This window comes from Nannospalax galili, unplaced genomic scaffold, assembly GCF_000622305.1.
Source record: "Nannospalax galili isolate Female #2095 unplaced genomic scaffold, S.galili_v1.0 scaffold999, whole genome shotgun sequence".
Classification (NCBI taxonomy): Eukaryota; Metazoa; Chordata; class Mammalia; order Rodentia; family Spalacidae; genus Nannospalax; species Nannospalax galili.
The window spans coordinates 2,259,157-2,320,319 of NW_008344824.1; the positions used below are offsets into that span (position 1 = coordinate 2,259,157).

General features: G+C 41.1%; 1 protein-coding gene across 1 annotated transcript; it reads right to left on the reverse strand.

Moving 5' to 3' along the window:
- Positions 1–39,731: 39,731 nt before the first annotated feature.
- Actc1 (actin alpha cardiac muscle 1) lies at positions 39,732–45,951 on the reverse strand. Its single transcript, XM_008841161.3, has 7 exons — positions 45,829–45,951; positions 45,079–45,229; positions 43,239–43,563; positions 42,417–42,578; positions 42,040–42,231; positions 40,995–41,176; positions 39,732–40,060 (listed from the first exon to the last, which is right to left on the reverse strand). The coding sequence occupies exons 2-7, from the start codon at positions 45,205–45,207 to the stop codon at positions 39,917–39,919; spliced, it is 1,134 nt and encodes a 377-aa protein (XP_008839383.1). The 5' UTR covers positions 45,208–45,229; positions 45,829–45,951; the 3' UTR covers positions 39,732–39,916.
- Between the last annotated feature and the right edge of the window lie 15,212 nt (positions 45,952–61,163).

Here is a 61,163-nt window from a genome sequence, read left to right on the forward strand (position 1 = left end):
TTAAACTCTATAAGACATAAAATTAAATGAGTTTTTAACGTTTAAAAAAGATCTCCACTTCGTTGTTAAAATACACAGTTTCGTACAGAAAAATTCATTTTAAGACAATTGACATTGAGACATTTTCACATGCATTTCTAATCTCTATATATATGACTATTACTGGTCACAGCCACTTACTTTCTGAGTTCCTTGGCATCTGAGCATGAATATAAACCCTTTTTTATTTTTAAAGGTGAGGTATATAGCATATTGATATCAGTCCAGATACACTAAGGCAAAGTAGAATGGCTAAGGGGGTCATTGTATTAAGAGCTCCCTCCCTCAAGATGGCATACTTCCTTAAGAGCAGGTTGTGCCAACTCCATGCCAACCAGTGGGAGTTGAGATTCCTTGCCTTGGCATTGTTGTCCCCACCTCAAGGGTCACCCAACATAATGGACTGTGCCTGTATTAGGTTGTCCCATCTGTTGGGATCTTACCCGTCATTGACTACCAGTCCTAGAAGTGTGAGTCCCTTGGTATGGTCTGGCAGAGGGAGAGGCAGTGTATCAAGCTTTGGCCCATGCAAAGGCCGCTTAAGGGGCTAAGAATTCAATAAAAGCCAATGGAGCGGGGTCATCCCATGTGGGGTAATGATGGGGATTAGGGAGTGGCAAGTTCTAGGCATCAGTCTCACAGTCTGCCAACAGGAGTATATATTGCAAGGTGTTTCCTGTGGCTCTGGCAGTCAGGCCATTGTCTCAAGTCCATTGCATTGTTGTTCCATAAGATTTTACACCTATGCTCAAGACTAGGAGTATATATTGCAAGGTGTTTTCTGTGGCTCTGGCAGTCAGGCCATTGTCTCAAGTCCATTGCATGGTTGTTCCATAAGATTTTACACCTATGCTCAAGACTAATTTTCATATTTCTATTATTATAGGTTGGTAAGGGCAAGGAACAGTGGGTCCTTGTTTGCAGAAACATGCCTGGAAAGATCTGGAGGAAGGGCAACAGCTAACTGAGCCAGAGGAATATGAGTTTTAACAAAATTATCAAGACCCTTAACACCATAGGGTCCAAAAATCAGGGGTTAGCAGTCAATGATGGCACATATAATAAGGAACACAGACAAAGGTTTTTCTCTAGATTGGGGACTTAGCTAATGTCTCTGTTTTTGGAGAGAGATGTTTGAGGTCTCCCCAGGTTGGTGGCTTTTGTGGTCTTCAAGATTGGTCTCTCAGTGGTTGAGAGTTGTGCTGCTTCCTCCAGGGTCAGGGCTGCCATCTCCAGGGTCGGTGGTTGTAGAGGGAGGTTTCCGTCACAGGCAATTCTAATGTTCTGGGCCGGGATCCAGATGGGGGATGGAAGATTATCTAGAAAGACACAAGCATAGCTTTGCCCTGTGTTAATAATAGGTGTGGACCTTTAATTTCCATAAGGACAATGGTTGACAGTCCTTATGGCATGAGAAGCCATCTCACCAGAGCAGGTCAACGCAAAATGGACATTGGAATGGTGGCATTGCCCTCTGCCAGAAGCCCTGGCAGAAAGATTAGGGAAGCCTTAGGAAGAGGGTTACGCTTTGGGAATGCCTGGGGCTATTATAATAATTGCACATTCTTTGGGAATAGCAGTAGGGTGAGGCAGTCCCACTTGAAGGGTCCCTAAAGACTTCATATGCTCATTAATAGCCCTTAAATCATGTAAAAGTCTCCACTTTTCTGATCTCTTTTGTATAACAAAAATGGGACCGTTATGACCCATAACGTGAGGGCTCAATATGACCCAAGGATAACTGTTCCTGGACCAAGGAGATCAAATGAGCTGATCTATGTGAAGGAAGAGGCCACTGCTCCACCCATATGGGAGCCTTAGTGTCCCACGTTAGTTTGATGGGGGGTGGCTTGGGCAGCAGAGCAGTGGCCATTAGAATTGAGGGTGAGGGCAGGGGGCATTACCTAACCGCTGGTTTACAATGCAGTCATCATAAAAGGCCTTGTCATTGGTAGTTAGAACAACCTCCATATTGCAGAGGATATCTCTCCCCTACAAGTTATGGGGAAGCCCTGCAGCTAGGAGCAGTTTAATAGCTCCTGTATTGCGGTCTAGGTCAGTCCAGACCATGGGACGATGGACCTGTATTTTGTAAGCCCCCAACACCTTGTATAGGGGGCCCAGGCTTACAGTGCCAATGAGACAAGGCTTCTTCCTGTCTGATTACAGTAATATCAGCCCCTGTATCAATTAGGCCTTTAAACTTATGGCCATCTGGGGAAAGTTGCATCCTAGGCTTATGCAAATCAACAGGTATCATCCATTGGATGTGGGGGGTGTATTCCCTTACTTCCTCTCTTTGGGGCGGGGCTGAGAGGCACCCTATTGCCCATTTAAAGGCACCTTTTGTATGGGTTTACCGTCTGCATCCACCTTAGACCTGCATTCTCGTGCCCAATGAAAGCCTTTGTGGCATGTCGGGCATTTTGAAGGGGGAACCTGGTTCCTTTTGGCCTCTTTCATAATCTTATTAGGACAGGTACGTGACCAATGGCCCTGTCCCATGCAGGCTTAACATTTGCCTTTGTCCATCTTGACCTGCGGCTGATGAGCAGCCAGTGCCTCACCAAGGGCTGCGGCATGGGCCCGAGCGGTCCCCACATCTTGGCAGGCCAGAATCCATTCAGAGACATTCTTGTGTCTAACAGGTCCTATGGCAGGGCAACACTCTATAGACCAGCCTTCATTTACAAGATCCTTGAGCAAGGCATCAGCAGCTCCCTGATGACTGATCTTTCTATTTATACTTTGTTGGCATCTCTCAACAAAATCAGAGAAAGACTTGCCTGGTTTTTCTATCAATTTGGTTAATTTGGTATCACTGCAAGTTGGCATATTTTGAAAAGCATGAAGTGCGCAAAGCCACACTTGTTCAAAGTAGCGAGGAGGTCCCTGTGCCTGGGCTTGTGGGGTTTCAAAAGTGCCACGCCCTACCAAGGCATCAAACCCAATGTTTTGAACATTGGCATTTCTATTGTGCTCTACCTGTTGTTCGCATTCGTCCTGATAAGCAGCCTTCCATAAGAGAAAATCACCTCCCTGTAGACAGGCATAGGCAATAGTCTGCCAGTCATAGGGGGTGTTGGCTACATGGCTGATTGTATCTGACCAAACCAAGGGGAATGAATGCCATCTTCAATGGCTGCCTTACGCAGATTTTTTTAAAGTATCATGAGAATATGAATTTCAGACATTAGAGTTTTGTAGTCCTTGATTGACAGTAACCAGGAAAAACTGTGGAAAATCACCCATTGTATCATAGGAGAAGGGCCTAGGTGGCAGGGGCTTCCAGTCCTCCTCTGGAAGGGAGGGGTAGATGGACTGGGCAGGGAACTCCCTTAGAGCTAGTGCAAGATGGTGGAAAGTAGCCATCACCCTGTAATGGTGGAGCGGAGGCTGCCTTAGCTTCCTGTTTTTCATCAAAGCCAATACAAGATGGCAGAGGGTAACCACCGCCCCATAATAGGGGGGACAGGGGCAATCTTGACTTCCTGTTTTTCATCAGGGGTACCCTCAAACCCGAATTCCTCATTTTTTACCTCATTATCAGCAGCCATTGTTTCTGCATCAGAAGAGAAATCAGTTAGTGTGGTTTTGACTGGAAACACCTGGGACAAGCCATCCCCACTATCCTGTTGCTTTATTTGTTTATCTATGTTTTTTAGTATGAGATTATTCTGCTCAGGGGCATTGGGGGGAACTCTCCAAAGCAAGGCCAGAATGGCAGTCACAATGGGGTAGAATGGCCCAGATAATGGATGCCGCTCCCTGACTTCTCTCTTTCTGTCCATGAGTAGCACACAAGCCCATTGCTCTGGATCCCAACAGCAGGAATCCATAAACCAAGGAACAAGAGCTAGCACTTCCTCTAATACCTTAGTTACTTCCTTCTCTATTACCCTAATTTGCCTACTCCTGAGGAGAGAAACCAGTGCAGCAGCACAGGGGCCAGCAGCAGCTGAATGACTATTCCCCATATGGGAGGTCACTCACCCTGAAAGACATACCCAGAAGGACTCAGGAGCTGTTCAGGAAGACGATTGGTGGAGACAGGAATGACATGCCAAACTGAAGACTGTGAGCCAGAAGAACAAAAGCGGCAAGCACCTACAGAAGAATCACTGGCAAAGAGGGCATTGGGAGTCCCGAGTGTTACAGCCCAAGTGTTACAGCCTCATGGAGTTGGGCTTTACGAGCCCCACTTTGGGTGCCAGCTGTGGTCACTGCCAGTGGCGGCTGCTCCTTCGTTTTCATGGGCCTTGAGGCTGCTCCTCCACTTGGCCTGGGCTGAGGCCACTCTTCTGCCTGCCCTGGGCTGAGGCCACTCTTCTGCTTGCCTTGTGCTGCCTCTTGTCATCACTGCTTCTGCCCGGTCCCAGACCCCAGGGCTGGTGAGGAGAATGTGTCAGCGAAGCTGCATTCAGACACAGGAGACCAGGTTCAGTGACACAGATCTGCTTTATTGCAGGAAGGCACAAGCTTATATAGGGGTGGTGGTCCAATCACAGCACAGCAAGTAGGATACCTTATTAACATAACAGACTTAGTATCCTATTAGCATAACAGACTTAACATCCTATCACAGAATAGAGGGTAGGATGCCTCATTAGCATACTGGGTTTCAGATTACAAAGCCTGGATTCCTGGAAACCACATGACCTTGACAGTTGTGATATCACCCGAGGCTCAAGCCTGTCTCCCACAAGGTTTATCTGAGAACAATTGGTCTTTGCCCAAGATTTATCTACATGACACATGGTAATTAAAAAGTACCAGACTGGTGGAACTAACCTTGTAGGTATCCTTCTTAACATCTGTGTGCAGCATTTGAAGGCATGTAAGAGAGGAGTGCCATGATTAGGATTATTTTCAGATTATTTTATTTACTTTAAATATTTGTGTGTGTGTGTGTGTGTGTGTGTGTGTGTGTGTGTGTGTGTGTACTTGAGTAGAGGTGCCAGTGGAGAGCAGAAGTGAGCGTCCAATCTCCCGGAGCTAGAGTTACAGGCAGATGGGAGTCACCCAATGTGGGTGATAGGAACTGAATTTGGGTGTTCTGCAAGAGCAGCACCTACTCTTAACTACTTAGCTATCTCTCCAGTACAATGTGACACTGTATTTGCATTCCAGTAAGGTTTGATGGAGAGGTTGTGTACTTTTTCTCATTGCTGTGACCCAATACCTGACAGAAAGCAACTTGAAGAGGTAGTATTTATTTCCACTTAGATTTCAAGAAATCACACTCCATCATGTCGAGGAAGACATGGCATCAAGAACCTAAGGCTGCCCGGTCACTTTGTGTCCACAGTCAGAAAGCCAAGAATGAATTGAAGGTGGAACTAGGCTAGAGAACCTCAAGACCCCTTGGCCAGTGATTTCTTTTACAACCTTCTCAAACAGCACCACCAGCTGGCTAAGTGTTCCAACACTTGAGCCGAGGGGGGATATTTCACATTCAAACCCCAACAGAGGGTGGGCAAGAATGGAGTTAAGGAAAAAAGGGTGATATTGCTTCTGTGAATTCCAGTTGGTTATCCTCAAATAATATCCTCATGTACTTGCCTGTGTTCCCTCAAAGACTATGTTACACCAAAGAACACCTCTAGATCTGGCAGATGACTGACTACAACTGCTACTAGGTAACTGAGTCAGATGACTTCTCAGGAAACATCCCAGACCAGTAATGATCTTTAATTACATAGAAAACAAAAGGGACCTGATTATAATGGTTAACATAAGTCTATGACTGGTTAAATCTTAAGTGACAATTGCCCATTGTGGTGCCTCATTCTAACATGCTCATCTCTATCTACAGTAAACAAATTGTTTAAGACATCCCCCCACATCTACAGTTCCAAAGATATGGTAAGAATTTTCCCCAAATTAGGAAGACCATAGCTTCTGTATTCTCTCCTCCCCCCAATAAAAATCCAAGTTTGCCTCCATTCTACAATTCAACAAAAATCAGAGTAAAATCTAGGTGGAGAGTGGGGTTCTTCACAGAAAACCATGTCCAGATATTAATATTTAGGGCTACCCTGAGACTTACAGCATTATTTAAAGATAGAACAACTATCAAACAGAAATAAAAGGGTCAATTGTCAAGTAGGACAAAGGAGACCAAGGCTGCTATTGACAAACAAATCCTGAACAGAGTAAAATGAAAATTGTGTCTTTAAGAGAATATAAACCTTCTCTAAACATGGTGCCATAATGCAGGAGTATTTCTGAGCCTTCTATTTTGGGACTGGCTTCAGGGTCCCTTGTTACTAGGTAAGAACACTCTTATTACTTGAAAAATCACACCTTGTTTTTTACTATAAGTTATTTGAGCCAACTTGATTACACAAATTTATTTTCATTAGTAGATTTTGAAAATATATATTTTAATAAGTCTAAATTTAAAAGGAAAAAAAAATGGCTTGCAGCTGCATCATGTAGCCAGCAGCTGTGAGCTGGGATCCAACTTCCTTCTGTTTCTCTGATTTACAAGTTGGAAGGCTTCCTTGTGTTGTCCATTAATATCCAATGACTTCTAGCTATTTGCAAAATCAAGCTCCCCTTCAGAGAATGAGTTTACCATTACTGAGGAGAGTTATAAATATTTGCACCAGCTCCAGAGAAAATCACAGTAAGCAGGAGGCAACTTCTTAAAGTGTTATATGCACTAGCAGCAGGCCCTAATGTCACATGACCTTCCAGGTGCACAGGGAGCGCTGATGCTGTGTGTGATGCTTCACACAGGCAAGTACACAGGAACTGAAAAACTAGGACAGGGATTCACATAGGTTTTCTGATAGATAGCTAAGTTAAGCTGGACAGGTTTATATTTCACTCAATGTGTATTTCCTGGACTGAAAACAGCTCAGTGGTAGAGTGCTTAATAAGCACAGACTCTTACAACACTGTATATGTCTGTATGAGTGCGCGCACACACACACACACACACACACACGCACTGTGTTTATTAACACTATTATAACATTATCAACAATACCATCAACTTAGTGTCTATTTTGTAGTTTACTACCTTAGTAATTTCAGAGCACTCTTGTTCTCCCTGAACTAAATTATTTAATTCATAGTATTTATTTTTAAAATACATTAATTATTTGATTTAGAAGACCCTGATGCCATCCTCTAGGCAAGCGATATGCCATTGAACTGCACCTCAACCCTGGTCTATATTCTAAAGTATTTTTACATATTATTTATTTGTCATTTAGTATAGCCTTTAAAAACTTTAAAAAGATGAATAAGAAAAATAAAATATGTAAAACACAAAATTTATATTTGTGTACGCTAAGCATGACAAAGGTTTATAGGACTTAGTCTATGTTATAAGACAGAGTTGAACTGCATGGTGGTTAATGCTTATAATACTAGTACTCAGGAGGATCTTGATTTCAAGGCCAGCCTGGGCTATAGAGCAAGACCCTCATCACAAAACAAACAAAATAACAGAGATAGTTTGTTTGTGTGTGCCCTCATCCATGTTACTTTCCATATCTTCCCAGCCATTGAAGAATATATATGTTCCTATGCTACTAGTGAAATACAGAAACTACTGTAATCTCTCATCAGATCACTAGATGCATATTAATTTCAAGGACCAATATCATATCGAATCCTTCTAAGTATCCTTGAGTAGGACAGATGGACTATCACTAAATTTGGCAATGATACCTGAATATCTACCTGAGCTCCATTTCGTTGCCACACAGACATCTAGCTGTCAAAATCCTGACAAGGTTCATTATTTTCTTCTAAAATTCCCTCCTATTTGATTGTTCTCCAGATCCACTATTTGCCATTATGTGCTCAGCTCTACATGCTGGGATGCTGATCTTCCCAGATGGCTTCAAGATTGCATTCAGGTTTGGCATTCTGGTCATTCTACTTCTTCTCCTTGTCCATTCCAGCATTCAGGTAGTAAAATCTTCCTAATGATGCCATACACTGAGATCTCAGCAGCTCTTGGTAATTCCTTCATTGAAAAGTTTCCCCAGAGTACTGAGTCATGTACTCCCTGTGGGGGCCTAACTTATCCACCACCACCCTTATTTAGTTTATTTTTATGTCAGCCTGACTGACATAACAAAATATAACCCACTTCCTCAAGCTAAAAGCCTAGGAGTCCACTCCTATTCTTTCACCCATACATCAAGCCTGTTTATCCCCTAAGTATCTCTAAAAGCACTCTCCTCCTCATTTTTCTCTTTCCTTTCTAGTTTATTTGATCCAAACCCTCCAAAAGTAGTCCCCAATTTACCTCCTAGATTCTCTTTCACATTGCTAATGGAATAGTGTTTCTGTAATGAGATCTTGTCAAGCTATTTGCAGTTCTCCCCTCGTCCCTGTAGTCCTGTGACTAGGTTAGACTCTACCTACCTCATATAAGAGGTTCCTTAGAATCTGGCCCATACCTACCTCTCTAGCCAGACATCTGTCCCTTCACACATCACCTTCATTCTGGCCACATAGCTTCAGGGAGCTTCAGACCGTGATACACTGTTCCTTCCCAAACTCCCATGGCTTTACATGTGCTGCTTCCTCTGCCAAGCATGCTCATAGCTCATCTTTTCCTCTGGTTGTCTCTGACTCATGTCTCCCAACCTCCTTTCCTGCTATGGGATGGCTGAAGGCACACAATGGACAAAATGATGCTGCAAACTGGTCCTCTTTACTCTTTCAAGTTCAAGACCAGGACTTGTGAAGAGAATTTACAAACATCTTAGTAGATTAGAGTGGGCATCGTGCTTCTAAGCGCTTCTGTACATTCTTAAATCCATCCGTCCTTCATCTCTATCACTATCTGGTTCAGGTCACATCATTTTTTTCCTGAATATTTCAATAGTCTCCTCACTGACCTCTCTGCTTCCAACCTTTCTCCTTCCAATGTACTCTTCATGCTACAATGAGCTCCCTACATCAGAAGCCATCCTCCATCTCCTATCTATAGTTCCACATTAAGATAATTTTTGAAAGTCCAAACTCTCTAGGATGTGAATCCTTATATAAACTGTTTTATATAATAAACCTTTCCAGTTTCATCTCTTAAAGCTCTCGAAGCTCTATCTAGACTGAGCTAGCTGCAGTTTCCCAAAGTCACCATAGTGCTCCTGACTCAGGGCAGAGTGTGTGATGCAGTTTCTGCCTGGAAAGCTGCCTTCCTGATTGCTCTTCCTTCAGGCTCAGTCTTGGTGCAGCCCCTGGAAAGACTCCCCTGATCCCACCTCTCTCCATCCACTAGTTTGTTTTGCTAGATGTACCTCCTGTCTTCTGATTGTCCATGCTATTTTCACCAGTATACTGTAAGCTTCTCTGATATAGAATTTCATCTTTTTCTCTTGTTCTGTTTTGGTTTTACTTAAAATTTTTTTTTTATTTAATAACCACATACTTAGAAGAAGCATATCATTATATCAGCATTGACATATTCAATAGCAATCTTCTGAGCTAGGATGCATCACTAACAAAATTCGCTGTATATTTTTAGGTTTACAGTTGAATTATTACAGTTATACAATATTTTACTCAGTATAAACCCTATAAGACATAAAATGAAATGAAGTTTTAAACTTTAAAAAAGATCTGCATTTCATTATTATTTCAGTGCCTAGTACAGTCTCTAGCATGGACTAGGCATTCAACTATTTGCTGAGCAAAGCTTCATAAATAGAGCAGCTATAGGATATTGACGGGAGAGAAAGATGGCCAGTAAAATCCATACATTAACCCTCCCCTCTGGCACTGACTTCCGCAGGAATCCTGTTGACCTTAACCTCTTCCTGTGTAGGTCTGGTACCCTTTAGGAGACACATGCTTTTGAATAGAGAATGACATAAACCTGAAAATTTGAGCCTAAATTCTGCTATGCAATTATTTCTGGAGTTAAATTACTTGGCTTTTTTCAGTACTAATTTTTTATCACTGTTAAAAGGCCAATATTATCATTGAGTTGACTGCATGATATATTACCCAGCACGTAGGAAGTGCACCATAAATGTTAGCTTCTATTTCTCTTTTGCCTCCTGTCAACTCAATTGTCGGTTCGATGGGATTTAGAATCACCATGGGCATGTCTGTGAGGGATCATATAGATTGGGTTAATTGAGGTGGGAATATCCATCCAAAATGTTGGTGACACCATTCTATGAGCTGGGGCCCCAGATTGCATAAAAAGGAGAAAGTGAGCTGATCACCTGTATTCATCATTCTCTGACTACAGATGCATTGTGACCAGTTGAAACTTGCTCCTACCTCCATCACTTCCCTGCCATGATTGTACCCTTGGACTGTGAACTAAAATAAACCCTTCCTTCATTAAGTTGCTTTTGTCAAATATTTTGTTCCAACAATGCAGAAAATAACTAATGGCCCCCTACCCTGGCACATCCCAACTTCCTGGTCACTTCTATCCTTGGATTTGAAGTCAAGGGTTGCACCTCTATATCCACCAGGACACAGATACATGCTCATGTTAGTTTACTGAATAAAATTCTTGATTTTACTGATTATCAACCTGGGGTTTAGAGAGATCAAATGACCTGCTTAAACCTTACAGCTGGGAAATGGCTAAGCCACAAACCGCGACACAAAACAAGTGCTTAAGGCTGTGTTTATTCAGTCCAACTGCGTGAAACTGTGTGTGTGTGTGTGTGTGTGTGTGTGCGTGTGTGTATATGCACAAATCCTTGTGCACTCTATCACTGGCTGTATCTTCAATCTTTTTTTAAAAATTGTATTTATTCTTTTTATTTTATGTATATAAGTGTATTATTACCTGCATGTATGTAAGTGCACCCATGTCATGCAATGCCAATAGAAGTCAGAAGAGGGCATTGGATTCCCCTAGAACAGGAGTTATGGATGGTTGTTAGCTGCTATGTGGGTGCTGGGAATCAAACCCAGGTCCTCTGCAAGAGCAGCCAGTGCTCTTAACCACTGAGCCATTTCTCCAGCCCCTTCTCAAGCCTCTTTTTACTGTTTCAGAAAGAAGAGTTGCCCAGACTGAACTTGCAAGCCTGGAATTGGCAGACTTACTGCTTCAGTTTCCTGAGAACTAGGTTTGCAGAACTTGTGCCTCCAGCCTAGCTGCAAATTTTTCTTTAAAAGTTTTGAATAATCTTCTCTTTGTCTCTGCTATTGTAAAATTTCATGATAATATGCCTTAGTGTGGATCTTTTGCTTTACCAATGAAACTAGAAGCTCAGATCATCTTTCAAAGAAAGGAAAATATCATGTCTCCATCCTGGGAGAGGCTCTGAGGCTTGTTTTGATGATTTCTTTCTAATCTTCACTTTATCTGTTCTATTATTTTATCCTAGAATTTGTCACATGGATCTTGACTCTGCTGACCTTATCCACTAATTTTTAAAATTTCTTCTTCTTTAATTCTCTGCCTCTTAGCTCTATTTCTTCGGAGGCCCCCCACCATCAATTTTTTTCTTCTATTTTTTGCTGCATTCAAATTTTTTCTTGGGTTGGAGAGTTAGCTCAGCTATTAAGAGCACTGGTTGCTTTTGCAGAAGAGCCGGGTTTGATTCCCAGCACCCACATAGCAGCTAACAACCTTCTGTAACTCCAGTTCCAGGGGAATCTGACACCCTCTTCTGACATCTGTGAGCATTACACGACTTGGGTGCACTTACACACATGCAGACAGTGCACTCATACACATAAAATTAAAACAAAAATTTCTCTAATCATGTTTTTAATTTCTAAAAATTCTTTTGCACTGGCTTTTTTCACTCTAAGGAGAATCTTTCCTTCTTTTTCCTTTTTTTTTTTTTTTGCTTGCTTGCATGAGTATGTGTGTGTGTGTGTGTGTGTGTGTGTGTGTGTGTGTGTGTGTAGCACATGCAGAGTGGAAATTCCAAGTGCATGAATGTAACCTGCTGCTTTTGACCTTCAGCATGGTTCTTGGTTAGAGTAAAGACACTGGGGATGGCCCTGTCTCCTCACAGCAATGAATTGTCCTGCTCAGCTGATTGGACCATTGAATTGGGAACCCCAAGACACTACTACTCATCTTTCTCTGCCCTGATCAGATTCTTCAGACAGGAATCCACCAGTCCTGTGCCTGAACAGTGCAGGCTTGACTTCCAACATTCTAGGATCTGAGGGTAGGGGGTCCATTCCTTCTGTTCTTAGCTACGTTGTTCCTCTTATTCATCCTTAGTTCTTGAACCTTTAGAGACAGTGCTCATCAGCTAGTTTGATAGCTGTCAGTAATAATCAGCTGTCGACTTTTTAGATTTTTATTCTCTCTGATCTTATGACCTTATATCTTCTTAAAGATTGTTTTGTTATTGGAATGGTGATGTTCAGAAGGGAGAGGGAGTAAGTACATGTGTTCTCTCCCAGGATTTATTCTTCCTGTTGATGCATCCACTGGTGTTCTCCAATAAGGGAATACTAAGTATGGAACACACATCTGTGTGGAACACCTGCCACATAACAAGGTACAATGTCTGTGCTATGTGGAATTTCTCCTGGCCAGTTGGAAGCACCTGTTACCTGGTAGGTTCTGATATCAAGGGTGAGTCGATTTTTTTTCTCTTGAAATCTACTGACTACAAATACCAGGACAAGCCAATTTGAACTATGTAAATCTGTAGATTTTGGTGAATTTGGAGCAGAAATTCTAAAGCTAAGCCCAAGAGAAAACAAGAATTCAAACACAATTTGCTAAAAATAAAGCAATGCTCTGGACTAATGACTCACTGAAGTTCTGTGTGAACAGAATTCAGATTTCTCCTGCTGACCAATTACCAGAGCAGCTGGGACAATGACTTCAGCTCATGTCACTATGATTTCCTTAGAAATCTGATTGTCACTGTGGCTCTTTGAGGAGACCGCGACTGTGCTCTGGACTTCCATCCACACACACACATGCTTACAGCGCTACTGAAGCCCCAGTCACATAAAAATCTATTTTGAAAACAGAAAGAGAACACAGCCATTTTTCTCAGGTACAGGGAGTGCTGGCTAGGATTCCTTCACACTCTACTGCAAGTCTTTCATGAAGGCAGACCATATATTCTATCACTAGGAAGGAGAATTTCTAATGTCAAGTAGAAGACAGGATTAAAGGCATATTTGCATTGAAATTATGCAACTTAATGCAGCCCAGAGCAGTGGAAACCTGAGCCCAGAATGGTGTGACTCCTCCATTTTAACAAGAAAGGGACCAGTTGTATGGTACCATGGCAACAGCAATACCTTTAATGGTGCTCTTGAAGAAAACCTTGCAGAAACATGATCAGAATACATGAATATTTGGTATTGATTTGATAAATCAGTGATCAAAGTATTTTATTTTGTTTTATGTTTTGTTTATTTTTAACTTTGACATATAGAGATAATATTCAGCATAAAAGAATAAGATATACAATTAAATAACGAAAACTATAGGTAGTCTCTTCATTCAGATATGAGCACTGCCTTGCAGTTTTCTGTGCCTCTATGGACCCCACCATGTTCAGAAGGAAGACAAAAATACAGGAGTTTTTAAAACACAGAATGAAAAAATTTCCTACTCAAAAATTTTCACTATCAGGATTACACAGAGATACAAAAAAAGGAATTAAACCCACAGTGAGTTATGGGGGGCATGGGATGAAAAAAAACATTATATTCTTGATTTTTCAGATTATGTACTGTCCATGTTTAATGAGGATAGAGAGTGATAAAAGAAAAGTGGGGAAAACACAGCTAGGAGTGCATAGACGCTAACTTTAGATCGTTGGCAATCACATATTAAATGCTTAAGGACAAGCACTGAAAGGATAGGAATGGAATGTGAACCTTTCTAGACTAGTCAGAAAAAAATGGGAGGGAAAATACAGGGAGCACCGATTCAACTGAGGTCCATATCTGTCTGCTCTGCCTACAGGCTAGCATATACAGGATGGCTTAACAACAGATCATGATTCCTCACAGTCCTAGAGGCTGGGAAGTCCAAGATGAAGTTGATGATCAGTTCAGTTCCTAGTAAAGACTCTCTTTCCAGCTTGTAGTTAGCTTCTGTCTTATTGTGTCCTTATATGATGAAAAGACAGAGAGAGAGAGAGAAAGAGAGAGAGAGAGAGAGGATAGAAGATAGAAAGAGAAGAGAATGAGACAGAAAATGAGAGACAGAATGAGAGGAAGGCCTCAAGCTGTCCCCCCTTAAGAGAGCACTAATCCCATAATGATGTTCCATTCTCAGGACTTCATATAATTGTAAATGTATAAAGACCCCATCTCCAAATACCACTACATAGCATGTTAAGGTCCAGCATGTGCATTTGTCAAGTTTTATGTTGCTGTGAAAAAAGATCTGAGATAAGCAACTTAAAGAAGGCAGGCTTTATTTTGCTTACATTTTCAGAGGTTTCTGTTTGTGACCAGATGACCCCTACTTTTAGGTCTGTGGAAAGACAAAAAGACCAGGGAAGAAGGACATGGCTGATAAAGTTGCTTACCTTGGGAATCCAGGAAGCAGAAAAGGACAAACAGGGACCAGGAAACAATATAGTCTTCAAGGGCACATTCCCAGTGACTTTCTTTGTCCTATCTTCTAGTTTCTATCAACTCCCAATAATGCCATAAATTGTGAATTCACCACCAAATCAATCCACTAATTAGGTCAAACTTTCCTAATCTAGTCATTTCCTTAAATTGGCACCTCTGAACATTGCATTCGAGATCAAGCTTTCAGCACATGAGTTTTGGAGTGATAACTTATACCCAATCCATATAGCATATAAAATTGGGTGGCAGAAAATGACAGGCACATTATGTCTATATAAGTCAGTAAAGGGGAAAAAGAAACAAAAAGCATACTAAAGCTGGGAGTTCTTGCACACATGTGTAATCCCGACAGTCTGGAGACTGAGACAAGAAGATCTTGAGCTCAAGGCCAGCCTGGGCTATATAATGATTCCAATGCCACTGTTGGCTTTGTAGTCAGACCCTGCTAAACCAAACAAACAAAAGCAACCCCCCCCTAAAAAAAACCATTAAGAATGAGCTGAGAGTGTAGATCAGAGGTACAGGCCTGGGTTTCATTGATAGTAGCACCACACAAAGCAAACTAAATAAAAGATACAATCTATGACAAAAAGAGAATCAAGATACTGCAATTTATTCATGATGGCAGACAATTTAGTAATCAGAATGAATGAAAGATACTGGATGATAGGGAGACTATGACCCTTCTGTATAAACGTTCAATGCAAAAACAAAACTCTGCTTTATGCATGGATATAGTTAGGAGAAGATACATGGGTATTCAGTAAAATGAATGGAAGATACAGATGCACGTATTTTGAAAACAGCCATTACCCAATCTCACAGGTGTGTAGGAAAGAACACGGTAAGGAGAAACACCAAAAAAACCCACCATTGTATTTGATTTTTGAGGGGGATGTGGGTGGGTGGGGGAGGGGGGATCTAATTTGATTAAGATCTATTATATGAAATGCACAAAAACTAAATAAAAATATACGTAAAGAACTCTACTGTTTGTCAGACTCAGTGTTAAATGTTAAAGATGACATAATAAAGAGAAACAGAGTTAATGTCCTTGTGGAACCAGTGTGAGAGGAAGTCAGATATTCGTAAAATAATCATTCTCAAAATGTGAATTATCACTGTCTATGTCCAGGAAGAGTCGGGGGGTGGGTAGGACTCAAGAGAGGTATCTCTGTAGATGCAAAGACCAGCATGAGCCAAAGTCTGGTAGTAGGAGTGGTATATTTAAGAAGGCGGTGGAGCTAGGGTCAGGGCTGGGGAAGGGTGAGCGATAGGGGCTGGAAGGGAAGACAGGGTCTGATGATAGTTTTTACAGAGTGCAGGAAGGTCTACAAGTAGCAGAAAGCTATTGAAGGGATTGTTCAGTAAAGGGAGGTTAATCAGAGTTGAAATTTCATATTACTCCTCATAAAGTATAAATAGAGGGTGGGAAGGGCTACAGAGTCAAGTGAAAATGTCAGCAGAGACAGAGACAGAGGCACAGCTCCACACCATCCTCCACAGCATCTTGAAGAGCTCCTTTTCCCTTAGGGATCTCCATTCAGGAAAAACCAGGATTCCTGGCTCCACCATGGAGAATTCCAAGATGAAATAGTATGACACAGTCTTGGGAATTTATTAAAATATTTAATGTAGATCTTAAAACCAGGGTTTCTTTTTAAACAGTGGATAAATAAATATAAATATATATATACATATATATATGATTTGGGTTACATGTAAATGTTGCTAAGAAAGCCCTCTCCACTTTTAAACATTGCTCAAAGAGTGCAGCTTACAACCAGGTTAAATGTTAAAGAATTTTCTTTCATAAACAGAGTTGTAAGGTAGATTTTAGGAGGATGCTGTTTACACTTAGGAATGAGAGAGAAGTGCCTGAAACTCAAGGTTATATTCCCTTTTGTTCCTACATAAGCACAATTTATTTACTATTCTTTATAAAGTATCTTTTGGGAAAAGAAATATTGTCTCCATAGGTAATTTGGGCTTTGCCAGTGGTCCTTGAAGCTTCTGACTCCATCATCAGGACAAACAAAACAGACCTTCTTTCTCATGCTCTCCCTGGTGTCTCTGTAATTTTTCCTGTCTTTCTGTCCTGCCCAGTCAGCAGTCTAGCTCAGTCTAGGCCTGGGAAGGCAAGGGAGGAAACAGAAAGAGGAGGGGAATTTCACTGACAGAAGCAAGAGATTTTTTTCAGGAGTACATTCAGAAGGACAGATGATTTAGCTGTGAGAAATGCAGGTGACGGAGACAGCAAAGATTGTCCCTTGTACAATTACCATTTAGAAAGATGAAAAGTCCTGGAAGAGGACCAAGTTTGTAGAAAAGATTATGATTTTTGTTTTGGACAAGTTGAACCCAAAGTATCTTTGAGACATTTAAGTGAAGATCCAAGAAGGCAGGTGAATATGAAAGTCTGAAACTTAACGGTGGGAAATAAAACTAGGGACATTGGCAAATGAACTTAGGGGGTGATGTGGCATGGTACATTCATGATACAAGTAACAGTAACTGAGAGGCTTTCTCATGACTGACAGGCAGAGGCTGATCCTGCAATGGACGCACACAAAAAACAAAAGCTTAGAGAAAACTAAGAGGACACCCAGGAAAGAGTGTTTCTAGGAAGCAACAGTGAGCAGTGAAGACCGAAAAAAGCCTTCTTTGCACACAGAGGTCTTTGTACTTCCCCCAGATATCCAACCCAATGCCAGTGAAACACCAGCCCAGCCACCTGAGGACTACCCACCCACAGAACACTGTGAGCCTTCCACAAACTTCTAAGGATCTGAAGAGAGAACTGACTCTACGGAAGGTTTGTTTCATGCTCAAAAGCTGCACCTAGCCCTAGTTGAGCTGGGGCCACTTCTGTTATCCCACTTGCACATCAACAATGAAAGGCCCCAAGACTGAACCCTAAGCAACATTCAGTTGGTTCAAAACCTGGCAAACTGGGATAATAGCAAACAGAGATCCAAATGCCCACTCAACCAAAGTGGGACAGATATTCATACCAAAAATGGTAATCAGCAACTTAACTTCAGATGCCTAGCTCCCACTGCAAAAACACAGATAACTTGGATAACCAAGACCAAGAATATATCTCCTCCAAAAATTAGTGCTCCTGTAGTAATGTTCTCTGAGAAAAGCACTTAGATGGCACACGAAACAATGACTTCAAAATAGCAATTATAAACATGTTCAAAGAATTCAAAAAGGATATGAATAAGAGCTGGAATGAAAACTCCCAAAACACAAACACCCAGCAGAATGAAATAAGGAAAATAATTCAAGATATGAAAATATAATTTAATAATAAAAGAGAATTCCTGAAGAAAACTCAAAGTGAAATAAAACTTGAAAACTTCAATAAGTCAAATAAAAAGCTCTACAGAAAGCCTCACCAATAGAATGGACCAAGTGGAAGTGAGAGGGTATCAGGGCTTGAGGAGAAGGTGGAGGAAATGGATCACTCAGTCAGAGAAAATAATAAATCTGGAAAAAGCCCTTTGGGAATCCGCAAGATACAGGTCTTTAGAGACCTTCCACACAGGAGCAGTATTAACAGAATCAAGTGAAAAGCTGGGCCAGACTGAGGAAGGAGTGACATAGAGAAGCAGATCACACTTTTGAAAAGATTGACTATGAAAAGGACAAAGCAAGCAGTAGCTCCAATGCAAGGTAGGGTTTGGGCAGAGTGATTCCTTATGGAAAGATGAGCCTGCATGTTTGATGAAAGAAAGCCACCGTGTTTCTGTCTAAAGTTTCTGATTCTTTTTAAATTTGGAAGAGGGGAGTTCTAATGGCCAAAGAAGAGGAGGCAGGACCAAGTTAAAACAGGAGTTTTGAAATGGTACCAGCTTGTTTATATTTACCTGGTGTGGGCACTGAGCTCGTCTTGATTTTCACATGTATTATCTCGTTATACAGACACAATTGATTTCTCCAGTGCTGTGAGGACTTTGTTTAATTCACTTTGGATTTTTCTCTGTATGCATTCACTCTTTAATTCAAATCTCCCACATTGCACTTAGAGCAGACCTTCTGAAATGATGACCAAGCTCTGTATGTAACTTCTGGAACCATCTAGAGCCATTCTTGGAATATGCTTGGCAGTGTTTTCCAGTGAAGCAAAGACTGGGATGTGATGAGATGGAAGAGGCAATATTGATAATGTAGCTGGACCACTGCTGGCTAAAGAAGCCCTGGGGAAATAGGTTGGCAGGGAATGGGCGACGACTCCTGCTGCTCCCCTCTCCAACCCTAAGAAGTGAAGTGAGGGAAGGAAGGAGGAATCTTGTTCATTCCTGATTCACTAATGAGATTGTCAGGGGCTCTGAGTGAGGTTTTTGGTTTTCTTTTCTTTTTTTCGCCTTTTTTATTTGAGCTTTTTAAATTTCATGCAACACTTCCCACTCAAATCCAGACCCCCTCTCCCACTGATGCCTCCTCCACTGAACCCGATGTACTCTGCTATACATACTGAGTCCTTCCTATTCATTCAGGTGTTTGCACCCAAATGTCCTTCAGTGAAACTGCATCCACTGGAATCTAGTCAGCCCATCCAGTGGTCGTATGTAAGTCATACTCTCCCTTGCCTGGCAGCAATCAGTCTCAAATAGTTCTCAATCTAGCGTTGGCCCACCACCTATTTCTCACCTCCCCTTTGGGCCCTTGTTTAATTGAGCTGACATGGGCTCTGCACTCGATGCCACTGCTGCCACAGGCTCACATGAGCAGGCCTCCAGTGGCCTGGAAACCTCCACCTTCCTGTATTCATGAACCAGCCTTGTCTCTTACAATCTTTCTTCCTCCTCCACAGTGGCCACTCACTGAGTGGTAGGTTGGTGAGGTTCCATATAGGAGTCCCATCCTACACTCTACAGTCTCTTATTCTCCAAAACTTGACCAGTTGTGACCTTCCAGTGTGCATCACACTCTGATGTACATGGAAGCCTCACTGGCGAGTTGAGGGGCACATTAGCACTCTCTCTACCCTTTATTCTGTTATGTTCTATGAGTCTTAGTTGTAGAGATTTGACTGCAGATGTGTCACCTAGTACTGGGCATCTCCTAGGTGTATGTTCTCTGTGCCTGACCAGATGTGCAACTCTGCAGTAGCCTCCATCTGTTGCAAAAAGAAGCTTCTTTGATGAGTGCTGTATGGCATGTTTGTCACTCTAAGGGAGGTCTCTTCTACCTGGCACTGTGTTCCCTGGCAAGCAGCTTCTAGTTATATATACATACATATATATATGTATGTATATATATATATATATATATATACGCATTAATGTTCAGACACTGTGTACATTTCTCATAGGGTTTGTAGGGCATCACTTTTCCCTTTAGTTTTCCTAGACCCCTGAGATTCACTCATCTCCGCTCTTTTATCTCCTATCCAGTTTCAGGCCTCCTTCCCTCCCTAGCCACAGTGCCCCCATTATCCCTGCCCTCCTCCCAATACCTCCCAACTCCCGCATCTTTTTCTCCTGACTTCCCTCCCTCCCCCACACCATGGTCCCTTGCATGTCCCTCTCTCCTCCCCTCCCTGCCAATTATTTCCACTTTTCCCACCTCCTTCAGGTAGCATCTGTTCCCTACTATCCCCCTTTCAGATTGCTTCTTATCCTTTACCTCCATGTATCCTTTCCCTTTACCTGGCTCCTGGTGTTAGATCAGAATTTACATACTCACATATAAGGGATTGGTGCTACAATCCACAAATGTGGGAGAAGGTGCGTTGCTTGCTTTTCTGCATTTTTTTCATTTAGTATAACACTCTCGCTCCATCCATTTACCTGAAAATTTCATAATTTTGTCTTTTCTTACTGCTGAGTAGAACTCCATTGAGAAGAACCACATTTTCATTAACCATTCATCAGTTGAGGGACATTTATGTTGTTTCCATTTCTTAGCTATTGTGAAGAGAGCAGCACCAAACATGGATGTACAGATATCTCTACAGTATGAGTCCTTTGGGTATATGCCAAGGAGTGGTATAATTGGATTATGTGGTAGGTTCATTTTTATTTTTTGACAGTTCTCCACACTGCTTTCCGTAGTGGTTGCACGAGTTTGCATTTCCACCAGCAGAGACTGAGCGCTCCTCTTTCTCCACATCCTCTCCAGCATTTGTAGTCTTTTGTTCTCTTGATCTTTGCCAATCTGACTGGGGTAAGACGGAATCTTAAAGTTGTTTTTAATCTGCATTTCTCTAACTAGTAAGAATTAGAGCACTTTTTAAGGTGCTTCTTAGCCATTTCTATTTCTTCATTTGAGAACTCTCTGTTTAGGTCAATCACCTATCTTTTTATTGTCTTTTCTTATTTCATTCTTTTTTGAGGTCTTAGTATATTTTGGATAATAATCCTCTGTCAGATGTGTAGCTGGTGAAGATTTTCTCCTACTCAGTGGGTTTCCTCTTCCCTTCCTTAGTTGTTTCTTTTGCTGTACAGAAACTTTGTAATTTAGTGAGGTCCCACTTATTGATTGTTGACCTTAGTGCCTGTGCAGCTGCTATCTGATTTAGAAAGTCCTTTCCTACACCTATATCTTGGACAGTGCAGCCTATGTTTTCTTCTAGTAGTTTCTAAGTGTCAGGTTTTATATTGAGGTCTTTGATCCATTTGGAGTTGACATTTGTGAAAGGTGAAAGATGAGGGTCAAGTTTCATTTTTCTGCAGGTAGAGATCCAGTTTTGCCAGCAGCGCTTGTTGAAAATGTTCTTTCCTCCATGTGTGTTCTTAGTACCTTTCTTGAATATCAGGTGGCTGAAATTATATGAACTCGTGTTTGGGTCTTCTATTGTGTTTCATTGATCTATGTGTCTACTTTTGTGCCAGTACTATGCTGTACTATAGCTCTGTAACATAATCTGAGATCTGGTATGGTGATCTCCCCAGCACTGTCCCTTTTCCCCCAAAATTGTTTTGGCCATCCTGGGTCTTTTGTGAGTCCATGTGAATTTTAGGATGATTTTGTTAAGCTCTGTGAAGAATGTCATGGGTATTTTGGTTGGGATTGCATTGAATCTATAAATTGCTTTTGATTCGATGGTCATTTTCAAAATATTGATTCTGCCAATTTATGAGCATGGTAGGTCTTTCCATTTCCTAGTGTCTTCCTCTATCCTTTTCTTTGGAGTTTTGAAATTTTCATGGTAGAGATCTTTAATGTCTTTGGTTAAGTTTATTCCTAAGTATTTTATTTTTTTAAGACTTGAGAATGGGAGGGTTTTCTTGAGTTCTTTTTCTGATTTCTTGTTATTGGTATATAGAAAGGTACTAATTTTTGTAAGTTGATTTTGTATCCTGCCACTTTACTGAAAGTATTAATCAAAATTCGAACATTTTTCTAGTGGAATTTTTCAGATCTCTTGTGTGTAATATTATATCATCAGCAAATAGGGATAATTTGACCTCTTCTTTTCCAATTTGTGTGCCTTTAATTTCCTTCTCTTGTCTTACTGCTCTTGCAAGAGTTTCAAGCACTATATTGAAAAGGAGTGGAGACTGTGGACAGCCCTGCCTGATTCCTGATTTTAATGAGAATGCTTTCAGTTTTTCTCCATTTAAGATAATGTTGTCTATGAGTTTGTTGTATATTCCTTTAATTATGTTGAGGTGTGTTCCCACAAAACCAATTCCTTCTAGGACTTTTAACATGAATGCATGTTGGATTTTGTCAAATGCCTTTTCTGCATCTATTGAGCTGACCATGTGGTTTTTGCCTTTAACTCCATTTATATGTTTTATTACATTTATTGACTTTTGTATGTTGAATCATCCCTGCATCTCTGGAATAAAGCCGACTTGTTTGTGGGGCATGATCTTTTTGATGTGTGTCTGTATGTGGTTTGGAAGTATTTTGTTGAGTATCTTTGCGTCTATGTTCATTAAGGCTATGGGTCTATAGTTTTGCTGTTTTGTTGTATCTTTACCTGGCTTTGGTATTAGAGTGATACTGGCTTCATAGAAGGAGTTTGGCAGTTCTCCCTCTGTTTCTATCTTTTTGAATAAGTTAAGCAGCATTGGTTGTAGATTTTCTTTAAATGTCTGGTAGAATTCTCTGTGAATCCATCTGCGCCTGGGCAATTTTTAGTCTGGAGGTTTTGTATTACAGTTTCAATTTCCTTATTTGTTATGGGTCTGTTTAGGCTGCTGGTCTCCTCTTGGTTTAACTTTGGTGGTGGTCATGATTTCAGATATCCATCCAAAGTATAGATTTTTAAAGTAGTCCCTTACAATGCTTTGGATTTGTTTTTGTTTTTGTTGGTGTCTTTTGTGATGTTTCCCTGTTCAGCTCTGATTTTGTTGATTTGGATTTGCTCTTTCTTTCTTTTGGTTAACTGGGCTGTATTAGTCAGGGTTCTCCAAAGAAAGGGAACTGGTAAAATGAATATGTATGTATAGAGCTTTATCATCTTAGCTCACAGAATAGAGTCCGAGTAGTCCAACAATGGCTGCACCACACTGGAGAGGCTGAGAATCTGTAGTCACTCAGTTCACGAGGCTGGATGTCTCAGTAGTGCCAATCTGGTGCTGAAGGTCTGACGAATTCCAAAAGATCAGCTAGTCTTCAGTCTACAGCAAGACGAACTCACCAGTGAGACAGAAGGTAAGCAGCAAGAAGCCAGGCATTCTCATCTGCCTTGGCCTTTTATATGGCTGCCATCAGAAGGTAACAACGACATTTAGGGTGTGTCTTCCAGCCTCAGATGATCCAATTAAGAAGATCTCTCTCATTTCAGTTAATCCCAGATCCAGTCAAGTTGACACCCAGGATTAGCTATCACATGGGCTAATGGTCTGTTTAATCTTGTTTAACCTTTCAAGGAACTAGCTCTTAGAGTCTCCGATTTTGTTGCATTGTTTTATTTGTTTCTATTTCATTAATTTCTGCTCTGAGTTTTGTTACTTCTTCTCATCTACTAGGTTTGGGGTTGTTTTTCTCTTTCTAGAGTCTTGAGTCATACTGTCAAGTTATTTACATGTGTTCTTTCTTATTTTTTAATTTAGGCACTAAGAGCTATAAACTTCCCTCTTAGGACTGCATTTAGGATGTCTCAGAGGTTTTGTTGTGCTGTGTTCTTGTTCTCATTTTGTTCCAGGAATGCTTCTATTTCTTTCTTACTTTCTTCTTTGACCCATTCATGAAGAGTGTGTTGTTTAATCTCCATGAGTTCATGTATTTAGTAGAGCGTCTTTTGCTATTGATTATAAGCCTTATTTGCATTGTGGTCTGATAGAAGGCATGGAATTATTTCAATTTTTTGTATTTGTTGAGATTTGTTTTGTGCCCCAGATTGTGGTCAATTTTAGAATACCTTGCATGAACTGCTGAGTAGAAAGTGTATTCTTTGGTGACTGGGTAAATATTCTGTATATATCTGTTAGGTCCATTTCATGCAGTATGTCATTTAATTCAGATGTCTCTCTGTTTATTCTTTGTTTCAGTTGACCTGTCTATTGAAGAAAGTGAGGTATTAAAGTTGCCCACAATCACTGAGTTGGTGTCAATCTCTGTTTTATAGTCCTAGTCTATTGATTTTATGAAATTGGGTGTTCCAGAGTTTGGTGTATAAATGTTCATGATTGTAATATGTTCTTGATCAATTCTTCCTTTCATTAGAATAAAGTAATCCTCATTTCTTCTGATGAGTTTTAATTTGAAGTCTCTTTTATCAGTTATTAAAATTGCAATACCTACTTGCTTCTTAGGGCCATTTACTTGGAATATTTTTTTTCCATCATTTCACCCTAGTGTCTATCCTTGAATGTGAGATGAGTTTCTTGAAGACAACAAAAAGATGGGCTTGATCTTGATCCATTGCACCAGCCTGTGTCTTGTGACAGAAGAGTTGAGGCCACTGATATTTAGTGTTATTATTGAAAGGTGTGTATTGCATACTGTCATTTTAATTTCTTTGTGCTTGTGGTCCTATTTTGTGTTTCAATTGTTATGCCTTTCTTTATTTTCTTTCTGTAACCTCTTGGACATACTCATTCCTTTCTTCAGTCCTTTGTATTGCTTCAAGTATTTTCGGTAGTGCTGGTTTGGAAGTCATGAATTCTTTCAGCCTATTTGTATCATGGAAGATTTTCTGTTCCACTTCAACCTTGATAGATAGTTTTGCTGTTTAAAGTATTTGGATTTAGCATCTGTGGTTGCTTAGGACTGGGAATAGTTTATTCCGTGCTCTTCTGGCTTTCATAGTTTGCATTGAAAAGTCAGCTGTAATTCTGATGGGTTTTCTTTTACATGTAACGTTGTTTTTCTCTAGCAGCTTTCAGTACCCTCTCTTTGTTCTGTACACTTAATATTTTTACTATGCTATGTCGTGAAGACTTTCTGTTCTTATCATGTCTTAACGGTGTTCTCTGTGCTTCTTGAATCTCTATGGGTATATCTTTCTTTGATTTAGGGAAGTTTTCTTTTATAACCCTATTGAAGATCTGTTCAATGCCATTGGTTTGAATTTCTTCTCCTTCCTGTATGACTATAATATGTAGATTTGGTCATTTCATGTTGTCCCATATTTCCTGAGTATTCCGTTCCTGTGTTTTTTGGAATTTTGCATAGTCTTTGCTTAAGGAGTCCAGATCATCAGCTTTATCCTCCAGTTTTGATATTCTGTTTTCCATTTCATTCATTCTTCTTGTGAAACTGTCTCCTGTTGTTTGTAATTGGTTTATTGAGTTTTTCAGTCCTGTGTTCATTTCCATTTGGGTTTATTCACTATTTCCATCTCGTTAGTGAATTTGCTTTTAAGTTATGAATTATTTTTAATATTTCATTAAACTGCATATTTGTGTATTCTTCGACTTCTGTCAGAAGTTTATGCCTTTTCTCTTTGAGTTCTTTGAGTTGTTTGTGTTTTCTTGAAGTTCTTTGATCATGTTTATGATTGTTCTTTTAAATTATGTGTCCTGGAGTTCTACATGGTGGTTCTCAATGCAGTGCACTTCTGTAGGACTTGTGCATTTTGTTGGGGACATATTCTTCTGGTTTTTCATATTGTGTTTTGCATTGCTGTTTGGGCATATGGATGTTCTTTGTTGGCTATATTCACCAGCAACTTCTACTCTGTTTTTGTTTAATTTAATTTGGCTCTGTTAATATTGTTCATGTAGTTTAGTTACTTTCTGTTTACGTATGAAAGACAAATTGGTGGGTATTTCAAGTCCTTGCTGAGTAGTACACTGAGCAAGCGTGCCTGCCTGATTGGGATGCTGGGAAGTTGGCAGGCGGGGACCACCTGGATGATCTTGGCCAAGAGGATAGTCCAGAGGCCTGGAGTGCCAAAGGAATAAGTGGGCCTCAGAAATCTCAGGCAGGATGGGGGTAAGGGCATCCAGGGAAGAAGGCTGGTCTCAGGTGTGCAAAGGCAAGTTGGGGGTGGGGGTAGGCTGTGATGTCTCTAGGAAAGTAGACTGAAGAATTGTGTTGGTCTGGGTGCAAATGATCAGAAAGCAGTGGGGGGATCTGGGCCAAGAGGGTAGTCCAGAGGTCTGGGGTGCCAAGAGAAGAAGCGGACCTGTGCCCGCCAAAATAGCAATGCAAAACACAAACAATATGAAAAACCAGGAAAAAACAGGGCTAGAAGGAAAATCCTTGGTTTTCTTGTATTGAGAACCTTGTATCTGTGAAAGGATCACCTCTCTTCCAGCATTCCTAAAACCAGCTTGAAACTTACTAACTTTTACAAATGGGAGCCTTTTTTTATTTGTGCAATGCCTACTCTGGGAGCTTGGTTTCTTCATCTGTGAAGGAGAAGGTTTGGGCTAGATTTTCTTAGGTCCCATCCAGCTCTACCTTTCACTGTTCTGATTCCATTGCTTCTTAATGGGATGAGGTATAGGGGACTACAGTAGGGCAACCTTCAAACTAAACCAGATTATTTGTCTCTTTCACAAAAGGCAGAGACCTGGCTGAGCTGTCCACAACATCTTTGAGGTTTGCTTCACCTCCTTCTGACCTGGATTTTCCTGGTGGCTTCCTGAGACCTTTCAGGAAGACTTGTAAATAACTTTAAAGATTCAGAATCAAAGCACTGGGAATGATAACTTCAATTTGGATAGAAATCTTCCTTGCCTTTGGTAGGATGGAACAAAGAAGTAATAATAATAAACTACTGGAATAAATGAAAAAGCTTTATTATCTACAAAAACAAGTTGGAAATTGGGTGAAGATATGACAAAGTCCATTTTACTACTGTTGCTGCTTTACTTGTGTTTGAACATTTTCCTAATAAAATTATTTTTAATTTTTTGACCAATTACTTTTATTTTATGTGTATGAGTGTTTTGCCTGCATATATCTAAGTACACACACTCATGCAATGCCAGAAGAGAAAAGAAGAGGGCATCAGAGCCCCTGGAACTGGAGTTACATTACAGAAGATTGTTAGCCACCATGTGGGTGCTGAGAACCAAACCCAAGTCCTCTGCAAAAGCAGTCAGTGTTCCTAATCACTAAGCCATCTCTCCAGTCCCCTGATAGTTATTTTTAAGGAAGAACTCAAAATTTGTTATATACTAGTTGTTTTCCAAAAAGGCATTTTATATTGTTAGCTTGTACATATGCGTGCATACTAAAACAGAGCGCTCCATACCCTCTCTGTGCACGCTGAAATTTTCTACTCTCTGCCACCTAATTTATATTTAAGATGGTGTTGGAATCTACTTGACTGACTTCAAAAGTTGTTCATGGGTTGTAGCTCATAATTTGAAAAAAATACAGATCTAAACATAATCAATTAAATCCTCGCCTGTTGGCCTAGGTCAAGAGCAAAATGACGTTAAAAGGAGAAAAAGCATTCATGAAAGTTTTGCCAAGCTTCTTGGTAAAGTCAGGCCATCGAATAGGGCTAGTGCCCTCAGAGCTTGACTATGGGCACTTCACAAGCTGCCAGCTTTGTCAATGGGGCTTTGTTTCTGCAATTTTTTTTTCATGGGTTCATTTTCTCTTAAAATATGCTGGCAGCGCTGAAGAACTTTTCTCCCCATCTTCCTGGTTTTGCCCTGTCTGAGCTTCATTCCTCAACTTTGGACATTACTCCAAGTTGCCAGTTGTGGATTTATATCCTGTTTTCTCTTCCTCCTCTCTGTCTTCCATGTGGTGATCATCATCCAACAGTGTTACTGACAAAAGTTACATCCACCAAGGAGAAGGGACAAGGCATGCTGAGACTTAACCAGCACTTAAATCCCTTTATAGCAAAGGTCAGATGAGGTGAGCAGAGTGCAGAGTCTATTTCTAGGAAAGGAAGAACTCCAGGTAAATGCGACTTTGATATTTAAGGATGAATTGTCAATTGTTCAATCCTTCGACATATAGCAATTGACTTCCTGTTGGAGAAGAAAATCAGAATTTGAAGACCAAGTCATTAATATAAAGAATGTGAAAGAAATGTAGAATAACACCTTGGTCTGCTATAAGATTAGAGATGCAATTTTAAAACACTTTGTAAAGGGCCCACAAATCCATGTGTGCGTGCGTGTGTGTGTGTGTGTGTGTGTGTGTGTGTGTGATGTGTGTATGTGAAAGAGGGGGGAGGGGGGAGAGGGAGAGCAAGAGAGAAAGGGAGAGAAACATACATACACTGGATAAACTACTCCCTAAAAAGTAATTTGTCCAGATCTCCTCAGCTCAGTTTATGAAATTCTACTATTTTTGCTGAAGAGAAGGGCATTTCCATTTCTCCAACTGCAAAAGCTATATTTCCTTCAACATTAAGGTTAATGAGGACTGGGGCCCTGCAATCTACATGAGTAGGTTAATTCTCATGTGTCCTAGATAGTTGAGAGAGATTTGGAACTTCAGCAGAGGGGAGATGTACACACTACCAAACTGGAAATGCAGGCAAAGAGAGCGAGAGAATCACGTGCAGTGCATCTCTGTGCCTCAGCCTCTCCTTCCGCAGAATTCAGACGCTGAGCACAACGTTCACTTCCCTGTGTGTGAAGGAAAGATGCCAGTTCATGGGCTTCAAATACTTTTGGAGAAAAGCTGTTATATGATGAGCTGCAAGCTTTGATTATTTTATAGCAGGGAAAGCAATTTATTAAAAATTAACAGGGCGGCTATGATGTTAGCAACAGGACAAGGCAGGTCTGTGCAGCACCTTGCAGATCATGGAAGCAGTTTTGTTTCTCATTCTGAACATAAACAAGATTGAGTATTAGAAAAAAACAAGCAAACAAACACAAAACAGAAATGGGCAGCCTACGCCAACCTTAGCCAAAGAAGTATGGGCAGCTGATTACTGCTGGGTGAGGGAGAGTTGATCTTCTTTAAGGGAGTGACTCTAGGTAGGCTGACTAGACCTCGGTGGATGAACTCATACTGAGGGACATCTGGGGACACTAACTTGACTTGATATACCTTAACATAAATGACAGAATCCATGAAATCTTGTGGAGGGGGGGTTATGGGAGGATGCCAATGGGAGAGAGGGTACAAAGATGATTAAGATGTTTTGTATGAAATACACAAAAATTCAATAATTTTTAAAATTTATTGAGTCACATGCTTTAAATGCCTTTTATTGCATACAAATTATATCTCAATAGGGCCAGAGAGATGACTCAGCAGTTAAGAGCAATGACTACTCTTGCAGAGGATCCTAATTCGATTCCCACCACCCACACGACAGCTAACAACTGTCTATAACTTCAGTTCTGAGGCCCTCTTCTAACCTCCGAGGGCACTGCACAACACAGGTCACTTACATAACATGCAGGCAATACACTCATAAATATAAACAAATTGAAAATAAAAAATTATATCTCAATAAGGTTTTAAGTTAAACAAAAACCATACAAGCTATGAGCCAAGATAATTCGGGACATAAATAGGAGATGTAATTGATATACGGTTTCTCAAGAAGGCTTTCTTTTGTGAGACGTGTTGAACTGAATTTATTGCTGTTGTGGGCTGGGTTCCAGCACTGAGCCTCAAACCAGACAGAACTAGAATGGAGTCACTGTTGTTTACTGTTATGTAATCAAACTGAACTCAGAAACAGGCCAGTTTTCCAAACACTGAAGATTCACAGTAATCAGTCAGAGATGTCAAGTTCATCTGAGCCAACATGACAGTAAAGTTCCCTCCCCTTTGGCTCTGTAAGGAAGGTGACTCTACAATGGACAGTCTTTTCTGTTATTGCTTCTGCTTCTTTCAGTCTTCTATGTCAATAGATCCCACCTATCTTCAGAGGGGATGCTGCTGATTCATGAGTCACTAATACAAGCCAACTTTACCATAAAACTCAACTGTTGAGTTTGTTTCTAGACAGGAAGATATAAGCCTAATGAGGATTCACAAAGTTAAGGGCCACTGAATACTCCTACTTTTTTTCCAATAAAGAGCAAAAGTCCTCATTTCTATTAAGATAAAAGTCATTATATGGACATAGTATCAAACTCTCTTCTAAATATATGTTCTATACACAGAGATTAGTGCAGCCCTCAGTTATCAGAGAAGTATCTGTGCAGTAGATGGTGGTAAATACAGAGACTCACAACTGGTTACAGTGCCGAGAACAAGTGTCTGTGAAGTGTTCAGCAGTAAATAGAACATCTGTATTATAACCCCTCCCCCTAAGACTGAGGAACTATTTCAGAATACGGGGTGTAAAGGTTTTAAGATCCAGAGGTTGGGGAAGACTTGGGCAAAACAGTATCTTCTGGACGAGATAGGACAATTGCACTCATCAGAAGCTATGATTGATCTCATGCCAGTCCCAGCATGGATGAGGGAGGAGCACACAGGCTCCACTCCTAACTCAGAAGCTATTGACAGTTGGTGGATGCTATGGGATGGACAGTCATTTTCCTTTAGGGATGTCATACTTCAGTGGATGTCTCCACATCTATCAATCAATCTATCTATTTATCTATCTATCTATCTATCTATCTATCATCTATCATCTATCTATGTATTTATCTATCTATATCTATCTATCTGTCTATGGACATCACTAATTGGACTCAGTTATTCAAAAAAAGAGAACATGAAGTTGGGAGGGGGATGTGGGAGCAATCTGGGAGGAATTGGGTGTGGTGAATATGATTGAAATATAATTATATGTGTATGAGATTCTCAAAGAATAAATATAAAATATTATAGTTTAACAGTCACTATAATTTTTGTCCCTGGAAAGGATGCCTATCAGGTAATTTTCTTGTTGCAGTGATAAAATACTCAACAAAAGAAACCTAAGGAAAAAAAAAATGCTTATTGTAGTTCACAGTCTGAGAGTGAAGTCCTTCGTGGTGAGGTATGTGTGGTGGAGGAGCATGGTCACATGGCATCCAATCAGGAAGCAGAGAAAGGTGAATGGTAGTGCTCAGCTCGCCTCCTTTTTAGCCAGTCCAGGATCCCAGCTCAAATTCAGGGCAGGGCTTCCCACATCAGTTAAACCTCTCTGAAAAACCATTCACAGACATGCTCAGAGGTGTGACTCATATGATTCCAAATCCTATCAAACTGGCAATCAGGATGAGCCATCACAGAATGTATAGGCAAACAAATCATGCCATTAAGGTCCTTCTGCATGTGGGTACAGAAGATCAGTAGCTAGGGAGAGGAGTTTCTTTCTGATGTGATAATCATGTTCTAAAATTGACTATGGTAATGGTTAAATGAAAATACCACAGATTTTGAACTGTACACTCCAAATTGAGTGAATTGTATAGCACATGAATTATATTTCGAATATTTTTTTTTCTTTTTAGAAGGGAATATAACCCTATATAGACCAAAAAAGAAGACTTTGGCCACAAGTTAAAGCAAAGTTAACTGAGTGAAATCCTTCATTTTGAGTTTCTTAGGCTCATACTCCCATGTGGAACCAACAAGACACAACGGGTGCAACTTCAAAGAGACTTCCTACTTCACTCATGCAGTAAAGGAAAACAGAACTATCCCTGTCTCCAAAAAAAAGCAGCAACATCACCCAGTACTAGACTCCATTCTGGCAGCATGCAGCTTTGGATACCCTTAACAACTTTCTTAATTGACATAAAAATTCCGTGTAACATTATTTTCTAAGTTTTTAATTGAATTTTGTAAATTTTATGCAATATATTTTGATCATATTTAGAACCCCTCCCTTATCTGTACCTCCTTACTACCCCCTGCCTAATTTCATGTACTCTATCATATATATATGCCTATCAAGTCAAATTTGTTCCCAAATGCCCTTTGGTGTGGGTCCACTCACTGAAGCCTAGTTAACCTATTCAGAGTCACACCTTTAAAGAAGACTGACTCTGCCCCTCCCAGCAGTTTTTGGTTGCCAATAGTGCAAGGCTGGGGTTTCTTGCCTATTTCCCCACTTCTTTGCTGGCATTTTGTCGGGCTTGAACTTACATGAGACTTGTGCATACTGTCACCATCGCCATGAGTCCATGTGAATAATTGCCCAAATGTCTGGAAAACTCTACTTTCTTATGGTCATCTACTACCTCTGGCTATTACAATCTTTATGCCCCCTTTTCTGCTATGATACTCAAGCCTTAGGAGGCAGAAGTTTGATATAGGTGTCCTTTTCAGAAATAAACACTCTGCAGTCCCTTATTCTCTGCACATTGGCAAGTTGTGGGTCTCTGTGTTAAACACCATCTGCCGTATGAGGAAGTTCCCCTGGTAATAGATGGGAAATGCAATAAACTATGGGTATAACAATAAGTCATTACAAGTCAGTTTAATACTAGGTTTATTTAGCAGAGTAATAGCAGTAGGCTTTCCCCTATGGCAAATCACTTGCCTAGCAAAGGTTCATAGGCCTAATATCAGTTTTAGATATGGGCTTCATCTTGTGAAGCAAATCTTAAATCCAACTAGAAAGTGGTTGTTATTCCCATAATATTTGTGCCACTATCACACCAGTGGACATATCTTGACAAACCAGTTGTTGTAGTTCACAGTCACAGCTGGGCAAAGTTGATTACTTTTCTCTTTCAGTAGCATGCATAGCACCTTTCAGCACTATAAAAGCTAGCCAGTAAAGATGAAGCTTTGAGGTCAGCATCAGCTTTATTTCTCCTTGTTTGTTCTATGACTCATACATGTAGTATCTTCAGCAATAGGGCCTTACCATGAGGTTCTGATGGGTAATCAAAAGAACATTAATTATTTTAAGTGTACTGTTCATCTGGTATGAAATCACTTCATGACCCTAAAGCAAAGTAAAATTCCTTCAGCGTGAGTAGCTCAAGATGAAGATGACCTGAGACCAGGCTAAGGACTGTTGTAGTCACAAACACAATCTTGGTGGTTAAGTGAGAATCATGTATTTCTCATTCAGGCTTCATGTCTCCACTCCCGTCATTCTAAAGCCGTGGGAACTCCCTAAGGGAAGCTTTCATCCAGCATATGAGGAATTCAGTCAGTGTTTGATAGTTTAGTTCACACTTTGTTCTCTTAAAGCTTGAACATAATTTTATTTTTTATATCCTCTCTATTGTGATTTATATTTGAGGAAAACCTCGCCAAGTTCTTACTGCTGAATCTCTCATCCCTGCCAACCTACAGTTTTCCTTTTAAAAACTGGAATCCTTATACTGTATTTCAGTGAAGGAGTTCCTTTTATGTATTAAAATAAACCAGTTATTATACCACAGTGGGATTGGCACTTCAGGGTAGTGGATACAAAAGCAAATGTGGCTAGCCCTACTATAAGATTTAAAGAGTTTTAAAATAAGTTCCCTTCAACTTGAGGGGAAACTCACAGTGGTATGAAAAGTACTTCCTACATTGAGAATTCAAATAAAACCCACAGTTTAGATTAAAGACAAATACCATATAGTTTAAGTTCACAATAATTACTAGTTGAACCCCTCTTTAAGCCCCATATCATGAAGTTATACTTCTTTTTACTTGATGAAAATATTTAGATTAGTCTCCCCTTTGGAAGATGGAGGAGACTCTAACTCTACATTCTTGTATGATACTCTGAAACCTCTGACTAGTCTAGGTTGAGGTGTATTAGGCAAGGTTTGCTAGAAGAACATAGCCAACAGAATGTGTTTATAGATACATATATTATAAAAGTAAATCTATTAGATTGGTTTACATTATATGGGCTGGATTTCCCAACAATGCCTATCTGTACACTGGAGAAGCAGAGTACCTAAGAGCTGCTCAGTCTGTGGAGCCAGATGCCTCAGAAGTTCCAATCTGCTATGAAAAGCCTGGATACTCCCTGGGGAGTCACTGGTATCGAGTCCATGTTAAAGGCCAAAGATGTTGGAATCTAATGTTAGTGAGGAAGACGGCAGCAGCAATAACTACAATGGACACAATTGTTAAGAAGCAAAAGTAGGTAAGAGCATGCTGCACATTCTTGCTCTATAGACAGCGCTGTCACATCTCCACATGATAGATTGAAACTTCTGGAACCATGAGTCAAACAAATCTTTCCTCCCTTAAGTTGTTCTAATATTCTTTCTATGACCTGAAAGCAAATAATACAGTAATAGTGGAGCTGCATTTAAATTGCTTGGACATTTGAATTTCCTTGAAAAATTACGTTGTTCTTCCCTGTTCCTATCTAGTCATTGGACACATTCTCTAATTGCTGCAGCTCAAGAAACCCACCTTGATTGTCCTTACTTTTCTCTGTCTTCACAGAGTCCTCAACTACAAGCCATGGCATCTCTCACCGGCATCAAAGATTACACTATGTTTACTTGCCTCTGCTCTTATGTTTCTAAACCAATCTGCATGTGACATGTAGATGAGCTTAAAAAAGAAGTAGATATCTATTTACAATGACTAGTATATATTATAACTTTAGACATATGCAATCCTATGTATATAATACATACATATATAATATGGGGGATTAAACCTGTGATCTTGCACATGCTAGGCTGCTGCTCCTTCACTGAAGTACATTTCGTGCTCTAGAATGAACTTTAAAAACTATATGCTTTATTTTAACAACAGAAAAAAAATTTTAATGGGCAAGAGGGGGCTGGAGAGATGGCTCAGTGGTTAAGAGCTGCAGTTGCTCTTGCAGAGGACCTGCATTTGGTTCTTTTTCTGACATATGTGGGCATTGCACACATGTGATACACTTACATACATGTAGGCAAACACTCATACATATAAAATGAAAATAAATAAATTAAAAAATCTTTAAAAATGGACAACTGATCTGACCAGATCAAAAGATATACAAATAGCCAAAAAATCTATGAAAAAATACTCCAATATCATTAGCTATCAGAGAAATGAGAATTAAAACTACAATGAGACAGTATGCTACCCCAGTTAGAACAGCTACTATTTTTTTAAATGCTGGCAAGGATGTGAAGGAAAAGGAACTCTCATGTACTGTTGGTAGAAATGTAAATTATAACCATTGTAGAGAATAGTATAGAAATCTGTCAAAAACTATAAATTGGTCTATCATAGAACCCATCTATACCACTCCTGAATATATATCCAAAGTGAAATCAGTCTACCAGAGATACCTGCCTATTTATTTTATTGGCATTATTCACAAGAGTTAGGACATGGAATCAGCCTAGGGACACACTAACAGAGGACTAGATAAAGAAATGTGGTATGTATACACAATGGAGTGTTATTAAGCCATAAGGAAGAAGAAACCCTCTCATTGTCATGAAATGAATGGAAGTAGAGAACATTATGTTGAGTGAAATAAGTCACACAGAGAAAAAACAAGTACCACATTTTCTGTCATGTGTGAAGGCCAGTAAAATTTGACCTGAATGTGGAACAGTGATGAATTGAGGTTGGGGAGGGCAGCAGAAAGTAAAGAGAAGCTAGATTTGACTAGTGTGTGCTGTAAGCCTATGTTGAAATAGTACACTGAATTGCATTTATCCATAGAATTAATACATCTTAATCAAAAATAAAATTAAGTATATGTTTTCTTGTGTCTAAGACCCTTTAGCATCTTTCTACTATGTTTAGAATTAAAACTCTTACCATGGCCTAAAGGCTCAATTTTATTGGTGGTCTGATGCCTCTCCTTCAGCACTCAAGCCTCTCCCTATAGTCGCCACTACTTCCCAGCACTGAGGGCCTCTCACTTCTCTGCCCATGGAAGACCTTTGTGCATGCTCTTTTCACTTGCTTTCTCAGTTCTTCTGATCTTCCCTAAGAGGAGTTTCCAGATCACCTTATCCAACCACACTCTCCTGTGCTTTAGAGTTTTACTGCACCTTATTCCATTGAGGTCTGTGTATTTGTTTGTTTAGCCATTGCCTGCTCCCCCAAGACACACATGGACACACATACACACAAACAAACACATACACAGAAACATACACACACATAAACACACACATGCACTCCCCTCACCATATCTCTCTCTCTAACACAAACACACACACACACACACACACACACACACACACACACACACCAGATCATTGGACCGTAAGCAGTGGCCATGTCTGTCTTGTTCCTAGGACCCAGTAGAAGAAGTTGAATAAGTATAAATTGACTAGAGGAAGCAATTGAGTCTTCTGCCTCATTTATACTTTTTGACAGAATCATTGTCTTTTGCTTCTTAAAGCTTTTGACTGTACATTTAACAATATGACAGTGACTCAGAAACTCTTGGGTGGAATGAGTTCATGGTGAGGGTATGTCTTCTGGTTTCCAGCTGCCCTTGCTGGTGAAGAGATCCACTGGACTGCTGACAGGGTGTGGGCAGTCTGTCATTTACCAGCAGTATGAGCTAAGACAAGCTGATGCCTCTTTAAGTATCAGTTTTCATCTGTAACATGGAATAATAATAGACCCTAAATCATGGTGTGATTCAGTCCCCAAACCTGGCCAGATTTGGAGACCACCCTGGAACTTTTACTAGGGGCTGAGGCAGAAGGGTCATAAGTTTGCAATCAGCCGGGACTACCTAGTGAGACCATGTCTCATTTAACAAACAAGTGAACAAATGAACAAACAACCCTAGTAACATTCTCAGCCCTGGATACAGTGAATCAGCCTTCCTATGCCACATACTCCATTTTCTCCAGTTCTTTTCCTTTCTTGCTGCTCTCTTAAATATTTAAACATATCTACAATAATGCCTGTTCATTTCATAAAAATGAAAAAAATAGCGTTTTGAGGTATGAGAAAGTACCAGCAATATTCTTTTCATTATAAACTGAGAAAAATATAAATAATGCAGGTTTTGTATACAGGATTTTAATGAAATGCATTACTGTAGACATACCAATTATTTTTCTCACATGACGGTGGCTTTTCAAAACCTTTGCCTTAGTGCCTTCCTTAAGCACAATTTTTAAAATCCTAATATCTCACAGCCAATTTTCAAGGAAAGATAAGAAAATCAGAGTTCAACACGAGTCTATGTATTTACCACTCCTGATGCAAATATCGGAAGATAATTCTTAAAGCCTCTACTTTTAAGTAAAAGCAATAATATCCATTTCACTGGCACTAAAAATGGAAGTAACCACAGATAATATTCCAACCAATTGTTTCGGCTGAAACTTTCAATGCAATATTTAGAATATGAAATCCATAATATTTCTGCACTCAACTGAGAGATGAGGAAAGAGCTACAGAGAGTATCTGCACCATATTCCATATGCACGGCCCAAATGTGTCTTCTTGTGCTGCCTGACTTTTAAAGTAATCCATCCATGCTACAAGATACTGTTTAGGGGGGAAAAGGAAAATCTACAATAACATTTATACCTTACCTAAAGAAAAGACCACAGAATCAATTTACTATTTAGTTATTATTGAAGAAAAGACCTTTCATTTGGTTTATGCTAAATATAGAATTCTGAGCTCCTTAAGCTCTGATCCAACTTTCTGGCTCTTGACCCTATTACTGAACCTAGACCAGAGTCAGGGATCAAGAGATACTTTTAAAATTGATGGACATAAAGACACAGCTGTGACCTTGAATGGTAATGACAGCAGCGGTTTACTAAAGATGTCTGATGAGCCCAAAGTGCTCCAAATTTTGAACCCAGACTTCCAAAAGGGCAGAGGATGATAGAATGAGGATACCCTTGATAAACTATGACTAAAGTTAGAAAGATGCTTTTAGAAGCACCATCAGATTAGCTGTCAGAACATCTGAGTTCCTGTATGAGTAGTCCACAAATGAGCTGTGTAACTCTGTACCAGTTGCTTAATTTCTCCATCTTGATTTTCTCAATAGATAAAGTTTAATTAAGCCCATCAAACACCCTGTGAGTTCCAACAGTTCATACACAGGCTGATTTAAAATTGAAGGAATTTAAAGCTTCTGCAATCACATTGAAGCCTACCTTTTCCAATTAGGTTTCCTAAAATTCCTCAGCTCCCACCAGGCTGTCTTTTGTCTGGTATTCTAGCATCTTCCCCTTTAACCTCCTGCTGAGATTTTCCACTGCTTTTCTTACCTAATTCTTAACTATCCCCTGAGACCCAGACATGGGCCCATCAGCTTGAAGCCCCTGGATCATACATGCTAGGGTTTGCAGGTGGATGAGCCCCTCAAGGCAGAGCACATCTGATGCTGCTGGATGCTGTTTCTCCTCTCAGCATACTCTGTGGAGCTCAGCATGGAGTAAAGTGAGCATCGTGGCTCCCGAACCTCCTGCTCCCTCAGAATTCATGTGTTCATTTAACTCAATCTAAAATCCCAAGATTACAGAGAAATGAAAAAGTTTGAAAGGCCGTCTGGCAAGTAGACACCAATTGGGCAGAAGCATGTGTCTCCTTTCTGGTACTCATTTTGAGCATGCCTAAGGGCCTTGATTTGTTTAGGGTCAGCCTTCTTAAACCTTTTCCACTTATAACCTTTTTCACCTGAGAAATGCTTTTGTTGCTCTGGGTATAAAGTAGGTATACAAATCAAACTGATTTGACTATTAACTGATAAATCATAAAGAACTTTATTTTAAAACAATTCTTTGGCACACCTGTATTTTTCTTACTATTTATTGAAGATGAAAGCAAGTTTGCATACTAAATGAGATAGGTATGCTTATTTATTTTTATATAAGGAATTAAATCTTGGCTGAATATTTGTTACTGCAGGATAGACTGTCTTCAACATTTTTCAGAAGTGATCGGTCTTTTATTCTGTAACCATCTGTCCTGACAATGCCACTTCACATACATACACAGTACAAAATGGAAGAAGTACATTTCAGGGACATTTCAGAAATTATTGGAAATCCTGCCCTAATCTTGGGACAAAATTCACTCATTTAACAATTTTTTATGAAACTCATCACCAACTCAGAAATTTTAAAAAAATCAAACATTCTAACATAATACAATCCAAAGATAGATCAATTTGACACAGGCTGAAGAGTGACAATAGGAATATAGTAAAAGTCTGTTTTCAATAATTAAACTATTATGTTTTAAAGAGTAGGAAATTTTGTGTAGTGAAAACACCACAACTCATGATATACAGTAGTTTCAAATCTGAGCTGTTCAGGCAGTGTTTGTTGGTGTTATATGGTGTGACGTCATACATAGTATGGAGTGCACATTTTATGTGCTCAGAATTAAGGTTGCAGTGAGATCACATGATGCAGCACAGGTGAGCACTACCACAAACATGGATTCATCATGCATTTGATTTAGAATTAATTTTTTTTTCTTTGTGCATTCAGAAACTTGTTGCTGTTGCCAAATTATTCACAACCTCTGCATAACCCAGTTTATGAAGCTGAAGAGTGAGGAGTATAAGCGATAAACCATGGCGAGGCCTTTCAGCCATCCCGCTTCATGCTCAGCCTCCAAAAAGACAACTGGGGAGTACAAAGAAATGAGAAAATAAACTACTTCACTTTTTTAAAAACATTGAACTTCATTGCCAATATATTTATTTTCTTCAAAGTTATAAAAATGCAGTATCTGCTAAAATAATTTTCAGTCTCATGCATAGCAACTAAGTATAATTGTGCTCTCCATTTTAATTTCTTACACAGAACCAAACTTAATCTACTTTGTTTATAAGATTCAAAATATATTTAATGATTGTGTCCTCCAATAGGAAACCAAAAATATAGTATTGTAACTCCCAGCTCAATGCCACATGAATTCGTTGGATGAATTTGGGGTGCTCTTCTATTACAACACCCAGGGTGCCAGAACAAATATCTTACCCATTCCATGCCTACCCCCAAAAGAAAGAAGACAGGCTCTTTTAGGTTGCAAGTCCTGATCTGGTTTATTTATAAAGCAATAAATATTCAAAGCACAAACATACTGCACGTGTGTAGACAAACTGTACAAAGATTGATAAGAGATGAGGGAGGCGGGTTCAGAGGGTTCCAAGAAGCATAACACTGTCATCCTGAATATAAGGTAGACTAAGAGAGAAGACACCTTAGAAGCATTTGCGGTGAACGATGGATGGGCCCGCCTCGTCATACTCTTGTTTGCTGATCCACATTTGTTGGAAGGTGGACAGAGAGGCCAGGATGGAGCCCCCAATCCAGACAGAGTATTTACGCTCAGGTGGAGCAATAATCTGCAGGAAAAAAAAAAGCTTGCAGTGAGTTCTGAAGTTCCCAGCAACACAGCATGCAATATGTTTGAAATATTCACAGAAAAAAAATCACAGACTAATTATATCACAGACTGATTATAATGTAAGAGACTTTGATGCCATAAAGTAATTTTATTTATTTATTTATTTATTTATTTATTTATTTATTTATTTATGTAGACCAGGCTGGCCCTGAACTCACAGAGATCCACCTGCCTCTGCCTCCCGAGTGCTGGGATTAAAGGCGTGCGCCACCACGCCCAGCTGCCAATCAAGTTTTATAAACTTTCTTCTATTTCACCATTTATCTACTTCTCTGCACTACAGAATAATGTGGGAAGATTTTTAATGCTTGGTGAAAGGCAGCTGAAAAGCCAGGGCCTCTTAAATATTAAGCATATATTTAAAACTATTTTATTATTTTTTACTTTATGTGTATGAGTGTATTACCTGCATGTATGTAAGTGTACCTGTGTCATGGTGTCATGCAATGCCTGTAAAGTTCAGAAAAGGGTGTCAGATCCCCTGGAACTGGAGTTATAGATGGTTGTTAGCCACCATTGGGTGCTGGGAACCAAACTCGGGTCTTCTGCAAGAGCAGTCAGTGCTTTTAGTCATCTCTCCAGTCTTACATAAGTATATTTAACTGTTTCTCTCTCTCTCTCTCTCTCTCTCTCTCTCTCTCTCTCTCTCTTTCTCTCTCTCTCTCAAAACTTTTCTATATTTACTGCTTGAAAGCAGTTCTAAGTTTTCTATGTTGTAAAAAGTGCTAGAAAAGAATCAGGACTAGTGCTAGTAATAAGAGCAAGCTTTATAGGCAATGGGAAGCTAAGATATAGGGGAGGAAGCTGAGAAGGATGTTTGACTTAGAATACCAAGATCTGCCTTTGCCCTCCCACTCACAAATGCTCTTTACCTTAATCTTCATGGTGCTAGGAGCCAGAGCAGTGATTTCCTTTTGCATACGATCAGCAATCCCAGGGTACATAGTGGTGCCTCCGGATAAGACATTATTGGCATACAGGTCCTTGCGGATATCAATGTCACACTTCATGATGCTGTTGTAAGTAGTTTCATGAATGCCAGCAGATTCCATACCTAGAAACAAGTTATGGTGTTGTTTTTAAATATATCACAGGATATTTAGGCTAGGGTAGAGGGAAGAGAACAGAATTCCTCTGTGTTGGTGAGCTGTTACCATTTGTGCCTAAAACATATGTTCCCCCATAAAATACACTACTGGGAACAGATGGAACAGGTGTCTCTTAAAAGTGCTGCTAATCCAGCATAGACTGCCAAGAAACAAAATAACTGTACTCGGCACATATTTGTAATGAACACATCAGGAATATGGATATCTACTTCAAGAAGGATAAGATACACATGTAAGCTAAAATTAACATGCTTTGAGATAGGTCTCACTCTGTACAGATTAGTTTTGAACTCAAGGCAAGCAATCCTCCTGCTTAGCTTCCTGAGCACTGGGATTGAAGGTGTGAACCACCACACCTGACTTACACTTTTAATTTATGGACTAAAATCAGAATTCAGCTTCTTAAAGAAGTCACTGTTTATGAAAGGTATTTGGAGACATTCAAGTGTCCAATTACTCCTATGAGTAGGGTTGTGGTTGCATGTAATGATGAAAAAAGTCCAGCCTGTTGTTAATAGAACTTATTGGAATAAATTAGGCCTCTTAAGTAATCCGGCATGTGCTATTCGGTGACCGCTCAGCTTCACCCTTTGCTGTGAGGTAAGCTCAGTTTGCCATCCTCAACTACAGCCACTAGAGCATAACAAGCTTCTCTTTAATGAATCATCAGGATGGAAGACTGGGATAGCTGACACTCTAGATTTAACTCAAGTGCCCCCCTCATCCTTCTAATTATAATGAATACTACTCTGGGAGAACCCAAATTTTCCAGAGAAGTGGAGCCACAATACCAGAACCTGCAACTTACCAATGAAGGAGGGCTGGAAAAGCGTCTCCGGACAGCGGAAGCGTTCGTTGCCAATAGTGATGACCTGACCATCAGGCAGTTCATAACTCTTCTCCAGAGAGGAGGAAGAGGCAGCAGTAGCCATCTCATTCTCAAAGTCCAGGGCAACATAACACAGTTTCTCTTTAATGTCACGGACAATTTCACGTTCAGCTGCAGAGATAAAGGGTTTAACAGTAAAGTTCTGAAGAAAGAAGTCAATTGCAGGGAAGTAGGTAGATCTACAATGAAACAAGAAAAGCAGACAAATCACACCACACACACAGACACACAGACACACAGACACACACACACACACACACACACACACACACACACACATACACACACACACTCACCAGTGGTAACAAAGGAGTAGCCACGTTCAGTGAGGATCTTCATGAGGTAGTCAGTGAGATCCCGACCAGCCAGATCCAGACGCATGATGGCATGGGGCAAGGCATAGCCCTCATAGATGGGGACGTTGTGAGTTACACCATCCCCAGAGTCCAGAACAATGCCTGTTAGAGGAAATAAAAGAGAATGAGGTGAAGCCCTGGGGACCACTGCTTCAGCCATAGTAAAACCTGCTTCTGGCCTTGGCTGGGAGAAACATGACTGGGCAAAGTTCCAGATAATATCAAATCCCTGACATACAAAGAATAAAAATGACCATAATGGATGAATACTACATCTGAAGGCAACACAGCTCATCCTATTAAATACTGTAGTAGATAAATTACCTGAAGACACTTTTAAATGGCTGTCCCTTTTACCAGTCATTAGCACATTATATAAACATCCAAGCATGCTTTTCTTTGGGCCGATGTAACTTAGACTGTCTGTTTCTGTCTGTTTTGAGTCAGACACTGTAGGGAATGTGTTTTTGGATATGCTTTCCCAGGGCCTATGATAGTATAAATATATACCAGTGTCTGATATATATCACACATCTTAAATAAGGGAACCCTCTAACCCCACAAGCTACCAGCTCTTATAACAAAAGTGCCCTGAAACTAACCTCAGGAACTATTGTTACTTCTTTCTCTTAACACAGATACCTTGCTAGGGAGGGTGAGAGAGGGGACTCTTCCTTGTCAGATGAAAAATTGGGTTCACAGCAAGATCAGTGAGTTGAGACTATGATTAATCAGTGACTGTCCCTATTAGCCCAAGGATACCTGTGGTTCTGCCAGAAGCATACAGAGACAGCACTGCTTGGATGGCCACATACATGGCAGGGACATTGAAGGTCTCAAACATGATCTGGGTCATCTTTTCACGGTTGGCCTTGGGGTTCAGTGGAGCTTCAGTGAGCAGGGTAGGGTGCTCCTCAGGGGCCACGCGGAGCTCATTGTAGAAGGTGTGGTGCCAGATCTTCTCCATGTCATCCCAGTTGGTGATGATGCCGTGCTCGATGGGGTACTTCAGGGTTAGGATACCTCTCTTGCTCTGGGCTTCATCCCCTACATAGGAATCCTTCTGCCCCATACCCACCATGACTCCCTGTAAGAATGGAATGATGAGACCATCATGTGCCTACCATGTCAGGAATATAGTTCAAGCTTTATTAACTTATATCCAACTCCCCATGTTAAGGAATAACTTAAAAATTACCAGAAATAATAAAAATGGGATTTGCAATTTGGTATGGTGGCTCGTACCTGAAACCCAAGCACTCAGAAGGCTGAAACAGGAGAATTGCCACATTTTAAAAAATATTTTATTATTTTTATTTTATGTGTATGAGTGTGTTGCCTGCACGTATGTGAGTGCACCATGTCATGCAATGCCGCAGAGGTCAGAAGAGGGCTTCGGATTCCCTTGGAACTGGAATTAAGGATGATTTATAGCCACCATGTGGGTGCTGGGAATTGAACCCAGGTCCTCTGCAAGAGCAGTCAGTGCTCTTAACTGCTGAGTCATCTCTCCAACCCAAGAATTACCACAATTTTAAGGCCACCTTGGGCTTATAGAAAATATTAGACTCTCCTGGACTATAACATGAGAGCCTATTACAAACCTCACCTCCAAAAACTAAGATGTGACCCTAATTTATTTGAATCATTTAGAATAAATATTATATTTTATTTTCGCATGGGGATATATTTTTCTATCATTTTGACTACAACTGGAGAGGAAATAATAAAGGCATTTTGCTGCAGAAGGAGAAGCTCATCTTGTTTTGGAAATAGTATAATAGTGTCATTAAATTATTAAGTTCATCACCCATGTCAGCTAGAAACAGATGATTATCTTTTGGAAAAAAGGATGCCTTGTATTACCCTGAAGATACTCATCCAGTGAGCATAGGCTGATATGGGACTATTATTAAGATGAAAATTCAAACTGTTTAGAAGATCCTGGAGTACCCTTCCCTGGCCAACCCTGAGGACTCCCAGCTCTGTTCCCTGGCATCCTGTCTGGCCAGGCAGGTGACAAACCCAGAAAGCCTGGCCTTTCTTTTAATAAGGTGGTATGTCACTATCACCATGGCACTTGCTGCCTCTGTCACGGATGACTTCTAAAAATGTACCACACAGGAAGGAGATCCATTACAGCTCCATGAGCCCTGCAAACTGACTTCGAACAAGAGAGAAGAATGTAGACTGGTTCCTGGTTGGTTCAGAGTAATTACATTACTAGTAGTTAGTTACATTATTTTTAAAAATGAACAGACCAAAAGGGCTTAGGAGAGAGGGGATAAGGAAGAAAGCAAAGCAAGCCTGGGAGAGGAGAGTAGACACTATAATAGATAAAGCCAGCAGGCCACATGTGAGAAGCTGGTGGACCCATCAGCAGGTGTGCCACTGCAGGGCACTTAGGACTTGGCAGGGGGGCCGCTGGCTGTGGCTTGGATTTGAAACGAACTCATAGCCTTGCTTATGTGACCCCAAAGCTCATGAACCAGTTGGGTCAAAAGGCCAACTGATGGCTCGACTGAGGGGACAGAAAGGGATTCAGAGTATGACTGGGGGCTGCCATGGGTGGGAGCAGGTCAAGAGGGACAGAGAGTGTTACCTGGTGGCGTGGGCGACCCACGATGGAGGGGAAGACTGCTCTGGGAGCGTCATCACCAGCAAAGCCGGCCTTCACTAGCCCAGAGCCGTTGTCACACACCAAAGCGGTGGTCTCCTCGTCATCGCACATCTTGGCACAGCTTCTTCGGGGGCTGTAGGTTGAGGGAAAAAGGGTGGCCCACACTCAGTGTCTGCGATGGTGGCCTCCATTGCGGAGAAAGTGACGGAGCAAAATGGGGTTCTGGGGTGCAGAGACTGGGGAGGCTCCTGTAATCTCCTTTATGCTCCTGGCATAAGAAGGTCGGAAGAAGCCTGGGGCGGCGGGGGGGGGCACTCGGGGTGTGGATTAGAGAAGGAGAGAGGAACCCACCCAGGCTCCCTGGCCAAGAGACTTGCCCTCCATCCCAAATGCAAGGAAGTAAAATCCTAATGGTTCTGAGCCCAAGTCGTTCGCCGGCGGTCTGTAGCCCCCTTCACTTTTTTGCCTTTCCAAACAAACTGGGAACCTATTCTCCCACGCTCTCCACACCCCAAGAGGAGGAGAAAGACCAAGGACCCCAAATGCTCTCAGGGTGGGATTTGGTGAGGGCCTGTGCTTCAGGGGTTCGAGATCCAGGACGAACAAGTTAAAAACACGTCAAGAAGTTTGCTTTAAAAAATAGAGAAAAACCAAGTAGTGTGGCCAAAAGATCAGAGAACAGGGCCTTGGCGGCGGGTGGAGAGCCGGGGGCGGAGCGTGGCTGCGACTCACCGTGCGCTGGGTGGCTGGGCTGGGCTGGGCTCGACGCTGGCTGCTGCAGGCGCTGCGCGTCGGTGCCGGCAGCGCGGCTTTATAGCACGGTGATGGACGGGGTCAGTTGGAGCAGCCCCGGGCAAGGGTGGGGGGCCCCCCGATCTGCCACCTTGCCTTATTTGGTCGCCTTAGCACCATCTAGGACCGCTGAGGCCATTCTTGGAGCCAAGGGCAGGGGAGAGGACCAGCCGGGGGGCTCCCAGACCATGTAAGGAAGGGGAGGGGGAAGCCAGAGCAATGGCCAAATAGGGATCTAGGGAGGGACAGGCTGGCGGGGGCGGTGGGGGAAGGTAGGGGATGGCTAAGTGACGCCAACGCGCCCCTTCCCCCTTGCTGGGGTTGGGGAGCTTCCTGGTTGTGCTGGAGGTTTGTTCTTTCCCAGCCCCGCCGGTCTAAGGGACAATAGGCCACACAGGCAAGCTGGAAGGCTTGGCGCCCTGCCCTTGGAGAAGTCCTGACAGCTGGGCTGGGGCAGCCAGGGAGAGGCAGCAGTTTCTCATCTTCCAGTACTGGGAGCCTGAGGAGCACAGTCATGGCAGTCCTCTTGGGTATAACACGCTTGAGTAGCTAGTGGCAAGAGAGGGCACCTGGGCAGGGCACCTTCAGGTCTTATTCAATCTGAGCTGAGGCTATGCTCACCTAGGTAGCAAAGCCAAGATTCACCAGCGTTAGGCCCACCTCATGCTCCCTCCGGGGTTGACAGGAAAGAGGCTGGAAAGGCTTGCTGTAAAGGGCCAACCAAGTCCAACTTAGAGGTCAAGAAGCCCTCATCCATGCTGTAGTGGGTTTGCCCAAACTCAGACTGCAGTCTTTAGGTCAGAAAAGGGTCTCTGTTGCCAAAGTGAATGAAGGCACAGATACCAAAAGCAGCTCAGTCACTTGCTGACAGATAGATGAATGTTCTTTAAATTGGGGACAAAGAATTCCAGATGGAGGCAACACAGGAAAAGGAAATACTCTTGTGGAGATCATAGCAATTTAAACTGTAAGAACTTAACAACCCTCCTTCTCAAAGTGCAGACTGAAGACAAGCAGCATCTTCAAACCAGGATGAGTTAGAAATGCTGTCTCAGACCAGCCCAGAATCAGAGATGGATCCATGGTGCCTACCAACTGCATTTGAAGTGGTAGAAACACAGCTCCCAACAAGTATTGCTGTTTCCTTTGTAGAGAACAGGTTTTGAAGGACCTTGGTACTAAGCGAGGAGTAGGGGAGGGAATAGGGAGGCAGAAGGACGCAGGTCACTCTTTTGCCCCGGGGTGCCCTGTATTCTTGGTTCGTGACTAGTGCTTGTGCTTTTCCTTCAGTTCACACCAGTTAAAAATAGAAAACTGGGCACGGGCATCCCAGCCTAGAGTGGGCTTGGATTGATATGCTGAGGAGGACTGCTGATTAGATACTTGTGGGGCTGGGGAATGCTGAGCCCTCCTCTCAGCACTCCCCAACCATGTTTGGGATGGTCTGGGGAAGGAACGGTGGGTCAGCTGGGCTGTGGAGCCAGGGAAGAGACCTGGCTTGGATCAGGCCCTGCTGCACAGTAGGTGTTTTATGATGAGGATGCCCCTAGACAGGATGCAAAGAGTAGAGCTTCAGAAGCAGAGAAAGGGAGAAAGGACTGGCAGGAGGTTGATCAGGGCTTCAAACCCTGCCTCTATCCCTTAACTACATGCTACACCTTTGGCCTTGGCAAGTCAATTAACCTTTTGAGACTCTATTTCCAATCCCTGAAAAGGGGCATCACAACTGTTTTCTTACAGGAGTTATTTTGTATTGTCCTGATAAGTGACAAATGATATGTCATATGTAGAGAACATAAACTGAACTTAGCCTATTATAATTCTATAACAATAGTTTTGGAGGCAGTAGTAGCTATTTTGAAGAATTATGTGTTCCTTGATTCGGCAAGATTCCATTGCTTATGATTCAAAATTCAGTTATAAATGACACATAGCAGTGGTACTTATGGAAGTCAGAGTAGTTATGGTACATGTTGGGAAGGAAGAGGTGGTCTCACTGAGTCATCAGAAAGGGTGGAGTGTAAAAGAAGATTCAGAGAAAGCCCAGGTTGGCCTCTAACTCACTGTGTAGCAGAAGATGATCTTAAACACCTAATAGTCCAACTTCCCCCTCCCAAGTGCTGAGATTAGAGCCATGGGCCACCATGCCAGGCTTAACTGTTTTTAAAGTAGAGTAGAACCTAAGTTCACGAACATGTGTGTGAGAGATTTGCTGTTTGGCACTGACTGATAAAAGATTACCATGTTTACTTTGTGATGTGTTTAGGCCTTACATGCCTCAGTACTATGAATCCTAGTGAGGAATAAGTAAGTCAGTGGAGGACCAGTTTTGTGAGATAATACTCACCCTTAAAACATTTTAAAACTATGTTTTACATTCCACTCAATGCACTTTAAAATGTTTTATTTATTATTGTTATTTGTGTGATGATGATGATGCGTGTATGGGCATGTTGGGATGCTATGCTATGAGTAAGGAGGTCAGAGAACAACTCTGGAGTTGGTTCACCTCCTTCTACCTTTACCTAGGTTCCAGGGATCAAACTCAGGTCGTCAGGCTTGCACAGTAACTGCTTTTACCTGATGAGCATTCTTATTGGCACTTAATTCATTTTTAATACCTAAAGCAAAGTATATTTTCAAGTATATTGTTTAAAGAAAAAAAAAACTTTCTCTTAAAGGTTTATAGTGAAAACATTCAAAATCTTTTGTTTGAAAGATAGTGCATTATCTGTAGTCACCCTACTGTTCAACAGCATACTGAGACTTTTTACTGCTGCCTGTCACTACTCAGATAATGGATATCTTTTAAATTGGGGACAAAGTATTCCAGGTGAAGGTCGCACTGGAAAAGGAAATGCTCTTGTGGAGATCATAGTAACTTAGACTGTGAGAATTTATCAACCCTCCTTCTCAAAGTGTAGACTGTACATAAGTACTCACTGATCAACCTTTCTCTACCCCTACCTGGACTCTACCCTCTCCAGCCTCTGGTAATAACCATTTACTCTCAACTTCTTTGAGATAAGCTTTTTCAGATTCCCCATATGAGTTTGAGAACATGTGGGCCTAGCCTTTCTGTGTCTGGCTTGCTTCACTTAACGATCTCTAGTTCCATCCATGTTGTTGCAAATGACAGAATTTCATTCTTTTCAAGAAGCACACACACATATCACATTTCTTTGTTCATGGGTTGATGGACACTTTGGTGTTTCTATTTCTTGGCTATAAACATAGGTGTGTGAATGTCTCTTTAGCATACTGATTTCATTGCCTTTGGAAATATATTCCATAGTGGGATTGCTGAATCATATGATAGTTACATTTTTTAATTTTTGAGAAATCTTAGTCACTTTTCTGTTGCTGTAATAGAAACATCATGACCAAGAGAACTTATCAAAGGAAGAGTATAGCTGGGCGTGGTGGTGCACACCTTTAGTCCCACCACTTGGGAGGCAGAGGCAGGTGGATATCTGTGAGTTTGAGCCCAGCCTGGTCCACATAATGAGTTCTAGGCCAGCTGGGGCTATAGAGAGACTCCATCTCAAAAAGACCAAGAGAAAGGAAGAGTTTATTTGAGCTTACCAGGGAAATTAGAGTCTGTCTTGGAGAAGAGGCATGGCAGCAGAGGTGGCTGGAACAGAAAGAGGAGTGCTCACATGCTCAAGCAGGCACAGGAAGCCAAGCATGACTAGAGATCCAGCAAGGCTTATGGGGGACAGTCTCATTCAAACCATCACACTTCATAATTGTTTCCCTTAATGGCCGTACTAATTTACATTCCAACCAACAGTGGGCAACAGTTCCTTTCTCTTTCTTCACATCTTTACCCGTACTTCTCTTTTGGTTTTTTGATAATAACCTGTTCTTACTGCATGAAGGTCTAGCTCACCATGACTTTGATACACATTTCCCTGATCAGATGCGGAGTATTTTGACATGTATCTTCTGGCCACTGGCCTTTTGCATGTCTTCTTCTGAGCAATATCTATATAGATCTTTTGCAATTTCAAATTATTTTTGTTTTATTTATTTAGTAAATTTTACCATTGAGTTATTCTAGTTCCTGTGTGTTTGGTTAGTAATACCTTGGCAGATGTAGAGTTCACAAGCATTTCCTCACTTTCTCTAGGCTGGCTCTTCACTGTAAATTGCTTTATTTGCTATGAGATGCTTTTTAGCTTGTTATAATCCAATTTGCCTGCTTGTGCTTTTATTTCATGTACTGTTGGAGTCTTGTCCTTAAAGATTTATGGTTTTCAATATTTACTGTTGTATTATTGCTCTATTTCCACATTTTAAAGACACTGAAATCTATTTTATGTATTTTAAAATGTAAGTTAATTAAGTCAGTAAGATTTTTTGGTTTCTCATTTAACACAGATTTTCAGATATTTATTTAACTTGAAAATTGAGGTAAGAGAGTGTATGGTTCAATTGTGTTAAGTATATTCACAGTGTCATTCAATCAATCATCTAATTTTCTTTTTTAATGCTAATTGTAATTAAATTAACTTTCAAAGTCAGGAATAAATGTTCTCTGTGGTTGGAGAAGGAATGATTAGTCCTAGGAAGTTGAGACTCTTGTCTGAGGTCACAAAGATGACCAAATGGAGAATTGTAGTGGGGCACCTGAGTTAAGCCTGTTGTTAAACACCAGTCCCCTTGGACTGCTGTTTCTCAATGGAATCATCTGCCCTTGGGCTGCCTAAGAGAAGTTCAAGTTCTGGGGTTCCACCCTGGAAAAGTGCATTTTAAGTGAGTCCTCACCCTGTTCTCCTTTCTACGTTGCCTGGCTGTTCTTCACCCCTACACCTCCAAGCCCCACCCCATCCCTGAGCTTCAGGGGATGTAGCCCAAACTGCTGGTATTGGCCACAGTCCAGCTTGGCTGACCTTGCACGTTCCGGTGGGGCAGCGAAGCCAGGCAGGTTCTCAGGCCTCTGGCCCGAAGACAAGACCCTTCGCCGCACCAACAGGCCATGAGGGAGACGTGCAGCGCAAGCTGAAGGAACAGAAGGCAGGACAGTTCCCACTGCCCTTGCCTCCGGGGAAGCCTGTTTCATCCACCATCTGCTGGGATCTGCAAGGGAGGGCCCTGCCTCCTCCCGGCACTGGGGGATTAGCAGTCACTTAGCTCAGCTGTTCCTCCATTTGGAAGTGTTACAGTATTTACAGAGAAGCCAGAAACAGACCAAGCCACACTTAATTCCTCCCCACAACCCACTCCCCATCCCCTTCTGCCCCTCCAGCATTCCAGGTGCCTGTTTGAGGAGCTTAGAGAGGCTCTCTCCAGATCAGATGTGGTAGGGGGTCCAGCCCTCCTCAACATTTCTATTTTATCTCCTTAGACATTTGTTCATCCCTATGCCCTCTGGCTGGGGCTCAGTTTCAGTTTTCATTAAAAGAAGAAAGTGACGCGACTGGGAGATAAATGCAATCGCCCATGCATCCTGGTGCTCAGAATCCAATACCAAGGCATGGCTAATCTTTGCAGCTTGCTGTCTCATTCAACCACCAAGGAGATGAACCCAGTGGGGAGGGTATTTTGACCCCAAATCCATTCTGTTCTTGGCAGCTTCCAAGAATCATGGTAGCTTTCTGACATGATAAAGCCAACTGTAATGAGCCATTTAAAGATTCAGGAAGAACAAGGGCAGGAGGAAGGGGCACAGGTGGGAAGGGAACAGTGACAGCAGATGCCTCTGGATCCTGGAATCACCAAGGGCTGCATTTTCTCTGACCTATGTCCTGACAGAAGGCAAAGGAATCAGAAAGGATTTCTGGATAGGCTTTTTTAATTCCTTAAAAGGAGCTTGTCCTTCAAGAATGAAATACACACCCTTGCAGGTTCCTACTTGAAAGTGTTTCTCTTAGCTCAGACTTGGCTTGCTCCCCACATTAGCAGTAAGTCTATTTATGGAGTTTCAGTTTTTCAAGTGCTACCTGGAGCAAGCGCACTTTTCCTGGAAAGCCCAAACATGGCAATGCCCAACCTGGGCTTCCCCGAGTCTGTTAGCAGAAGCACTCCAGGGCATGTATGGGGGTCAGAGCTGTTTCCACTCACCTGTGAGATGTAGAGCTCCTCTGTTCCCTGTCAAAGATCAGACTCACATCTAACACAAAATAGTGGCACCAGTAAAGCTAATCGTGTATTTATTGAGCATTTCCTAGGGACTGACTCTATCCTGAGACAGTCTCCCTCCCTGGTCAACTGGCTTAACTTGTGGATGTAGCTCAGTAGACTGTCACTTCAACTGCAGGACTCATTTCACAGAGCTGCTTGTTTGGTTGCGTTTTGTTTTGTTTTGCTGCTGGTCTTTTGTTTTCTTGTTTTGTTTTTGCAGTAGACTTTATTCTCTCTTTTATAAAAAATATTTTTAAGTTTAAAAATTATATTTAGTTATTGTGTATATGTGGGTGCATCTGTACCAATCATGGTGCGAATGTGAAGGTCAAAAGAAAGTTTGTGGGAGTCGGTTCCCTCCTTCTTCCATGTGGATTCTAGGGACTGAATTTGTGAGGTACCTGTCAGCCCACTGAGGCATCTCAAAAGGCCATAGACCTGCATTTTGACATGATGTCACTAATCTATATCGAGGGACTGGGTAAGAAATAGGTCATTGGAGAATTGTAAAACTCTGTCTTATAACTTCCCTAGAATTAAATTAAATATGACATAAAAGTCATGTGGTCTTGGCTTTCATATCTACTTAGAGCTCCTGGGCTGAGGAAAGACAGTCTCCCAATATGGTAGTTTGCAAGAATGTCCATTTGTTCTTCAAAGAGAAATGTGCAATGCCAGGAATTTGCATTAAAAGCATTTCTTGGTCCTGCCATTAAAATCTAAGTTATCTCTAGTTAACAGCTGAAACCAAAGAATGCCAAAGTGGGAGGAGGGTTTGCCCTTGGGATTATACCATCCATGTCGCCCTTATATAGTTTAGAGTATCATGGTGCAGCTCAGCTGTTGAATTCTTTAAAACTCATAGTCTGAAAACAATGATCTATTGCAAACACAGAACTAAGCAGTACAAATAAAGTACTGAAGGCTTTTTCTTCAGGTGAGGATTCAGAAAGCAGCTGTTTTTAGGAAAAGTTTTTAGAGCTATTTTGTGATCAGTATGCCTAAACGTCCCTTGGTTGGACAACAAATAACCAACCCATCTTATCTTTATAGCTTTACTAACTTACATACTCGCTGAGAAGTAAGTTGGTCTCAAACTTATAATTGTCTCTGCCTATGCTTCCTAGAGTACAGGTATGATACCATAATGCCTAGCCCAGCCTCTACTTTAATTTCAGAACTTAAAATAATAAAGACATTGTCTAAAGTCAATGTTGTCTGTTAGCCTTAAGGAACGAAACAGAGACTGTGCTTTCAAACTAAAAACCAAAAAGTCATCTCTACCCATTACTTGAATATGAATGCACACACCTCCACAAAAAAGGAGTCGTGGGGCTTGTGATACTTTAAAGAGAGGAGCCGGCCTATAATGGCTGAGAAAAGAATCAGCAATTAAACCATGATGAAGCATTGAAAAATAATCAGAACAGCTTTCAACTTGACCCAAAGACTAGGATATTTGCAGTAAAATACTACTTTGTTAAATACTGCAATACTTGGAGGCACAGTAGGTTCATCTCTCTACCAATGGGCACATCATCTTTCTGTGCTCCCTATCTAATGACAGATGAGCTCAAAACTCTGCCCCTAAAGATGCAGAGGAAGGAGCCCTGAGATAAACCTCTCAGACTGGCCTGAGTGATCATTGTTTGTGTCTGCACAAGGATCTTATTCCCAAACTACTGATCCATCCATGGTAGTGAGTGGGGATGAGGAGGGGAAGATGGGAATGGAGCAATGACCTACATCCTATTCAGTCTTCCTGAACAGAAAGCTGGACATTCTGACTAGAAACTGTGGTGCATACCTGTGATCCCAGCACTTGGAAGTCTGAAGCAAAGCAGGAGGATGGAGAGCTTGAGCTTGTCTGGACCACACAGGAAACCTTGTCTCCAAACAACCTAAACAAAACCATAGAAAATAAAGCAAAAAGTTTTTAAAACTGAAAATTTTACATCTGAAGCACAAACAAATATCAGCTTAAGGGCTAGCTTTTTTTTTTCAACTGGCAGAGGGAAGCTTTGGGTAAACTATGCTTAAGATGTCCCACTCAGTGATTATGGACCACTGAAATGATCAACCCTTGAGGCAGAAAGCCTTATGCCTGAGAGTAGCTCCTATGTATATTCTGGTACCTTCTAGATCTGTCCACACCTAAAGCCTAAAATCTTAAGCTCCAAAATTGTTCTACTGTTCTATGGTCTATGCAGTCATATTTCTGTTTGATTTACATGACAGTTAACCCTTATGTGTTAGGTCTACCTACCTTATATCCTATTCATGTGAATATGGGTGAATCAGTTGTGTGAATAAGGTTTATCATTTCCATGTCCTATATTACACTGTGATGCAACAAGGAAAACTCAAGTACATCTTGAAACATCTGATTCAGTCACAGTGATACAGAAGAGGACCAGAAAACTTTAGGGCTGGTAATGGGCACTGGCTAAGAATGAGCAGATGTTGTTTCTTTTCTCAGATGTTTATATATATAGATGGTTTGGATAATATTTTATAATCACCAGTCTGAGATTGTGAAACAAATCAAAGAAATTTCATGTGCTAGGAAAATATAATACCTTATTGTCAGTGCATGTGTCATTTCTAATAAAGTTTGTTTTACCCTTCTGGTCTCTTTGAACATTATTTACATTCTCAGCATCAACTCAGAAGACATCTACATCTCAGTGGTTGATTAAAGATCTTCAAATGTTTCCTCTAGTGGATTCAAGGATCACTTAAAACTCAAATGTGTCCCAAATTTCTCATTGTGTCAATAATTTAGCCAAATTTTTCAGATAAATAAACGCTTTACAATTTTTTTTAATGTGTGTGTGTGTGTGTGTGTGTGTGTGTGTGTGTGTGTGTATGTGTGAGTGTATGTGTAGGTCAGTGAATAACTCAGACTACTTGTGATACTCAGTTCTTTCCTTCAACCATGTGGGTTCCGGGATCAAACTCAGGTCATCAGGCTTGGCTACAAGCACCTTTACCCACTGAGCCATCTCACCTGCCTAAAGGGTGAATAAACTCTTTGAAAGAATATTCTATTCAAACTGATATTTATCATGCAAATATAAATATGAACAAGAGGAGAAATCCAATTTTGTGGCTAAGTGGGGCACCCTTGCTATCAATATGTGGTTGATTCCTTCTCTTGATTCCAGTTGATACTAACTGAATGCCTTCTCTGGGCCCAACATTGTACCAGCTATGGAGGTCATGTCAGAATGGATGAGACAATGCATGCACACCAGGAAAATGTTTTCACATAGATAATGTTCTACACATCCGATTCACAAGAAAGACTTGGGCCACACAGTATAATAGAAGAACTAAACAAAAGCTGGAGGGTTGGAAGAAGGAAGTATTTTCTCATTAGAGCACTTGGGTAAAGCTTCATAGTCCATGTAATTTGAATGGACTGACTAATAGATCCTTCCCACTTCAAACCCTAATTAATTTGGTATAATTTTACAAGTTATAAGAAAGGACAGGTGTGCTAATGCCCAGAGGCTTCAAAGCTAAAATATGAGGAGGAAGCTTTATATGTAATGCTATGCTTATGAAATCATTTTCTATCATAATTATTTTTTATTTAGAGAATATTAGTTTCTGTAACCATAGCCACATAGATAAGATCTTCCATATGTAATACAATGTGTTACTCCTGTACAAATGGGAAAAAATTAAGTTTAATATTTCTAGACAGATATGGCTATTAATTTCTATACAATGCCAACCCAACACAGTAAAATAGGATACTTTTTTCCAAAGTTGACAGCATAGCTAAAATTTATAAAAATTCAAATTGTATATGTACATTTGTATTTATATTTATATATAAAAAAACCCCAAGGATCCCTGTGTGTTATACATCAATAGCAGCAACAGCTCTTCCAGGTTCTGAAGTCATCTGAACAAACTTGTAAGAGACATCAGTAGGCTCTATTAAAAAGAAAAAACAGTAAAACAAAATCCCAGAAAACGGCACAGCTCTGTTACTGTTATGATATGGACATTTTGAAAAATTAGCTTTTCAATCAGCATCTGGAAAGAAAACTTTCTGAGTAACATCATTGAACACAGCTCTAATGAAGCGTGGTCACTGCTACGTATCATAAAGCAGGTACAAGACATTTTAGATTTGCAGAGGTGCGATGCAGTACTGTCCTGTTTGTAATACTATAGGATAGAGTTTAAAAGGCATTTTTGAGACTTGATTCTGCTTCCCAGCAGAGGGCCCAAAGGATGTATGTCACAGCTCTGTATAGACATGCACTCTCTGAGGTACAATTTCCTTCAACTTATGGAGCAGATCTAAGTATTCACTTTCCTCATGAACATCAGCTAAAAAAAACATTAAGAAGAAACAAAAAACAGAGGAAAAAAATCCCCCAAACATAACTGTACAACTGGTGATTTCATATAAAGATGATGAAATAGAGGCAGGGAAGACTCAACCGATAGAACTTAACTCTCCACGGAAGGAAGGAAATGCTTAATAGAGCTGCAAAGCTTCGGACCACAGTCAAAATACTTTTGTTTTTGTTTTTTAATGAATAAAACAAAAACACTTATGTCATTTTATCTTAGAATAACTTGTTCTCTCAACAGATACAGAATGACTGGTGATAGTACACACTGTACTTCTGAGTAGACAACTGAGAGTCTATATAAAGTTCAACCTAAGCACGCTACTAAAAAGTCCACCACAATTGTGTGTGTGTGTGTGTGTGCATGTGTGTGTGTGTATATATAGTTGCATCTTATTTTTCTTTTTCTAATTTTGTTATTTTTATTTTGTGTTTGAGTATATGGCCTATATGTATGTACATATACCCATGTCGTACAATGCCTGTGGAGGTCAGAAGAGGACATCTGATCCCCTGGAACTAGAGTTACAAATGGTTGTCAGCTGCCATGTGGGTGCTGGGAACTGAGCCCAGGTCTTCTGCAAGAGTAGCCAGTGCTCTTAACCACTGAGCCATCTCTCCAGCCTCTGCATCTTATTTTTCATAAATTAAAAGCTCGAATAGGCTTGATAGAGAGCTCTTCCTCACTTACCCTCATCTGCCCTGACTGACTGACAGTTTCCAGGGTGATTTCAGAATCACCTGTACATAGAACCTTTGACTGCCAACACTGTTTCTAAACTCCAACCAAACACACTTGAATCATTAACACAGTACAGAAGAACACAGAAGAAAGTCATTATTGTATTTTTCATTTTATGCTTTTGCATGATTTGAATATATTTCCAGAGATATGCATTAATTTTGTGAGTTTAAGAAAAGTTTGACTTAGGCTCCTGTTGCTGAAAGTCAAGCATATTTTTGTCTTGTTTACCCAATGGAGAGTCTATATAACAGCCTCAAAGTAGTTGAAGAAAGACATTGCAACTCTGAGTGTTATTTAGAATCTTTTACACCAGTGTTGCTATTTTTAAAATTGTCTTCAAATTTGGTCTGTAATCTAACTCTGCTTCAGTTTTCCATGTGCAAAAAAAAGTCTTTTAGACAAATCCCTTAGGTGTTGTGTTTCCGGTTAATTGAAAACTACATCAGTCAGAGAATCAAGTTCATCTCATACTCCCACACAGAACTGTAGAAAAGATCATTGAATTTGCTGTGATACTTAAGAAGTTATTTTCAGAATATTCCGATTTTGAAAAGAAATTCTTGTCACATGCCACGGTGTAGATAATAGATGTAGAGTATTAGGCTGAACTGGGATGATAACATTCTGAAAACACTGTTTATATGAACTAATTGGTGGTATTGACATGGCAACCGATTCTCTAGCTGTTTATCTTTAAGGTCAAGTATAGATCAAAGTTTTGATTCTTGCCAAGGTGGGAGCATCCCTTTCTCTAAGTCTTCCTCTGTCAGTAGTGGACACAGTAAACAGAGAGGGAGGAAGGTAGGATGGCAGTGAGTTTGGGGGGGTGTCTTTGTTGCTTCACATGAGGGATGGATGCTGTGAGGCCTCCACCCTGGAACTACTAACAGGTACGACAAAATCAGATCTAAGAGAAATCTGTTCTCCTGGTCAAAAGACCAAGAAAAGGATGACCTCATAGTGGAAAGTCATTTTGGCAATAGCTGCCTTTTACTCAACAAACTCTAAAGGGAAAATTGTGTCCCCTCCAATAGTCAGTGGGTGTGAGTTGGAGGCTGATCCTATTCCCTGTTCTGCAGCAGTAGGTGGTGGTGGTCTGATGTCCCTTCCCAGCCCTGTAGAGGCTGCTGATCTTCATGTATGGCCTGAGGGAAGGCAGTGCTATTCTCCCAAAGAGTAACTGTCAGTAGTATCCAAACTGGTATCACCCCTACCTGGTATCTACAAGAAGGGGCCCTGCAAGTTGGGGAGAGTCAGCTTTCCACATCTGGTGTCAGCAGGGTACAATGGAGTGCTAAACCTCCATGTTACCAATGAGACTCAGTAGGTAACAAGGCTCAGCAGCACTCTTGCCTCCCTCCTACCATCACCCAGCTTCAACCAAGCTGACCCTCTGCTGTCTTCCTCTGCTCAAATTTCAATAGAACCTAGTGGGAGCTGACCTTCTGTCCTCCTCACAAAGCAGGGTATGGGGGTCAGCCCTCTGCTTCCGGCTTCTCTGGGGATAATGGGGCCTAGCAGGGAGCCCAATTTCACTCCATTTTGAAGACAATGAAATGGTAGTCACTTTCACTGGGAAGGCATCAGTAAGGATAGGGGAAGCTGTGCTTCCTCTGATCCCACAGCAACGGGTGACGAGACTGTGTGACTCCATGCTCCACTTTTGTCAGGGTAGAGTCAGAAATCTAACCATCTACACCTACTAACTGTATAGCTCAACTGGGGAGTTGTCTGCTAATAAAATAAAGGTGTCATGATACAATGTTGAAATTTCAGATGCAATTTTAAAAAATGCAGCAAAGGACTAGAGATTCAGCTCTATGGTATAATACATGTGCAAGGCCTGGGTTCAGTCCTTAACCCTACAAGGAAAAAACATAAAGAAAAAAGAAAATCAATAGATACCCAACATCAGTATGAATCTGATGTTGGAATTATCAAACAAGAATTTTAAGGATTTGTTTTTATTACTTTAATTATACTTGTATGTGTATATGGAGGGTATTCACGAGAGTTGAAGTGCCCATGAAGGTCAGAGGCATGGAATACCTTGGGGTTAGAGTCATAGACAATTGTGAGCTGCCTGGCATGGGTGCTGGGAACAGAACCCAGGTCCTCTGTAAGAGCAATATGTGCTGTTAACCACTGAGTCACCTCTTTAGCCCCAGACAAAATTTTAAAGCAGACTTTATTCAAAATATTTTAATAATGGGGGCTGGAGAGATGATTCAGTAGTTAAGAGTACTGACTGGTCTTACAGAGGGTCCAGGTTCAACTCCCAGCACCCACATGGTGGCTAACAACCATCTATAACAGTTTGAGGGGATCCGACATCTTCTTCTGACCTCCTTGGGCATTGTACGACACAGATGCACTTACACACATTCAAACAATACCCTCATATACATAAAAATACAAAAATTTTAATAATCAATTACAAATAAAAGAGGTAGAAAATCTCAGCAAAGGGATAGCAGTTATAAAAGAAAAACTAGTGACGGCAGAGATAGCTCAGTCAGTGAAATGCTTGCTGCACAAACATGAGGACCTGAGTCCAATTACTAGAACCCACATAAAAAGTCAGGCATGAGCAGGGCGTGGTGGCATACACCTTTAGTCCCAGCACTTGGGAGGCAGAGGCAGGTGGATCTTTGTGAGTTCGAGGCCAGCCTGGTCTACATAGTGAATTCCAGGATAGCTGGAGCTACAGGGAGACCCTGTCTCAAAAAGACAAAAAAAAATTCAGGCATGGTAGTGGGTCCTTTAAATTCCAGTGCTGAAGATACAGAGATGGGAAGACCCCTAAGGCTTGGTGGCCAGTCAGCCAGCAGAATCAGTGAGCTTTGAGCCTCAAAGAGCCACCCGGCCTCAAAAAATAGCTCCTGAGGAAGGACATCCAAGAATGACCTCTAGCTTCCTCACACACAAGCATATTTGCACATATATGCACACATATGTGCCCCCAAAATGAAAAGAAAGAAAAACTAACTGGTGGTGGCTAGCAACCATAATCCCAGTACCCAGAAGTAATCAGGATTACACCAATTTCAAGATAGCTTGGACTACATAATGAGTTCCAGGCCAGACTAATCTACAGATTAAGACCCTGTCTCAAACAAATAACAAACACAAGTAAATGGAATTTGTAGAAGTGAAAAATATAAGTTAGAATTTAAAAATCCTTACTGGGCTCAACTCCCTCTGATTCCCTGGGCCTATATGACCTGCAGGTCTCTCTCCAACCCTGCAGGTCTCTCTGGGGTAAGTCGATTGGGCCCTCTGTACCTTGACTCCCCCAACCTCACTCACCCTCCCATATCCCCCCAGCCCATCTCCTCCTAACCTGGGTCCTGTTCCCTTCCTTGTCTTGGTGCCCCAGACACCTGGGGAACCACCACTGCTTCCTGATCCTTTGCATCCAGATAAACTCAGTTCCTTCTTGGGTCCCCAGGAGCACTTTGGGCCTGGCCCCACCCTCACCTCCCTCTACTTCCCTGGGCCTGCTCGACGGGCAAGCCTCTTTCCTGGATGCTGGGGCTGAACTTTCCTCATCCTGATTCTTTGTATCCAGACCAACCCAGCCCCTCAGTGCTGTCCCCAGGAGCCCTTGGGGCTGCTACCCACCCCCATCTTCCTTTGCATCTCTGGGTAGCACAGCCACCAGGTGGCCTAGACCAGTATCTTTCCAGGGTCCAGCTCCCAGTACAGTCCAACCCCCAAATTCCTGAGGCCAAAATCTTTCCTGGAGGGATCCAGACCTTAGGAGAAAGCCTGAGAGCATCTGATCCTCATCTGAATTGGGCCTCTGTGGGAACTCCTGAAGACAAAAGCAATCAGGCCACTCCAATATAAAATCAAAAGAGAGAACAGGAAGCTTAGAGGAACCAGCTTCTCATGCCCAAAAAGTAAACCACAAAGACACATAAAGTTCACAAAAAGAAGCAGACCTAAACTTGAAGGCCTGAGTCTCACACAAGAAACAGAAACTACAAAAGAAATCCACATGTCAAAATCACAGAGAAAAAATA

What these genes read in the sequence shown, in the direction of transcription:
- Actc1 (XM_008841161.3), bottom strand. Translation starts at nt 45,207, where the DNA reads ATGTGCGATGACGAGGAGACCACCGCTTTGGTGTGTGACAACGGCTCT. An exon ending in TGGGTCGCCCACGCCACCAG is followed by an intron (nt 43,564 to 45,078) that starts GTAACACTCTCT and finishes CCATTCTTACAG; the next exon opens with GGAGTCATGGTGGGTATGGG. An exon ending in CTAGCACCATGAAGATTAAG is followed by an intron (nt 40,061 to 40,994) that starts GTAAAGAGCATT and finishes TTTTTCCTGCAG; the next exon opens with ATTATTGCTCCACCTGAGCG.